Consider the following 58,513-nt stretch of genomic DNA (forward strand, 5'->3'; position numbering starts at 1 on the left):
CGAATAGTTCGAATAATTCGAATAGTTCGAATAATTCGAATAGTTCGAATAATTCGAATAGTTCGAATAATTCGAATAGTTCGAATAATTCGAATAGTTCGAATAATTCGAATAGTTCGAATAATTCGAATAGTTCGAATAATTCGAATAGTGCGATATAATTTTAATATTTGACTATTTGCATGATTTTTTATTAAGCGCCAGTAGTATTTGAATCTCGTTCATGCAACTGACGTACATCTGTCATTCTCGTTTCAGATATTCAAAATATTTAAGATTTTTGCATAAATGAGCATCCTCCCCCGGACATCCACACATACACCACACTATCACACCACATCAACTCAACTTCACAACACTGACACGCACCTTCACCAAACTCACTTCACCAATCATCAGAGCTTACAACCCACATTCCACACTACACACCAACCAACCACATCGCACCAGCTGATTCCACATACATAGGGAAAAAAGGAACCAAAAGGAGATCAGCTTGTCACTTCATTTCGATCGTTGCAGCGACCTGCACGCGAGTTGCGTCGTCAAACGACTCCACCACTGTCAAACTCGTCGACACACAAAAAAAAGACAAGTATTTTTTAAATATTTTTATTTCTCTGAAATGTAAGTTGAATCTTCAGATTCAACTACATACATATGTACATATATAAGATATGCCGGGTCGTTGATGCTGAGGAATTTCAAGTCAGCACAACGGCTTCAGGTAAATTTAGCAAGTAAGATTTTTATAAAGAATATGTGAAGTCAGCACAACGGCTTCAGGTAAATTTAGGAAATAAGATTTTTGTAAAGAATAAAATGATGATTAATAAACTGGACGGCAAGCCGCTCAGTACGGTAAACCGGAGTTTTATTATATCGTAATTGGCGCAGTCGAACGGAACGATTCCATATTCTCTCTCAGCTTCGCTCAGCTAGCAAAGAAAAGCTAAATAAAAGCTAAATAAATTATTATTAAACAAAAGTACTGTTATTAAAAGAAAAGTGGCAAAGATACAGCTAATTATATAAATCCCAAAGCAGAACAAAATAATACATTTGAGTTGGAAAATTATAGCAAAAGCAAAAACATAATTCAAAAAGTGAAAAAATTTGTGAAAAGTGCAAAACAAAAACTAAGATTCACTATTTTGAGAAAAAATAAAGAAAACTGTTGAAAACACTAAAACGGCAACAGCGGAGACAGCAGAAGCAGCTTTAACAAAAAAACAAAACAGCTATATAAACAGCAACAACAGCGGAGACAGCAGCAAGATCTTCAGCCAAAAAAAAAAAAAAAAAAAAACAGCAACAACATTAACAACAACAACGACGCCAGTAACAGTAAAAACAAAACAACAGCAACAGCAGCACCAACAGCAAGGTAAAATAATATTCAACTAATAATTTAGTAATTTAAGTAGTAGTTTTATTTGAAGCCATTACTTTCTTTGTAAAAAAAAAAAAAGTCAACGCAGAAATTATACTCACTAAATGTTTCAACCAATTCAAAAACAATACCATTAGAAAAAGAAACGAGCAAACGAGAAACGAAAAACAAAAAGCAGCAGTAGATACAGAAGTTAATTTGTTAAAATTCCTTTAAAATATAAAATTGCATACTTAGATTATGTGTGTAAAGTTATAGCACTATATATATGAAATAAATTATGGATTTTTTGTTTGCACCTCTACCTGAAACAAATTTTCAAATGAATACGGAAGAATTACTGCCCATGCATCCCGAAAAATGCACTGTTTGGTGTGGTTTGTACGCTGGTGGAATCATTGGACCGTATTTTTTCAAAGATGCTGTTGGACGCAACGTTACGGTGAATGGCGATCGCTATCGTTCGATGCTAACAAACTTTTTGTTGCCAAAAATGGAAGAACTGAACTTGGTTGACATGTGGTTTCAACAAGATGGCGCTACATGCCACACAGCTCGCGATTCTATGGCCATTTTGAGGAAAACTTCGGAGAACAATTCATCTCAAGAAATGGACCCGTAAGTTGGCCACCAAGATCATGCGATTTAACGCCTTTAGACTATTTTTGTGGGGCTACGTCAAGTCTAAAGTCTACAGAAATAAGCCAGCAACTATTCCAGCTTTGGAAGACAACATTTCGAAGAAATTCGGGCTATTCCGGCCGAAATGCTCGAAAAAGTTGCCCAAAATTGGACTTTCCGAATGGACCACCTAAGACGCAGCCGCGGTCAACATTTAAATGAAATTATCTTCAAAAAGTAAATGTCATGAACCAATCTAACGTTTCAAATAAAGAACCGATGAGATTTTGCAAATTTTATGCGTTTTTTTTTTTAAAAAGTTATCAAGCTCTTAAAAAATCACCCGATACGTTTATGGCAACGAAATGCCATATTCGAGTGTGAATGTGATAATTTCATTAATAGACGGATAGAAGCTGGTCGAACACACCTATTGCTTTTCAAACGAGAGGGTTAAAAAAAAAATTCCTTAGAATTGTATCTATGTAGCTCGAAATTTGTAGAACTTTACGGTAATTTTTAATAAACCATATGATTTGTTAATAGGAAATGATTCCTTTTTAAAAAAAAAACGTTAAAACCATTGATATCGAAAAAATGACAATAATTTTGAAAAATGGTGTGAATCTTCCATTCTATATGAAAACTATGCAAGAGCAAGTTTATTCATTAGATATAAGTAAAGTAAAGAAAATCAACCTTGATCATTTAAAATCAAATGAGAAAAAGGAAATCGAAAAAATTATTAAAACATTTCAATAAACTTATCTAAATATCGAAAAAATGACAATAATTTTGAAAAATGGTGTGAATCTTCCATTCTATATGAAAACTATGCATGAGCAAGTTTATTCATTAGATATAAGTGAAGTAAAGAACATCAACCTTGATCATTTAAAATCAAATGAGAAAAAGGAATTCGAAAAATTATTAAAGCATTTCAATAAACTTATCTAATTAGAAAAAGTCACAGTAGATATAGCTCACCTATTCTAACAAAACCGAAAAAGATAGATAATTCAGGAATACAAAAATTCAGGCTAGTGGTTGATTATAGGAGGTTAAACCAATTGACTGTAGACGATAAGTATCCTCTACCGAATATCGAAGGAATCTTAGATAAATTGGGCAAAGCACAGTACTTTAGCACCATAGATCTAGCAAAAGGTTACCATCAGATTTTAATGGCAGAAAGGGACATCCAGAAAACAGCTTTTGTCACTCCGGCAGGACTATATGAATACGTCCGAATGCCTTTCGGGTTGAAAAATGCCCCAGCTACTTTTCAGAGATTTATGAATAATAGAGCAGAACAATTAATAAAATATTTAAATGCCGAAAATGTAGAAGTCCATCATATAAAACCAAATAGCCATACAGGAAATGCAGACATTGAGAGACTGCACTCAACCTTGTTGGAAAAACTAACAGGAATTGAGGACTCTAGTCTTTCAACAGAAATGAGGATACAAATTGTTATATGCAACTATAACGATAGGTACCACTCAACTATCAAATGTTCTCCAAGGGACGCCAAAGAAAACATTTGTCCATCCATATTACAAGATAGAATAAATACAGTAAAACAGAAAACAATAGCCAAATTAAATCAAAACAGAGAAGAATATATAGAAAACAGACAAACAGGACCAATTAAAAACTACAAAAGAGTACGGCATAAGGATCAACCATATTTCAGAATATTTCCCTTACAAAACGTCCATCCGGCAAATATAAAAAGACCAATGAAATTAGCAAACATAGAAAATCCAAATGAGGATGATGACGATTCATTCAGTCTAAGGGCATTTAATGGAGATAATAACATTTAATTTTTTTTTCTACATATATATACATGATTTTTTTTACCCCAGTGGGTAAGGGGTCTTTCTAGAATATACCCATGGTAAGAGATGCCTGTCGTAAGAGGCGACTAAAATCCAATTTAAGTTTTTTTAAATCAAAACCTAAAACGGTTATACATTTTTACTTTTACAGATGACGATAGTAATTATTTTTTTAACAATAATCATATCATTGGTGACAGCACTTTTGCAAATTACACCAATAATAGAAGATGCGGGGTATACAATTATACAAACAGCGGACATAGAAATAGTTAACGAAATAAGTACAGTTATACATACTATAAATCCGAACAAGATAGCAGACATAGTTGATCAGGTTAAAGAAAATATTGAAAAACTAAATATTGAAAATAAAGAAATTTTGTTTGATGAAATAAAAAATATAAAAGCAAAAATCACATCAATAACACCGAATATCAAAAAGAGAAATAAAAGAGGCTTGATAAATATAGGAGGAATAGCATATAAATGGATGTTTGGAGTCATGGATGATGATGACAGACAAGACATTTTGAACCATTTAAAAATTATTGAAGAAAATGGCCATAATGCCATTGTAAATTTAAATAAACAAATAGTAATTAATGAACATTTAAATAGATCACTAAACTTATTAAAAGGAACTATAGAATCAGATAGGAAACAAATAATAGAAACTTTAAATATAATAAACAAAGAGGAAAATAGAATTGAAAGTAAAATTTTGTATAATGATGAAATGAATAAACTAAAATTCATAGAAAGTAAAGTTCAAGAAATACAAAATAATATAGCGGCGGCTAAATACAATATGGTACATCCAAGTATGTTAACTAGGGAAGAAATTGAAAAATACGAGATTGATTTTTACAAACTAAAATTATCAAAAGTAGGAGTAGTAGTATACAGAAACGATACAATAATATTTGCAATTCAGATACCAAGAACATTTTTTCAAACTAAGATTCAATTAATAACCCCAATGCCAAATAGAAATAAATTACAAATTATTGAAAAAGAAAAATTCGTTATAAAATTGGCGAAAACTATTTTGATTATGTGAGAAAATAAAGCATTTAAAAATCTAAAATTGAGTAAAGCTGCATATTTTCAAACACTTATGAATTTAAATATAAAACAAAACAAATACAAGCGATGATGACACAATATTAATAAGAAATGCAAAAAATGATGTAATAAAACAAAACTGCGATGACAGAAAAATTGTATTAAAAAATAACTATATAATCAAATTTGTAAATTGTAAAATGGAAATTTTAAAACAAGAATTTAAAAATAATAAAACAGAATATATTCATACAATTATATACCCTGCGGAAAAATTAAACCAAAGTTACACACCAAAATTAACATTCAATGATATTGCAATAAAAAATATAGAAAACATAAAAAAAATTGCAGAATTAAAATACCATAAAAATGTATCATATGGTATTAATATATCATTGATAATCATTGTAATGGTAGTAGTAGCAATCCTAGTAATAATATTAAAGAAAAAAACAACAAAAATAAAAATTGTAAATACAAGAACTCAGGAGAGTTCAAACAGTAACGCTGGGGGAGTTGCGTCGTCAAACGACTCCACCACTGTCAAACTCGTCGACACACAAAAAAAGACAAGTATTTTTTAAATATTTTTATTTCTCTGAAATGTAAGTTGAATCTTCAGATTCAACTACATACATATGTACATATATAAGATATGCCGGGTCGTTGATGCTGAGGAATGTCAAGTCAGCACAACGGCTTCAGGTAAATTTAGCAAGTAAGATTTTTATAAAGAATATGTGAAGTCAGCACAACGGCTTCAGGTAAATTTAGGAAATAAGATTTTTGTAAAGAATAAAATGATGATTAATAAACTGGACGGCAAGCCGCTCAGTACGGTAAACCGGAGTTTTATTATATCGTAATTCGCGTGTGCGAACATCTCGAACGAGCGTTTTTCCCTCCTCCAGTTTTCGGCAGTTCATAGTTTTTCGACAGTTCATAGTGTCGGAGTTATTAACGTTTTTTTTACCTATTACTTTTATAACGTTAACATTAAAATTGTACACAGATCCTGATAATACATACATATACATATACACGCGTATACCCATTTTAAAGCAATTCGTCAATTCGCCATTTTCATTTTTTACAAAACAAATTTTGTGGTGATCGTGAAGTGCACAGCAAAAACGGTGAGTTAGTGAAAACTACAATTTTACTTCTTCGAATATTTCGAATTGCTCGAATAGTTCGCATTATTCGAATAGTTCGAACTATTCGAAGTATTCGATATTTGACTCGAATATCGAATCGAATCTAATCAGAGCAATTAACTTGTTGGAGATTTGTAGGTAGACTAAGCAGAGCATTTCTGATGGAGCGACGATAAACTTTCCAATTCGTTTTATTGTAGTCAATTTCAAGATTTTCAAGCTGCGTGAAACCTAAATTAAGAACAAACTTAACAGGCAAATGATCTGAAAAGAATTCATTTAGCGCTGTTGGTTGTGTTAAATGGCTGGAAATGTTTGATAGTACCGCTATTGGAAAGAATGTTATGAATTCGTGTAGAATATTCCCCCATGGGTTTGCTCTCGAGCATCCCCAATCCCGGTGCTTGCTGTTAAAATCCCCACAATGGATGAAATATCCGTTGACTCCGAAGAGTTTTCTCAAATCTTTTTTATATTTATTTTTAAGTTCCTGAGTATTAGTACCCCCGAGAAAGTAAGAGCTGAGAGAAAGTTTAACTTTTTTGTTTTCTGATGAAATAATTTCAATTCCGATACTTTCCACTACTTCGGTATTTATATTAGGTACTACAGTAAAGATAAAAGATTTCTTAACTAATATGGCAACACCGCCACCTTCCCTCATTTCTCTGTCCTTACGTACACAAACATAACTAGGGTGATAAAATTTGTCTGAGTGCTTTAGCCACGTTTCAGAGAGCATACAAATTTCAATACCGTTTTTAACTAAATAATTAAATAGTTCCATAAATTTATTGCGGATGCTACGGCAGTTCCAAAATATTACTCTCAACTTAGATGTATTCATTACTTAGGAGTAGAATACAGAAACCTAATTACTAATTGCTCAATTTTATTAAATTGCTCGTATTTAGTTTTACATTCTCTTAATTTTAGTATAAGCTCAAAAGTTAGCTCAGTGATCTCTTTTTCTGTAAAGAGGCTATTGTTATTTATATTATCTGATGTTGCACTACAAGGTGAGCGATAATTCTGCGGTGTTGTTGTTGTTCCAGCAGCGATCATTGAACGCTCCCCAGAGAGAGGTGGAAATTGTGAAAGAGAAAAGTCTGGCTTTGCTTGAATTCGCGCTTTTTGTAAAGGCCGAGAATGAGGTGCTGGAGAATTCTCTTTGATGCGTAAATACATAGCCCGATTTGGACACGTAGCGTCATTTGATTTGTGATTGCTATTGCAGTTTGCGCATCGCACTCTTTCCGTAGAGGTGCAGTCCGAAGTTTTGTGTTTTCCAGCGCAGTTAGCGCAATTTGGTTTCACAAAGCATCCACGTTCGCCGTGCCCGTACATTTGGCAGTTGCGATACTGAATTATTTTGTTTTTTATCTTGCGTTGGTAGTCCCATCTTACAATAACGCGAAATAGTGATTTTACTTGAGTTTTCAAATCATGCAATTTTACCGAACTGCGCTCAAAATGTACTATATAAATAGTGTCTTATAGTGTTCAAATGATTTAGTAACCATTTTGACGTGCAAAGAGGTCATCCAATGGAGATTAGTTCGTTTTTCACTTCGCCTGACGTTTTATTTTCGAGGCCATGAAGAACAGCAGTAAATGACTTTTCATTTTTAAGGTCATGTGTAAAGAATTGACATGAGTTTTCTTTTAACACTTCTTTGATTTTGACGAATGATTCATTTGACTCACTAAGAATTTTTATGCCTATTGATATTTTCTTCAAGAAAAAATCTGATATGCCTTTGCTAATTAAAAGTTTTTTTATGTAGTCAATATCTTGCACTAACACCTTGATAGGCGGAAGAACAGCTTTTAGCGGTGTATTATTTTGGGCACTTTCACTATGCCATAGTATATCAATGTCTTCATCTTCAAGAGCTTGTAAAGGCGTCCAATAATTTCGCCTTTTCCCATGTTTCACACTTGGATTATCAGTGTCCGAAAGAAAGTTTTCTTAATTTAGATGAAGACATTTCGTCTTCTACTCGAGTAAACACTACTCGTTTCACTTTTTTTTTTTTTTTCATTTTGCTATGCGTGATCACAGAATAAATACACGTCTGTTCACTGCACATACACTAATGTTAAAACTTTAATATATTTTCAAAAGAAAATCGTTTTATTTTAATATGTATTCATAAATAAGACAACATTATGAACAAATACATGAGTAATTCAGTTTTTTATTCATGCCTCATTTTAACTACGGTAAGTTAATAAATGTTAATTTAATTATTTTATGTGACTGTGAATGGTCATTTTCAGTATTCACTTGTACCATGGCCAAAAACCACAAATAACATTATATTATGTTCGGACCGACCATGAAAATATGTTTTCGTTGGAAAAACTGGTTTTCGGTCTAAAACTTGTGTTTTCGTCCATGTTAAATCTGTCAAGCGATCCAGCTTACGCTGAAAACTACTTGAAAACTAACATTCCACTCATTATAATCGGTGCCTCCTCTAATTTAATCGATTTTATTGAACGACATATTTTGCCGGCCTTAAATTGTCATGGATAAAATTTAGAATAGCATCCCCGGATTGCAAGAGCACGAGAATCCCCCTATTGATAGTTGTCAGTGAAAACTCATCGAAAACACACATTGTCAGCAATGCTGCCAACTCAGTGGTTTTACCACTACAACTAGTGGTTTTACTTTTCCTCTAGTGGGCAAAAAACTTTTTTGTATTTACCGTCAGAGGGTATTTACCACTAAAAAAAAACCACCAGCCACTAAGGTGGTTAGTGGCTGGTGGTTTTTTTTTAGTGGTAAATACCCTCTGACGGTAAATACAAAAAATTAATAATATATATTATATATATTCTTCACAATTGCTTCCCCATAAGATATTTTAGTTCTATTTCAAGCATTTAAAGAGCTACGAATAAGACAAATAAAGATAGCCTGTTATATCTCAAGGGGGAAGCCTATTTAACAGCTACATTCCACTATACTCAATTTTTTGATATACTCATACGTTCTCTTTTATCTGGTTCGCTCTTTCTTTCTTCGTAACAGAATAAATCTTCATTTTTTAAATCTTTTAAAGTGAAAATTTACTTGTAATGTACTCCATCATTAATATACTCATATAACAATGTTTAGTAAACGACAGCGTTCTCAAAAATTTTGATATTTCTGGCTCAAAGACCCTATTTTAAAAGATTGGTTACAAGTTGTAGAAGATAATGACGGCCATAAAGTAGCTAAGTGTAGGTTAAGCGGTGTAAGGTTGCGGGATCACTATGCAGATTTAAAAAGTCATACAACGACCAAAAAACATCAAGAAAATGCTAAGGTAAATCAAAATACGATTATTTTTTATTATTCACTTTTTCTTTAAATTACAATTTTAATAAAGTTATAGTTTTAATTATTTACATACATAATACATTATATACACCATTTACAGATTATCACGGCTCATCCGAAACTTCCATTCAAACCAATGATACTAAAGTATCAAAAACAAAAGAGGGTCGGCTTTCATTGTTTACTGCCATGCACTCTTTTACCAATGAAGAGGATAAAATAAAGTTACATCGAACAAAGTGTTCAAATATCATCATGAATGTTTGGGCACTACATTTCTCTGATCTACTAAAAGACAATTTGAAAGGTCAACCATACAGTCTTCTAATTGATGAATCAATCGATATTGCTGTTATGAAAAACCTAGGAATTGTAATAATCTATTACAGTAATCGTTTCGAGAAGGTCGTATCTACATAACATAACGTTAAATGAATGTGATGCTAATAGTATTGTTTCTGCAATTAAAGACGTTCTTCAGCGGTTTGAATTACAATTAATAAATATGATGGGTATTGGAACCAAACAATGCATCAGTTATCACTGGTGTAAATGAGGCTGTTTACGCGAAATTAAAAAGAAATGTCCCTCATTTGATTTTAATCCGTTGTATATGTCATTCACTACAATTAGCCGTCTCTAGTGCTGCCAAACAGTTTTTACCACGAAATCTAGAGTATATAATTAGTGAAACTTACAATTGGTTCTCCCGATCTGCGTCAAGACAAGCTAATTATAAAGATTTGTATAAAGCAATAAATGATGGAAAAGATCCACTGAAGATCGTGCAGTCCTCTCAAACTAGGTGGTTATCAATTGAATCAGATGCCTCACGGATATATAATATAACCAGTGGCTGGAGCTAAAAACTCATTTTTCAATTGCTAAATTAGACGACTTGGCAACAGGTGTTACTTCGGACTGAGTAGGCAATTGAGAAGCAAAGTCCTCTCTCGACAAACAAAAACCAAACTCTATAAGTCACTCATAATTCCCGTCCTGCTATATGGTGCAGAGTCTTGGACGATGTCAACAACGGATGAGTCGACGTTACGAGTTTTCGAGAGAAAAGTTCTGCGAAAGATTTATGGTCCTTTGCGCGTTAGCCACGGCGAATACCGCATTCGATGGAACGATGAGCTGTACGAGATATACGACGACATCGACATAGTTCAGCGAATTAGAAGGCAGCGGCTACGCTGGCTAGGTCATGTTGTCCGGATGGACGAAAACACTCCAGCTCTGAAAGTATTCGACGCAGTATCCACCAGGGGAAGCAGAGGAAGAGGAAGACCTCCACTCCGTTGGAAGGACCAAGTGGAGAAGGACCTGGCTTCGCTTGGAATATCCAATTGGCGCCACGTAGCGAAAAGAAGAAACGACTGGCGCGCTGTTGTTAACTCGGCTATTATCGCGTAAGCGTTGTATACGCCAATTAAGAAGAAGAATTAGACGAAAGATGTTACACGGCAGAACTCTTGCTTGGGATGTATAACGACGACATTAACTTTGCATTTCTTGCTTTTCTTTATCCAATACTTGCTGAACTAAATAGGATTAATAAATTATTTGAGTCGAAGGATGCAGATCCAACAAAACTAAGTGACGAGTTGGTGAATTTAATTGAGTTACTTATTAATAAGATCAAACTGCCTACCCAAAGAATGAATATTTTTACTCAAAACATAAATGATTTCATTGATCCAACATGTAATTTAGGGTATAGATTTAATACTGCTATGACAAAATTAAAAGAACAGGGAGGGTATACAAGGAAGATGTATAACATTTATTGTGAATTTAATTAATGAAGTTAAAGTTCGATTACCTAATAGTGTCGGCATAATGATCACGATCAAAAGAATTAGTGTTGATAGTGCACTAAACCCTAACAAACCACCTATTACTGATCTAATCAAATATTTTAATCACAATAAGAGTGAAGACTTGATTGCACAAATAGACGACTAAAGGTATCAAATTCATACCTTAAAGTGGAATGAACCTAAAGATGCTAAAAAGTTTTGGTATGAAGTTTTGGCCTTTAAGGATGCTCAAGGACAAAGAAGACTAAAAAAATTGGCTTCTTTTTGCTATGTCAATTTTAATATTACCTCACTCTAATGCTGACGTCGAGAGACTTTTAGTAATATGAACATAATCAAAAGTAAAAAGAGTAATAAGATGGATCTACCAATGTTGAGATCACTGCTGATGGTGCGAGCTGGTTTATCTTTAGCTGGAAAATGCTGTCACCAGGAATAAAGGTTGTTAAACTTATTCCAGTGTGAGAGCGCCTCAAAATTAGCGTTTTTATAACATTTTCCATTATGGCCAGATTGAACAAAATTACAAGTTTTGGGCATTTAAATTCAAACACCCAACATTTAGTATGAATAAAAATTACTAAATAGTGGTTATTTATTATATGGAGAAACTATTTACATCTTTTTAAAGAATATTATAACAACTGACTTTTGCCCTTTCAATACCCAATAATAGGATTTAAGCTTGTTAGCTCTCAATCATTAAATGTTTTCAATCATTTTCCATTGAAAATATTCTATGATGCTTCAAATTACAAAACGTTTCATCAAATATCTTTAGATTTCACAAATTTATTTAATTTTCATTGTTTTACATTTTTTATAAGTGGTCTTGAACGATGCAACTAATCCCTCCGTTTACATATTTTTTTGGTAAGATTTCAATCTGGCCATCGCTCGTTTCCAATTGCTAAACGTCAAAACCTACTGAACTCGATTAGCTGTCAAAGTTCAGTAGGTTTTGACGTTTAGCAATTGCTCTCTCACTTCCAGTGAGAGAGGAGTTAAAAATCTCTTTATCTCTGGCTGTCACGATTATGAGATACAGATAAAGTCGTTCGGCAAATTGGAACTAAAGATCAGGAATAATGGGATGCCCAACTCTCCTGTCACTGGAAATGTGAGAGCCGCTCACCTACCGAACTTTGACAGTTGACTGGATTGGGTAGGTTTTGACGTTTTGCAAATGGAATGACTGGAACGGCCAGATTGAAATTATACCAGAAATATAAGTGAACGGAGGAATTTGTTGCCGCCGTTCAAGATCGCTACTAAAAATTTAAAACAATGAAAATCAAAGAAAATGCGAAATTTAAATATATTTCATGCAACATTTTGCAATTTAATGCATAGTAGAATCAATTTTAAATTACAAATGATTAAATACATTTTTTAATTGAGAGCAGGCATAATTCACTTTATTAAGTATTGAAAGATCAATAGTCAGTTGTTTTAATATACCATAAAATCATGAAAAAGGATTTAAGTAGTTTCGCCTAATATTAAAAGTCCAATATGTAATAATTTGCAATCGTAATAAACGTTGTGCGTTTTAATTTAAATGCCCAAAAATTCTTATTTTGTTCGATGTGGCCACAATGGAAAATGTTATAAAAAACGCTTATTTTGAGGCGCTCTCACACTGGAATAAGTTGGGCATCCCATTATTCCTGATTTAATGGCGCTCCTGGGCAGGGATAATGGGATGCCCAACTTATTCCAGTGTGAGAGCGCCTCAAAATAAGCGTTTTTTATAACATTTTCCATTATGGCCAGATCGAACAAAATAAGAATTTTTGGGCATTTTAAATTAAAACACTTAACATTTATTACGATTGCAAATTATTATATATTGGACTTTTAATATATGACGAAACTACTTAAATCCTTTTTTATGATTTTATGGTATATTAAAACAACTGACTTTTGATCTTTCAATACTTAATAAGGTGAATTAAGCCTGTTAGTTCTCAATTATCAAATGTTGTTAATCATTTGTAATTGAAAATTAATTCTATTATGCATCAAATTACAAAACGTTTCATGAAATATATTTAAATTTCGCATTTTCTTTGATTTTCATTGTTTTAAATTTTTATTAGCTATCTTAAATAGCGGCAACAAATTCCTCCGTTTACGTATTTTTTTGGTAAGATTTCAATCTGGCCGTCGCTCGTTTCCAATTGCTAAACGTCAAAACCTCCCCAATCCAGTCAACTGTCAAAGTTTAGGTGGTTTTTACGTTTAGCAATTGTTGTCTCACTTCCACTGAGAGAGGAGTTGGGCATCTCTTTATCTCTGCTTCCGGGTGTTACCATTTTACCTCTATTTTATGCCCCTATTGCGGTTTTCAACCCGACTTGGTCGAATTGAAGTTAAGGCAACTCAACTTCAGATCAACCAAACTCTTTTTCGGTATTGCGAACTTCAACTAAGTTCAGTCGAAGTATGATTGGCGTTGCCAACCTAAGAATGGGAAATTTGACAGATAGTGAAACAGCTAAAATTTTGTAAACGACATATTTAAACAATTGAATTCAGTTGTCGCTCGCGAAAAAGTGAATAAACATATATAATAAATAATAAATAAAAAATGGATATAAGTTTTGATTTATATTACAATGACGAAAATACTGGGGGCAAAATTGATGTGCTACGTATACGAAAAAGCCTTCGTGATCACTCAAATCCATTGGAGCTTCCAAATGCAAAGTAAGCCATAGTTTTTTCACAATTGAATTGCTTTTTAATAATGTTTGTTGCAGATTCATAAGTTATTTTCGATTAAATAAAGAAGCATTTTGTTTTTTACTGAGCATGAAGGAACATTTCCACAAACGTGTGCAAGGATCGGCCATACCTCCTATATTAAAATAATGCGCAACTCTGCGTTTCCTTGCTGACGGTGGTTATCAAAAATGCAGTGGAAATGATTTTAACATTGGGTTGGCGCAACCTACGATATCTTTAGTAATTAAAGAGGTTCTAAATATAATTGAACAACGTATTTGTGCCCAATGGATTAAAATTCAAATGACTGAGGAGAAGCAAAACGCTTCAAAAGTTTCATTTTATTCAAAAAGTGCTTTCCCGGGAGTAGTTGGTTGCATCGACGGGACTCATGTTCGCATAATTTCACCAAGAAAAGAAGTGCAACATCTTTATTATAACAGAAAGGGCTACTACAGTTTAAACGCGATGATTGTACATATGTATAAAATCTGAATTATATTAGAAACAAAATGGTATAATTTCTTAAAATTTTTAGCTTTGTGATTATAAAATGTCTATTCGATATGTGGATGCTAGGCATGCAGGCGCAAATCATGACTTTTGTTTTCAATGTTAGCGATTTGAAAGTGCATTTACAGAACAACATACAGAATAACACTTGGATCTTCGGTAAGACTTTATCGTATTTATTGCTAAATAATTGGAGTAATGTAATTTCTTAGGCGACGCTGGCTATCCTCTGCACAAATTTTTAATGACGCCTTATCGCTTGGCGGAAGCTTCTTCACCCCAAGCACGCTACAATGCAGTACACTCAAAGGCCCGGAATATTGTAGAGCGGACAATTGGTGTACTCAAGAGGTGATTTCGATGTCTTTGATCTGTACGAGGTTTACATTACACTCCCGAAAAGCTACGCAAATTGTGAATGCTTTGTGCGCATTACACAATATTTGCCAACACTTTCAAGTGGAATCTCCGGAAGAAATACCATCTACTTCAAATACTACAATGACCAATGGTATTTTGGACATAGAAAGGGAAGAAGAGGATACGGCTCGAATAATTCGCAATAATATTATTACTTCCCTATAAATAATTAAAATACTAAATTTCATTTATTATTTTTAATGTGCTATTTATTCAGGTATTAATTTAAATTTTATTTAAATAAATTCATTAAATAACAATATCACTTCATTTTTTAATGTAAACTTAAGCTATGGTACAAAAATATAAAATATCACTTCATTCCAGAATAATTAAAAATAAAATAAAAAATGTATTACTTTGTGTTTTAAATAAGAAAAAAAAATTAAAATCTTTGCGAAGATTTTAATTTAGCAATTTTGAGGCGCTGCACCTCAATTTGAATTTATTGTTTCCAAATTGTGGCTTTCCTCTTCCTACTTCTGGGAACTTCTCCATTAACTCCACCAATTTTTCGAATTGCATTTTTGTTGTAACTTTATTTTTTCTGAAAATTTATAAAAAATATTAATTAAAATTAATTCAACATTAATTAAAATAGTTATTTTAACCGATCTCCATTTTTCTTTAATATTTTTTTGTATTTCACTGCACGAATGGTGAACTTCAACTGCTTAATAGAAATAAATATTATTTACATATAAACTAGTCAATCCCACTTGTACATACAGACTTGAAAACCGCAATACCAAAAAAAGTTGAAGTTCGATCATACTTCAACCGCAATTTTTTTTTTGACGGATTGAGTTGAAATTGGCAATACTGAATTTTTAAACTTCGACTGAAATGCAGTTGGGTTGAAAACCGCAATAGGGGCATTAATGTAAATCTAAATAAAATTATTTTGTTATTAAAATTAATACAAAAAAAAAAAAAATATTTTATAAAAAAAAAAATTATATTTTTGAGTTTCGAACTTTAGGTTGAAGGAATGACAAGCGAGTGGTTTACCCACTAGGCTATTGTAGAATGCACCGTCACGTTTTCCTGAAAGCAGTTTTGTTGAATTATCCCAAATTTAATGAAAGTGTCAGAAAGAAGGATATAGTTTTATTATTATTAGTAGAAAATATGTGAGCGAGAAAGTGATACAAGATCACATGTATACAAAAGTTTTGGGTGCTTTTTTGATTCGCCCTTAAGAACGTGATAGGAAAAAGTGACAATTAAACCGGCACGCGTTACCGGCATGTCCCTAGGTAACATGACTGTCACTGTTCTAACTGCAATTCAAACATATACTCATACAATTATTATCCCCAAAAGCCCCTGGCGGAAATCAATGTGAGTGTATCGTTTCCGTTCAATATTTACTTTCTATATGCATATATGTATGTATGGTATAAAATCACAAAATTAAATTTGCAATTCTGACCAAAATCCCGATCAAAAAAGAAAAAATTCGGTTTATTTTCCGGTAAAAACCGATAAACCGCTAACAAAGCAGTTTGGTACTGTATAAGTTAATAGTAGAGAGCCCTCGACTTAATTGTTCACAAGTCAAATTTATTCTGCTGTTTCCTTCCAATCACACGATCAACCAACCAAGCATTTTGCGAATATACCGATTGACGCATTACGGGTTGAATTGGATTAGTGAGCGAGGCAACAATTATTTCCTTACTTCTTAAGCGCCGCATTGCGGTTAGAGCGCGATGTATTGATACTCCATCGGATCAAGGCATCGTTGTTGTTGTGAGATTCTGATCTTTCCTTCCAATCTCACAATCAACCAACCAAGCATTTTACAAATATACCGATTGACGCATTGCGGGTTAAATTGGATTAGTGAGCGAGGCAACAATTATTTCCTGTTGTTGTGAGAGCGCATGCGCTGTGTGGTGATAATTCTCATTATCCGGTGAAATATCGAGCCGCTCACTGTAGTCAAGGAAATTGCAGATGGGGCTACACTTGCTATCTTAACTACCCTCCTTGTCAAGTCCGAAACGTCCCTGTTGCGGTAATCCATCAAGCTTAGGCAGGGGTATTCAAATGGTGTCGTATGTTGCATGGCGCACTTCATAATGTTGTTAAAAAATTGTGATTGGTATTGTAAAGTATTGGTAGTTGGTAGTTGGTAGTTGGCTTGGTTGATCGCAATATAATATTTAAAATTACAGTGTTACAAATTCAATTACTTATTACTCTATGAATAGTTGGTAATATGGTTTAACATTTTACTTGATAATTTAGATAAATGTCACAACGTTTTCCTTAATTACAAACTCTTCTCGGAAATATTAATGTAAAAATTTGAAATTGATATGCGTTGATTATGATTTGGATTTATTTGTTAAGGTTTTTTTTTGTTTTTGTTTTTTGCGAACGTGTGCGTGAACGGAAAATATCATCTGAGATTACTTTTATGAATTTTTCCCGTCTGTCAGAACCGTGGTACCTAAATCTCTTTCCACTACTTTTTCTACATAGATTTTATCAAATTTATTCCCAAGCCGTTTGTTCCTTTTCAAAAACACCTCTCCCCTGATCCGTATGTTTTCATCGTTTTATTTTCGTTTCGTTTATTTAATGTTTTGTCTCTTGCATTTTAAGCAATTTTTCGCGTGCTACTTTCAGTTCTTCGTTTGAACAGTTTTGAAAAACATCAATTGGCTTGGCATTGGTTGTGGAGCAGTGGTCGGCATGAGAGGATCTGTCACTGTATTGGTGAGCACGAAAAAAAAGTAGCCCAGTGAAAAATTGGAACTAAAATTAAGCAAATTTTATAAATAATTAAGAGTATAATGAAAATTAACAAAATGTCTTTTAAGGAAATATTCCCTATTATCATTGAAAGACTTGGAACATAAGAGGCATTGCATGGCACCAAAGGCATTTAGAATCATAAAATATTTCTCGCAGGGCATATTTGGTTTTGCGCTATAGTCTTACGTGATGTTAATTCGTTGCTGGCTCGACAACGACTGAACGATGGAGCGTAAGCGTACGTGTGAAGTTAGTTTGCAAAATTTTGCTATGAAATGCCGACCACTGTTGTGGAGTGAATGCTGTTGTTGTACTTATGTGTTGCTAATAATATGAGGTCTATAGCAGCGGTCGGCATTTCTTAGCACAATTGTGCAAACTAACTTCACACGTACGCTTACGCTCTGTCGTTCAGTCGTTGTCGAGCCAGCAACGAATTAACATCACGCAAGACTATAGCGCAAAACCAAATATGCCCTGCGAGAAATATTTTATGATTCTAAATGCCTTTGGTGCCATGCAATGCCTTTTATGTTCCAAGTCTTTTAAAGATAATAGGGAATAATATCCTTAAAAGACATTTTGTTAATTTTCATTATACTAATAATTATTTATAAAATTTGCTTAAATTTAATTCCAATTTCTCACTGGGCTACTTGTTTTTCGTGTTCACCAACACAGTGACAGATCCTCTCATGCCGACCACTGGTCTATAGTCTCGCACAACTGCTGTTGCTGTTTGATGCAACGGGCTATTTCCATTAACGTTGAATGGAATCTTTCAACCTGCCCATTACTTTCACTGTGTAACGTCGGGATGAAAAATTGTTCGATTGAAAAACTATCTCTGAGGAAACTTTTTATTGTCATGGAATGAAAAGCTTTTTCGTTATATGAAATAATTGTTTTAGTGTTTTTAAATATCGGTAATATTTCGAGCAGTGCTTCTTTAATGTCTATCGTGGATCGTGAGGAGATAGGTTTAACAACCGCGTATTTGGAAAATTTGTCGATACATGTTAAGAAGTGCTGCTTATCAGTAAAAAAAATGTCGACGTGAAATCTCACCAGGCATGGAAGGGATAGGGGTTTTGCCGATTTCGAGGTTGGACGGTTTACGCTGAAATTTATTTTCTAAAAAAAATTTTGCAATTCGAAATTATGGATTTTAACAATTTTTTTTTTATTCGGGAAAAATAATCGCTTATTATTTGTTTGAAATTTTCTTGTAGGCAGCGATGTGCTCGGTTATGCTCTGTAATGAGCGTTTCAAGTTCATCGGTTTTGTTGATTAAGTCAAATACGAATATTTCGGTATGTCGAAATTTTATACCAGGAAAGGCAGAAACTAGACGGTTTTGTATTTCCCCTAGGATTGTCAGATCACAGTGAATTGCGTTGATGGTATTTCGATTTATTACACTTTTTAGACATTGTATTAGATTTTCGGGCTTATCATAACACATTTTATGACGAACGTATTTTTGGAATACAATTGTTGTACTTTTGTTTAACGACGGACCCTTTGTTAATATTAGTTGGTTCTTAAATTGGTTTACAGGATGCTTTATTGTTTCTATGAAGTTGGTGGAAGACTCTTCGCTATACGCTGTTTCTATTGATTCGCTAAAGTTATTAATAAACTGTCTGGACAGAGCATCAGCTACCTTATTCTCCTTCCCTGGCTTATAATGAAATGTAGGCGCGAATTCCTCGATGAATGCACTCCATCTCTTCATTTTTGAATTCGGATTTTTTTCTGAAATAGCGAATATAAGGGGCTGGTGATCTGTGAAAATGTGAATATTCTTATTCTCTGAAGTTCTCATAGATTCAGAAAGCAATATTTATAGCACATATATTAAAGATAATCTAAAAAGAAATCTTATAAAAATTAACGATGATTGTTTAAACAAAATACTAAACTTTGAAGAAGCTAATTGCAAAATGCAAACATTAAATACACAAGAGATAAGCGAAATAATTCCTGGAGTACTAATTCTTGAACATTTTAACAGCACAATATCCCATAACTGCAACAAAGCTAAATTAAACATTTCAGGAAATTACTTAATCAAATTCGATAATTGTGAAATAAACGCGTTTTTTTATATACCTCTTTAAGAATGCAAAAACATATATTCCAAATGTACAATTAAAAAATGAAACTACTATAAACGATCCGGCAAAGATAATATAATTTCGTCGGAGCCTCAAACTAACGGTGGGGGTGTTATAAAGAATATTATTTTCAAAGAATACGAATATTTATTAATTGAGTTTTCCAAAGAATTGTTTGTCCAAGTGCATTTTCGCTAACGAAAATGCAACAGTTAATGAAATGTACCACTAATTCCACTAACGAAAATGCAACAGTCAACAACTCCGAAGAATTTTAATAATTTGTATTTATTGTTCATTCAAGTGCATTTCCGCTAACGAAAATGCAACAGTTAACAAAATATATAATAACTTTATTAACTGTATTACTTTGCAAAATGCACAAGACACATTTCCTAAGAATTTTTACGCAAGCATTTATTTTTAAGTTATTGCAAGAAAGCAAAATATTGATTAGTATTTAAGAAAGCACAAAATAAAACGGAATGCTGATTATCGATTAAACCTTCAACTCAGTTGTTTAATTTGTCGTTGTTCCGTCACTTCGGTGAAAAAAGTTTTCATCATCATCAACACACCACACGCGTGATGAGCACCACACATAATTAACAAAAGGGACGGACGGTTGGCGCCAGGTCTCTTTTGTTCTTCATCCGCGCGCATACACGCATCCCATATTATAATCGGTATACGTTCGCTGCAATTTCGCAAGAAAGGTGAGTGTCGGTAATCTTGTATCTCTTAAGCGTATCGAATTTACTATGGTCCTTCAAAGCCGTACCGGACGGCACTAGTGATAACAAAAAAAAAAAAAATCTTTTTAAATTAATCACGGTAACGCGACGACGCGGTAAATATCAAAATATCATCAATTACAAAAAATTGTTGTGAAGTGAAATAATATACTTGTACATATACGGAAACAAGCAAATCATATGTACACACAGTATAATTTAACAAAGAAAAAAACAGGTTGAAAATTGTGAAAAGTGGGAAGAACCGTTGGTGACAAAACCGTAAGAACCAAAAAAAAAAAAAGTGAAATATTAATATTGTGGCAAAAATCTTGCTTAAGCGATGGTGAAAAGTAAGAAAAACAGTGGTAACAAATCTGAAGAAAAAATATATATATATATGTATATATGCATATATGTATATATGTATATACATATACGTATATATATGTACATAAAATTTTATATACATATGTAACATAACAAGTGAACGAAAAAAGTTACAAAAATAAAAGTGAGGTGAACGCAAGTGCAACAATAATTCTTATACGGTATACACATAAGTATGTATATGGATACAGTGCCAGTGGAGTGACCAAAACCAAAAAACAAGGTTTACATCAGAAGAGAGTGAAGTGACAAAATCGCGAGTTAAGGAATGTATTTCTTATAATAGTAACAAACATCAAATCAACCTTTTTTCAGTAAAAAGAATGCAGAAACAACCTTGAGTTGGAACAACTGAAATACACTATCACTACAACAAACAATTCTAAACAAACAAGTATCAAAACAACATTGAGTTTAATTCCACAACAACCTTATCTTAAAACAAAGCAAATATATCTAGGCAAACAATATATATAGTGTGTAAACAAACCTAAACAAATAATACAATCTGTATTTAGACAAACTATCAACTAGTAATAAGTAAACATACTAGTTAGTATAAATAGAAATAAGAAACATGTAATAAGTTAGTCTTAAGAGTATAAATAAAGAGTACACATTTCGGTACAGCTAAAATTAACTCGCGCAAATATAATAATTAGTGCTATGAAGTGTGGGGACATATAACCCACAGACAAAAGGAAAAAAACCAAATTGGAAAATAAAAGGAACGAGGAAAACGCAACAACACCGGCAGCAGAAGAACTGGGGGAAAGGAAAACAAGGAACAGGTACAGTCACAAGCGCAGGCGCAAGCACAAGCACTCCAGCAAAACTTGCGTGACAGAAACTCCAATACTTTTACACAATTTTTACTTGTCACTAACACTCCCTCACAAATCTTTGAAATGAGTAAGAAGTCAATCTTTTGTGTCTTCTGTTTGTTTTATATTATAAGCTCTTCACTCAACAGATGTTAAGCAAAAATAAAACAAAAGAAGACAAACAAATTTTTTAGCTGTCACCGCTTATTGAAAACGATGGATGTGAAAGTGTACAGCATGATACCGTGAATTTGACGTTTGCTTGTTCGTTGTGACAAATTGAATTCGAAGAAACCATAAATTCGGTTAAAAACGCGTTGATATTGAGAATTGTGCAGATTTGTGCTTGTGCATATTTATGCAAAATTATTTAAAATAAATATTTAAATCTATTCATATTGTGTTTCGTTAAATTTGTGAACTATTTGTGTCTATAATATTTGGAAAAAAAAGGTGAGTAGAGAAAATAATAATTCAATATGAAAAAAATACATTTAGTGCATATATGAGCCAGGAAAAAAAGGCTTTTAACCTAAGTGTATTTTTCACTGTAATTATTGCATTCTCCCGACGGTGTCCCGACTTTGTGTAACTGGGACGGTAGGGGAGGCATGCAACCGCTATCAAAGTTTCTGTTGTCCAACATATTATATGGTAAATTTTATACATACATATTTAACTAAAAATATGTATTTTAAATTTATTTTTCATTACATTTTTTGTAGATTCTTTGATCACTTGTGGACTTGCAAATTTCGAGCAACAAATGCGGAAGTCCATCGAAATGACCCACCATAGATTTAAGCAAAAAAAATATAGAAAGCGAAAAGCTGAAAAATGATAACATGGTAATATTTTTTTAGACATACATATGTACATATGAAAACACATTTGTATGTTGTGGAATCTAAGTCGTTCGGACCGACAATGTGTGTTTTCGATGAGTTTTCACTGACAACTATCAATAGCGGTATTCTCTTTCTCTTGCAAAATTGCACGATGACACAAAATGCAAAAATCCTATACCGATACCTATGCAAGGCCAAGAGCACCCATTGCAGAATCTAGTGATATATGACGGCACGAATATAAACGCGGGTTTTGGTCTGACATATTTATAGCCATTGCAAATAATTTTCTGCGTGTGTTTGTTATTGTGCCGTTGCACCAAAAGGAAAATTCTGTAATTTCTGCACCGTGAAAGGTTTTGCAAAAGCAAGAGAATGCCCCCAATATGAGAATATCAAGCGACAGCTGTTTTTGTATATGGAATGTAAACAAATATTAAGTGACAATTTAGGGCCGGCAAAATATGTCTTCCAAAAACATCGATTAAACTAGAGCAGGCACCGATTATGATGAGTGGAATGTAAGTTTTCAAGTAGTTTTCACCGAAAACTGTGTTTTCGTATGACAGATTTTACATGGACGAAAACACAAGTTTTCGTGCGAAAACCAGTTTTTCCCACGAAAACATGTTTTCGTTGTCGGTCCGAACATAGTATAAGAAAGGGAAATTTGACAGATAGTGAAACAGCTAAAATTTTTTAGACGACATATTTAAACAATTGAATTCAGTTGTCGCTCGCGAAATAGTGAATAAACATTAAAATAAATAAAAAATGGATATAAGTTTTGATTTATGTTACAATGACGAAAATATTGGGGGCAAAATTGATGAGCTACGTATACGAAAAAGCCTTCGTGATCACTCAAATCCATTGGAGCTTCCAAATGCAAAGTAAGCCATAGTTTTTTCACAACTGAGTGGCTTTTTAATAATATTTGTTGCAGATTCATAAGTTATTTTCGATTAAATAAAGAAGCATTTTGTTTTTTACTGAATGAGATGAAGGAACACTTCCACAAACGTGTGCGAGGAACGGCCATACCTCCTATATTAAAATTATGCGCAACTCTGCGTTTCCTTGCTGACTATGGGTATCAAAAATGCAATGGAAATGATTTTAACATTGGGTTGGCGCAATCTACGATATGTTTAGTAATTAAAGAGGTTCTAAATATAATTGAACAACGTATTTGTGCCCAATGGATTAAAATTCAAATGACTGAGGAGAAGCAAAACGCTTCAAAAGTTTCATTTTATTCAAAGAGTGCTTTCCCGGGAGTAGTTGGTTGCATCTACGGGACTCATGTTCGCATAATTTCAACAAGAAAAGAAGATCTTAACAGAAAGGGCTACTACGGTTTAAACGCGATGATTGTACATATGTATAAAATCTGAATTATATTAGAAACAAAATGGTATAATTTCTTAAAATTTTTAGCTTTGTGATTATAAGATGTCTATTCGGTATGTGGATGCTAGGCATGCAGGCGCAAATCATGACTCTTTTGTTTTCAATATTAGCGATTTGAAAGTGCATTTACAGAACAACATACAGAATAACACTTGGATCTTGGGTAAGACTTTATCGTATTTATTGCTAAATAATTAGAGTAATGTAATTTCTTAGGCGACGCTGGCTATCCTCTGCACAAATTTTTAATGACGCCTTATCGCTTGGCGGAAGCTTCTTCACCCCAAGCACGCTACAATACAGTACACTCAAAGGCCCGGAATATTGTAGAGCGGACAATTGGTGTACTCAAGAGGTGATTTCGATGTCTTTTATCTGTACGAGGTTTACATTACACTCCCGAAAAGCTACGCAAATTGTGAATGCTTTGTGCGCATTACACAATATTTGCCAACACTTTCAAGTGGAATCTCCAGAAGAAATACCATCTACTTCACATACTACAATGACCAATGATATTTTGGACATAGAAAGAGAAGAAGAGGATACGGCTCGAATAATTCGCAATAATATTATGACTTCCCTCTAAATAATTAAAATATTAAATTTCATTTATTATTTCTAATGTGCTATTTATTCAGGCATATATTTAAATTTTATTTAAATAAATTCATTAAATAACAATATCACTTCATTTTTTAATGTAAACTTAAACTATGGTACAAAAATATAAAATATCACTTCATTCCAGAATAATTAAAAATAAAATAAAAAATATATTACTTTGTGTCTTAAATAACAAAAAAAAATTAAAATCTTTGCGAAGATTTTAATTTAGCAATTTTGAGGCGTTGCATCTCAATTTGAATTTATTGTTTCCAAATTGTGGCTTTCCTCTTCCAACTTCTGGAAACTTCTCCATTAACTCCACAAATTTTTCGAATTGCATTTTTGTTGCAACTTTATTTTTTCTAAAAATTTATAAAAAATATTAATTAAAATTAATTCAACATTAATTAAAATAGCTATTTTACCCGTCCTCCATTTTTCTTTAATATTTTTTTGTATTTCACTGCACGAATGTTGAACTTCAACTGCTATTAAGCAGTTGAAGTTTATTTATATACTAGTCAACCCCACTTGTACAGAGTTGAAAACCGCAATACCAAAAAAAGTTGAAGTTCGATCATACTTCAACCGCAATTTTTTTTTACGGATTGAGTTGAAGTTGGCAATACCGAATTTTTAAACTTCGACTGAAATGCAGTTGGGTTGAAAACCGCAATAGGGGCATTAATTTAAAATTTCGATAACTTTTGCTTGTCGTTATGATATACAGCCCTATTCTGCATTTCTACTCGAATCGAAATTTTCTCCGATTGGCAACTTTGGTATTCTGCGTTTCGATTCAACTTCGAAAATTCCAATTCTATGTATTCTGCATTGCGATCGTAATTACGTTTTTGTACGTTGAAGTTTTGTCGGCGGAAAGCCGTTATATATTCATTTTCGTGCACTTGGATAAAATAATTTCCTCAAATATGTAAGTAAAACTTTATGATTATAGTTGTAAAAGACATAATGGTGGTGTCCTTGGTTGTTTGTGCTTAAATTATATTTTTGATATGTTTGCAGGTCAAAAGTAACAACGGCAGAGCAATACAAAAAATTGTGTGATATGATGGCCACGAAAAGAGATATTGCGCAGGGCTTCCAAAAGCGACCGAAGGATGAAGTACAGGAGTTTTGGGAGGAGGTTGCAAGGAATTTAAATGCACTTGGCCCACCAACAAAAGATTCCAATACATGGATGTAGGGTATTACCTACAATTAATTTTAAAAAATTAAGTTAAATCTAACGTTTTCGTGCAGGTCTGGATTGACTGAAAATGCTACATGAAGCGAAAATTATCGCATAACAAAAAAGAAAGGATGAGCACCGGTGGAGGTCCTTGTCGTTTACAACGCATAAGCCCACTTGATGAAAAGGTGATAGCTTTGACGGGTTTGGAAACGGATGATATCCCTTCAACCAGTAGAGCTAGCAGCCAAAATAGAGAGGCGAGAGCAGACAACAGATACAAATCAAAAGAATTTTATGCAGAGACGAAAAATTCAATGAAGCTGCCTTTGGTAAAATGGAAGAAGTTACTTCATATTTACGGCACATGAATCGTTCTCTAGAAACTTTGGCGGAGACTGCAGTGAAGCAACTTGAAGAACAGAAGCGACACAACAGAATTAAGGAAGAGCTGGTGAAGGAAAAAGTAGAAATAAAAATGCAAATGCTAAGATTAGATCCAAATTATAAGCCGGATTCAAAGTAGTCATTTTTTAATTGTTAGCCTTTTATTTATTTTACTATTATTCATTTATAAAACGAGCTGTGAAATGAAATAAAAGCATTTACTTTTTTAATATAGGAGCTGTAAAATGCACTGAATGCAATTGTTTTTATTTAATAGAATAATGTAGGGCATATTTTGAATAATGCATTGCTCTCCTCCTCAAGTAATATCGCTGCCGCTACTGATTCCATGTTAGTGTTTAAAAAAAAAAACGCAATATAATTTCTTTATTTTAATAAACCAACAATAATTTGTGTATTTTTGCTTTGTTATGTTTCATTTTCACACGTTTCAAGGCAAACAGCTGACTTCGAAGGAGCTACAGCTCTTCCTCTTCTTCTTTCAATCCAATCGTAACTCAGAATACCTATTTTCGATTCAGACGGAGCGTAGAGCGGGAACGTAATCGAAATGCAGAATAGGGCTGATAATAAGACCATGGGAATAGGGCCGAGTGTTATACCAGGAATAATGGGATGCCCAACTCCTCTCTCGCTGGAAGTGAGAGAACAATTGCTAAACGTCAAAACCACCTAAACTTTGACAGTTGACTGGATTGGGGAGGTTTTGACGTTTAGCAGTTGGAAACGAGCGATGGCCAGATTGAAATCTTACCAAAAAAATATATAAACGGAGGGATTTGTTGCATCGTTCAAGACCTCTTATCAAAAATGCAAAACAATGAAAATTAAATAAATTTGTGAAATTTAAAGGTATTTGATGAAATGTTTTGTAATTTGAAACATCATAGTATTATTTTCAATTGAAAATTATTAAAAACTTTTAATGATTGAGAGCTAAAAACCTTAAATCCTATTATTGGGTATTGAAAGGACAAAAGTCAGTTGTTATAATATTCTTTAAAAAGATTTAAATAGTTTCTCCATATAATAAATAACCACTGTTTAGTAATTTATATTCGTACTAAATGTTGGGTATTGGGTTAAATGCCCAAAAATTGTTATTTTGTTCGATCTGGCCATAATGGAAAATGTTATAAAAAAACGCTTATTTTGAGGCGCTCTGAAATGCCCAAAAATTGTTATTTTGTTCGATCTGGCCATAATGGAAAATGTTATAAAAAAAACGCTTATTTTGAGGCGCTCTCACACTGGAATAAGTTGGGCATCCCATTATTCCTGGTTATACTAAGTAGGTGGAGAAGTAAAACAAATTTCACCTTTCTCAGAGATTAAAATTAAGTTTATAATTCTTCATATTTTTAATGAAAACACCATACTAAGAAATTGTTCGTAGTGTATAGTTATAACTCCATCCATATCTGTATCATGTTGTCTAAACGCCGTTGTAAGGGTCTAGAAAGAAAACGTAATAATAAAGGTTCGCAAATTGATAAATGAATGACTCACATATAAAACTATACAACATTGTATGAAGTCATCGAAAAGTATTGTTCCTTTTCCGAACCGATCAAACTTCCGTATTAGAATATCAACAAGATTATCAGATAAGCGATAACCAAATGAAGACAATGCTGTTTTAAGTTCCTCTTTATCAATATTACCCGAATGGTCCCTGTCGAACGAGCGGAAACAATTCTGCCAATCTGTTACATATTTCCAGAGAGCACCAAAATCTTGAAAAGAAACTGTTCCTCTATTTTCACGATCAAACATTCCAATCATTAATCGAACAGTTTCTGGGTTGAATGGGCTCCATGTTCCATTTGAAAGTGCTATCTGCAATTCGTCGGCTGAAATGTGTCCGCTACGATCCTTGTCAACCCTGGAACATAAAGAAATTCAAAATCTTATACTTAGTGAATAATTGCATACCTTTGAAATACATCCCACAAGAATTGCTGATCTGGAACCGATGATTGAAAACTATGCGCCATAATTTACAATTAATGTCATAGTAAGTTCTACTAACATTTATATTAGGTATTCAAAAAATATATCGAACGCCATATAGAACACATCTCAATAAGTACCAGTTCACACACAAACTTTTTGTTGGCCAAAGCGATTTTTGTTTGCGAGAGGATGATGAGAAAAGATGAAGGGATCATGTCGCTCGGACTCAAGTGGTACGATTTGTATTCTTGTACGCGATAATTCGCTGCTAGCAGCGTTTGAAAGACTGCGGTACTCCCGTAGCATTTCATTTTGCTATTGCTACCGCTCTCACTTTGTCGGGAGCCATACAATTACAATGTAAAATTATGTGCTCTGCTCTGCTCGGAGTTTTATGTACAGCATCAGGTAAGTTGCTAATATTTTATTTAATTTGATTAGAACAAGAAAAATGCAGTTCATAACGTTATGAAAAATTTGTAGATCCTACGAATACCATGCAACAAATCGTCATATGCTGTTAGTTTGTTACACCGCGCTCTACCAAAAATGGATAATCAAGCATATTAGAGATTGCAGCTAGTAATCTCTATAAGAAAATGCGATTAGACTCCATAATTAGGTAGCAATAGCGTTAATCTAAGTCTGACTTATGCTATATTCGGACCGACATTGAAAACATCTTGAAAACACATTTGTGGGTTGTGGAATCTAAGTCGTTCGGACCGACAATGTGTGTTTTCGATGAGTTTTCGCTGACAACTCACAAATTTATTTGGTTGTTTACATTTTGAGCAACGACAATGGTAAGTTTTGGAAGCCTTAATATTGGCTCGCGAAAAGCACCAATTTTGTTTTGTCACAATTCAATGAGTAGGGCTTCTCCCCTATCACTCCACAAATTTCTTTTTTGTAATTTTGCTTTTCCATTTTTCAATATCAATAGGGGAATTCTCTTGCTCTTGCAAGATTGCACGATGACACAAAATTCAAAAATCGTATACCGAAATATGCAAGACCAAGAAATCACCCATTGCAGCATCTAGTGTTATATGACGGCACGAAAATAAACATCGGTTTTGGCCTGATATATTTTACAGCCATTGCAAATAATTTTCTTCGTGTGTTTATTGTTGTGCCGTTGCACCAAGAGGAAAATTCTGCATTTCGTGCACCGTGCAGCGGTTTTGCAAGAGCAAGAGAATACCCCTAATATAAAAATATCAACTGGCATATGGAATGTAAACAAATATCAAGTGACAATTTCCCTGCAAGACGGGTAGTTGTTAGCAAACGTGTAAACGAGTTGTTATTGTTCACTTTTGCATTCGTTAAAATATTTGTTACTTTTGTTCAGAGAGTGGGAAAAAAGTAACACATAGCTATTTAATGTTCAATGGTTATCTCGCTCTAACCAATGGCAAATATCGCATGCTGCCTTGTTCTAACAGAATACATCCATTTGTTAGCAAATCTCTTCACAGTATGTTACGGGTAACAAATTCTTTCGTTAGCGCAAAGCTTACCTATGTGTTATCGATAACAAAAAGTATTTGTTACCCGAATATCTGTTAGTGTTATTATTTTGGTTATCAGTTTGTTACCTTTAACATGTAATCATTTTAGCAGGAACAAGCATTTCTGTTACCCATTTGTTACTCCTAGCAAATTCAATTATTTTAAATAAAAGTCATTTTTTTAAATTATTTTGCTTTATTTAATAATAAAATCAAAATCAGATATTAATTAAATTAATAATATGCCTATTATTATTGCATTCGGCAGAAAAATTATATAGAAGTTATTTGAGTATAAAAATTATAATTGTAAAAATTCATATTTTTAAAAGTAAAATTAGACACTTCAACTTAGAACTAATATATACAACTTAAAACTAATATTTACAACTTAAAACTAATATGTACAACTTAAAACTAATATTTACAACTTAAAACTAATGTGTACAACTTAAAACTAATATTTACAATTTAAAACTAATATATATAAGTAATAATAATAAAACTTATATTAGTTTATCCCTTAGTTTATGTTTCTGGTGGCTTAAGGCCACAAATCTCCGGAGCTCCCCACATATACTGCTTTTATCCTTGTCAGGAAATATATCTAAAATTAAACGTTATAAGTTAAGGCATTCAAATATATACCAGTAAAAAAACTTACCAAAAACTAACCCTACGCACTTTAGTTTTAGTAGGGGTTTCTTCTCCTTGCGCCCCTCTAAATTGTAATGGTACATTACATCGTCTGAAAACAAACACACACACACTGCCTTTTGCGCCCTTTGATTTCAGTATTAGCCGCATCTGTAAAAAAAAATTACAGTAAATTATATTACAATCGCATAATATTTAAAAACGAAATATTTACCATAGCATCCGTGCTTTCCTTTTGGGAAAGTTTGTCTTCCACGAAGCGCACGTGCTCTTCCGACGACATGGGCAGTTTCGAAGCGAGCTCCACGTAATGCTCGTCCTCCAAATCACCGGTGATGCGGCTAATTGAATGGTGCGTCTTTGCCGCTATGACGCGGCATTCGCGCAATAATTTACTTTGCGCCTGCACCTCGGCCTTCTCTGGCATCTAGAAAATTAAAATATAAAAATTAGCTTCTGTTTTAATTTGGTACTGTAATACTGCGTTACTTACTTTGTCTGTTAGGGACTTCTCAATGGCAGTGAGACGGGTCTCAATAGCATTCAGCTTTTGGATTATATCTGAAAAACATAAATGTATTTTTATAAAACAAATACTAATATATTTATATATTAATACATTATACCTGCATGGCCGCCAGACGATGGTGACGGTACCACAATTTCTGATGGTTCTTCTGGAGGAGCGCAAAGAGGTTTGAAAAGGTTTTCTTATTCATTATTTAAAACTAAAACTTAACTGATTGATAGGATCCACGTCGAAAACTAAAAAAAAAATATTATATAATTATTATATAAAATTAAAAATATTAAGTGGTCGTTTAATTAAAAAATATAATATAGCAACAAATATTACTTTGATAAAGATTTTTGATTTGTAAATACTTACAAATAGTGTATTACAGGAGGAAAATATAGTTGAGAAGTGTCTTTTTAAAAGAGAATATCTATTTCTTAATTAATTTTTGTAAAATGAGAAATCATTATAAGGGAAATATTTACTGATTTACCGAAAAATAGTATTTCTGTTTAGGACACATAATTTAACCCTTTTTTACTTGCGACATATCTTTTTGAGATCAACATCCAAGTAAAGAAGTTGTGTATTTCAGCACTAAAGAAAAGACTATATAAATAGTTTAAAAAAAGTAAAATGTAAATATCCTTTTTTGAAAAGACACTCCTCATTTGCTTGAAGCTTGAAAAAGTTTAATTTTAATTTAATTTTTAAAATCCTGCTTAGGAGCAGAAATGCGTATATGTATGTTTATGATGAAACACTAATCTTGTTTTTATTTTAAACAATTTTAGATATTCTGCATGCGAACAGATATCTTGGACGAACAAATGAAAAGTTTTAATTATGGAGGAGGTTATCCAGTTCAAGAATTTAAATATTCGAGATATTTGCGTTTAAAGGTGGGTTTCCAGCTCTCAAAAAAAGCAAAAACTTCATATAAAAAAACGCTTATGAAATGATCAAGAAGTTTTCTGGAGAAATTTAATTTTACACTTACATATATTTCGCTTTTTATGTTCACTAGCACTTCACTAATTCTGAAAAACCTCCTCAATCCGACAATACCCATTTTATTCCCGAAATCCTGGGACGGTATTCTAAAGTCGGCACAATTATAATTGTAACCGCACAACTCGTTTCAATTTAGATTTTAAATTTTTTACATTTACACATGTATGTATGTATATACATACATATATGTATATGTAGATATAAAGTACAAATTACATATTTCACAAAAATGCATAATCTATAGCAACTATTTGAAATAAATATGCGCTATTTAGCTTTACTAATTTAAAACTTACTCTCTTATTTGTTTGTTGTACCCAATATACTTGAATCCTCCAAATGTTTTCTGTAATATTAAAATTTTTAATTATACACACAACATTCAATTCACAATGCTTACCTTTTTCTCCTAGTTAAGCCTTTAATGCCCGGTTTCACAGTCCATACTTAAGTTGTGCCTAAATAAAATCTTAGCTAAGTATTGTTGCAAACTGAGTGGTCGTTTGCGTTTCACAGTCAATGCACAATTTCTATAAAATTTTATTATGATATATGGCAACGTTATGGGCAACATATGTTTTACAAATGTCATTCATAAAAATATGTTTGAAATATTTAAATTATAACAGACAATACATAAATTTGCGAGGAAAATTATATCAAAAATTGATGAAAACAACAAAAGAACCCCAAATTTCATCACTAGCGAGTCAGAGCACCTATGGGAACTGAAGGAAAAGTATAAGCTGTTATTGAGTGCAAACGAACGGACACTTGCCCTACGCTACGAAAGATGTCGCTGAAAATTCAAAGCAAATTCAAAACAAAAATCAGCTGTTATTTAAGCACTGCTTAAGTCTCCCCTTTTCAGTACTTAAGCATTACATAAGTATGAACTGTAAAACAATATTTTCCTGTTTTATCTTAAGTACAACATAAGTATGGACTGTGAAACCGGGCCTTAGTTTCTCTATACAAAAGAAATTAATAATATTCATATGTATATATAAATAATAGAAATTAATTATAAAGTATCAAATTATCAAGTAACGAACTTACCTCTTTAAAATCCAAAATAAACTGCGCTTTTCGTTTTCTTCTTCTTGAAAAATTGGGCATTCGTCTCTCCTATTCTAGCAAGTTAATATTACAATATGTTTAGAATGTCGATAGTTTTTCTCTATCTTACTTAGGTATTCTCCCATTCAATTGAAAATTCCAGAAAATGTAACAGTGTTAGTGAACAGCTGAAAATGTTTCAATGTGTTTGTGCAATCTGTTATAGTGCCCATACACGAGCACACAAGTGCGTTCGATCGGTATGAATTCCTTTGCCCATACACGACAAACAAATCCATTTTGCGTTCGTTTTTCACAGAGTTAACATGTGCGACAGGCAAGCGGAACATTTCTTGGAATTTATTTCTAATGTAGCATTTTTATCTATTTCATGGTATTTCGTTAATAAGTTATTCCAACTTTTTTTTTTCTTACACTATGTACATATATGTATGAGCGCTTAGGCAAAAAGCGAAAACTTTGAAGAGTGATTTCTCGGTTTTTCATTTTTACGATTATTCTTAATTGGCGGGCAGGATAGAAAAAAAACTAAACGTCGTATGGAATTAGGGCAAAGTTTATTATCATTGACATAAAATTATCTTTTTTAAACAGCATAAAGTAAAATTCTTTCGATCAAAAGCCACTATTTATTAAATTTTTAATAAAATTTTAAATTTTACACTTTTTTTTGGAATTTTCTTAGTTTAACTAAAAGATAAATTAATAAAAAATATGAATCTCTTTGAAGTTTTTGTTTCCGATAGAAATTGCGACCTGCATCCTGCCCGCCGTCCGAAAAATGTACATGCGAGATGCATCGGGTAATTGCTTCCCAAAGGCAGAATATCAAAGATTTCGTATCCAAAAAATTTGTGAAAGATATTCAAATATATAACTACAAAGCCTAGAAATTTCGCTTGAATCAATTATTTCTTTCCCTCCCAAAAAAATCCTCAAAAAATTGATTTTTTGAAGCCTCGAAAGCAGGCTCTGCCCGTAACACTTGCCCTTGTCCGCGATCTTCACTGTTCGGCGACACGAGAGAAATGAGATTTTGTGCGCCGACAACGCCATACACGATAAACATGTTCGCGCACCAATCGTAAAAAATCAAACATTTTCGCGAACATGGATCGGTACGCGAACAAGCCCATACACGATAAACCGCAAGCGCACACATACCGATCGAACGCACTTGTGTGCTCGTGTATGGGCGCTTTTACCTCCGTCTTGCAGGGTTAGAGCCGGCAAGATGTGTCTTCCAATAAAATCGATTAAACTAGAGCAGGCACCGATTATAATGAGGGAATGTAAGTTTTCAAGTAGTTTTCAGCCAAAACTGTGTTTTCGTTTGACAGATTTTACATGAAAACACGTTTTCGTTGTCGGTCCGAACATAGTATAAGTTTTCAAGTAGTTTACAGAGAAATCTGGTTTTGAATGTGTTTTCGTTTGACAGATTTCACATGGACGAAAACACAAGTTTTAGGCCGAAAACCAGTTTTTCTCACGAGTAGAGTACATTGAGATTTAAGAAATGTTGTTGATGATTGGTAGGTTTTAAACAACATTTCAAAATGGAATATACTTCATAATAATGATTTCAACTAATTTAGGATGAATTTGACGATTACTTCGAATTTTCTTCAAGAAACAATTGTTGATTTGATGTTTCTTCGCAAAACAAGGTTTGCCATATTCACATTTTACTGAAAAAAAGTATCAAAAATTGGTACTAGATTTCTTGAGAGCTGCGTACTAGCACAAGTAAGTTTGTCGCAGGAAAGTATCTTGACCGTTTCTTAAGCGTTTTTTTATATGAAGTTTTTACGTTTCTTGAGAGCTGCGTACTAAGCTTAAATGAAAAATTCATTGCAGAGCAATTAAGTGTCACAGATGTGGATGTTAACCTAGTTGTTGAGTTCTTACCAAATTTACCAAAAGAAGCGCCAGATCATGTCATTATTGAATATGGCCCAATACAGGTAATGTTTACACGCAGTAGGTGGTGAAGATAGCAAAAATCCTTGGTGAACATTATGGACTATTATAAACATTTTATAAATATTTATTTATTTTTTTTATTATTCAGAATTGCAAAAGTGTAAACTCATTTTTTTATGTAATCCAACAACAATTTTTTTAAACAAGTGTAAAAATTTATAATTTTATGATTTTACGATGCTTTATGACGGGTTGTGAGTACCCTATTAGAGTAACTATTTTTGTAATATTTATTATTAAATTACTTGCCCTTGTCCTGTTTTATTCATCAACCAGTAGACGCAGATAAAACTCGAAAGGACGAGGCGACAAACCAATTACGTGAAAACAAGGAAAGAGTAAAAACTGAACAAGAACTGATAGAACATGTGAAAAATCGAATGGTTAGATTATATATAATATACTTGATTCATCAAGGATGAGGTTGATTGACTTCGCCGGAGCCAGAAATATGGTTATCTGTAGTACTAGATTCCAGCATAAGAAGATTCGTCAAGCTACCTGGCTGTCTCTGGATCGAAAAACTACCAACCAGATCGATCATGTTGTGATAGACGGAAGACACGTCTCCAGTGTTTTAGATGTGCGTGCGCTCCGTGGTCCTCACATCGACTCGGACCACTATCTTGTTGCAGCCAAGACTCGCACCCGCTTCTGTGCGGCACGCCAACAAACACAAGGAAGGTTCGACGTCGAGAAGCTGCAATCACAACAGACAGCCGAACGATTTTCTACTCGGCTTGCACTCCTGCTCTCTGAGAGCACTCGTCAACAACTCGATATAAGGGAACTGTGGGACGGCATTTCAAACTCCTTACGTACAGCTGCAACCGAAACCATTGGTTTTCGGAAAGTGCAAAAGAACAGCTGGTACGACGAGGAGTGCCGTGGCGCAGCGGAGAGAAAACAGGCTGCCTACCTCGCAACGTTACGATCGACCACTACACGTGCGGGATGGGATAGATACCGAGAGTTGAAGAGGGAAGCGAGACGCATTTGTAGACAGAAGAGAAAGAGGCTGAAATGCGTGAGTACGAAGAGCTTGATAAGCTGGCCGACAAGGGTAATGCTCGAAAATTCTACGAAAAAATGCGGCGGCTTACGGAAGGTTTCAAGACCGGAGCGTATTCCTGTAGAGCCCCCAAAGGTGATCTAGTCACTGATGCCCAGAGCATACTTAAATTATGGAGGGAACACTTCTCCAGCCTGCTGAATGGCCCATGAAGAAGTTCGAATAGCAATTGCCCGCCTGAAGAACAACAAAGCGGCAGGGGCCGACGGATTGCTGGCCGAGCTATTCAAACACGGCGGCGAAGAACTGATAAGGAGCATGCATCAGCTTCTTTGTAAAATATGGTCGGACGAAAGCATGCCCAACGATTGGAATTTAAGTGTGCTATGCCCAATCCATAAAAAAGGAGACCCCACAATCTGCGCCAACTACCGTGGGATTAGCCTCCTCAACATCGCATATAAGGTTCTATCGAGCGTATTGTGTGAAAGATTAAAGCCCACCGTAAACAAACTGATTGGACCTTATCAGTGCGGCTTCAGACCTGGCAAATCAACAGCCGACCAGATATTCACCATGCGCCAAATCTTGGAAAAGACCCGTGAAAAGAGAATCGACACACACCACCTCTTCGTCGATTTCAAAGCTGCTTTCGACGGCACGAAAAGGAGTTGCCTTTATGCCGCGATGTCTGAATTTGGTATCCCCGCAAAACTAATACGGCTGTGTAAACTGACGTTGAGTAACACCAAAAGCTCCGTCAGGATCGGGAAGACCTCTCCGAGCCGTTTGATACCTCACGAGGTTTCAGACAAGGCGACTCCCTATCGTGCGACTTCTTCAACCTGCTTCTGGAGAAAATAGTTCGAGCTGCAGGACTAAATAGAGAAGGTACCATCTTCTATAAGAGTGTACAGCAGTTGGCGTATGCCGATGATATTGATGTCATCGACCTCGACACCCACGCCGTTAGTTCTGCTTTCTCCAGGCTGGACAAGAAAGCACAGAAAATGGGTCTGGCAGTGAACGAGGGCAAGACGAAATATCTCCTGTCCTGACTGAGTAGGCAATTGAAAAGTAAATTCCTCTCTCGACGAACAAAAGCTAAACTCTATAAGTCGCTCATAAGAGGCTTGGGCGATGACAGCATCCGATGAGTCGACGTTACGAGTTTTCGTGAGAAAAATTCTGCGAAAGATTTATGGTCCTTTGCGCATTGGCCACGGCGAATATCGCATTCGATGGAACGATGAGCTGTATGAGATATACGACGACATTGACATAGTTCAGCGAATTAAAAGACAGCGGCTACGCTGGCTGGGTCATGTTGTCCGGATGGATGAAAACACTCCAGCTCTGAAAGTATTCGACGCAGTACCCGCCGGGGCAGGCAGAGGAAGAGGAAGGCCTCCAAGCCGTTGGAAGGACCAGGTGGAGAAGGACCTGGCTTCGCTTGGAATATCCAATTGGCGCCACGTAGCGAAAAGAAGAAACGACTGGCGCGCTGTTGTTAACTCGGCTATAATCGCGTAAGCGGTGTCTACGCCAATTAAAAAGAAGAAGAAGAAGATTCATCAAACAAAAAGGGGAATGACCCTGAATAAAAGTAAGTAATTTATATAAGTTCTCGATATTACTTTTATTTGTGACCACTGTATGAGACCTTTAGAAACAGTTGTAAAAAATGTGCGTTGCTTGGCGTGTAACAATACATTAGTAGCGCCAAAACACTATAGTTGCAACAATTTAGCCAATGTCTGAATTGTAAAATTCGATATTGTTCCGAAGATTGTCGTATGAACCCTGCAAGACGGGTATCTGTTAGCAAACGTGTAAGCGACTTGTTATTGATAACTTTTGCATACGTTAATTTGTTACTTTTCTTCAGAGAGTGGGAAAAAAGTATCACTTCGCCATTTGATGTTCAATGGTTTTCTCCTTTTCAATGGCTAATATCGCATGCTGCCCAGTTCTGAGATATGACATACATCTGATAACAAATCTCTTTACAGTTTGTTGTAACAAATACTTTTGTTAGCGCATAAACTACCTATGTGTTATGCATAATAAAAAGTATTTGTTTTTAAAATTTCTGTTAGTGTTATTATTTTGGTTAACAGTTTGTTGCCTTTAACATATAAACATGTTAGCAGTTACAAGGAGTAACTAGCATATCTGTTACTTCGATTTGTTGCTTCTAACAAATTCAATTCTTATGATGCGTTATTTAATTGTAAAATCATTTTACGTAAATTAAGTTTTTAAATTAATTAATGCCATACGTATGTATATATAGCGTGAGAGGAATCATCAATTTCATAAATACATTTTGTTAATATAGACTTTCAAAGTTGTTAATAGATAACTATCTTGTAATTTTTAACGTAAATGTACATATTATTGCAAGTTATATTAACAGAAAACAAAACGAAGTATAGATATAACTTTAAGGCAACAATTACATGAAGTTTCTTTCTATAACTTTTGGTGCTTGCTACTATTGTCAACTCTTTGTAAGTTTCTGTTTGTTTGATGTTAAACACTGACCCAGCGATGCCGTGTCCTTCAACGTTTATTAAATGCTGTTGGAATAGCGCCTCAAAACATTAACCACACAATCCTCAGATAACTGTAGTAAAGAACAAAATATTGTATTAGTAAAATTCGCTAATTGGAAGCTATTTGTGATAAGCTCAGTTGTTTCTAACGCTATTCACTGTTTCATCTGGATGTCATAAGAGATATAGCAAAGTTTCTCCCTCATAATTCACTTTTAAAGGCAGCGGTTTGATAACATGTATAACCACCAAGCAGTTTCAACTGTAGAAAAGTAATTTCATAATTTTATTTAACTTCTGTTGTCTAACTTTATTTTTATACTAAAGTATGTACTAAGTGTAACTAACCTTAAACAGATATCATGTCCAACAATGTCCAGTCGTTTTTGTAAACTTACTTCAATAGTTTTTTCTCGTATTTTTAATCTGCAAAAAAGAAAGTTTTAGTTAAAAACATTCGCCTTGATTTCTATATATAGGTTCATTTAAAATAATTATTCGTAGTTAAAATATTTATCAAATAAGAGCTTACTTCTTGAAATGCCAAAATTAACCAAACTATTGCGAATTTTTCAGCTTTAGTTATTAATAATTTTTCTTGAAAAATTGTGTATCACCTTTTCTCTTTAAACATATTAATATTTCGATAAGTTTGAAAGCGCTTTGTTCCATTCAATCGAAAATTGCACACAATGTAACAGTGTTGGTGAACAGCTGGAAATTTTTTAATGTGTTTGTGCAATCTGTTACCTCCGTCTTGTAGGGAAGGCTTTAAATAAACACGATCGAGGAAACAGCCAATAAATGCATGGAAGTAAGTGTAAATAAATAACTTGCACATTACATTTTTTAACATTTGCGATACTTTCAGAAAAATGCATTATAAGCCGGAAATTGTATCAGATTGTGCAAATTGTTCGTCCAATGGCCATGTATAGACAAAATAACAACAAAGAACAGTTTCTCCAGTCACTTCACTATGTGCAATCGCCAATAGTGAATACAGAAAAAAAGTATTGTGTGAACACTTTGAAATAACTTTTTGTAGCGTTTTGTCCAGCATTTGCGGACTGTAAACCTGTTACTGCTGTAAACGTAATGTTCCCGAAAACATTTATTATTATTATATTTAAATTTCTTAATACGAATAGTTCCATATTGAATAATTTAAAATATAATCAAACAAATAACTCCTAGCAAGAGGCGAGGTAGCCGATGCACCAGTTTTCTGTGGCTAATGAATGACAAAACAAATAACGTATAGAACAGTTTTCTGTAACCCATAAGTGAACCTAACAATAACAAAATAAACTATTTTCAGTAAAATTGCCCATACACGAGCACACAAGTGCGTTCGATCGGTATGAATTCGTTTGCCCATACACGACACACAAATCCATTTTGCGTTCGTTCTTCACAGAGTTAGCATGTGCGACATATAAGCGGAACATTTCTTCGAATTTATTTCTAATGTAGCACTTTTATCTATTTCTTTGTATTTCGTTAATAAGTTATTCCAACTTTTATTTTTCTCAATTTTTATATTTATCACTTTTCATTTGCCAAATTGTGAATTCATTTTTTATAAGATCAATAAATTCTGATACGAAATCTTTATTAAGGGAAGAGCCTGCTTTAGAAGCTTCAAACAATCGTTTTTTTCGTTTTGCTTAAATTTCCTTAAAAATTATCTAAGGATATGTCCCAAAGTTATAGATGGGAATTCGAAATATTATCGAAGCTAGAAGGGAAGTGACCGGGCGTCTAGCAGATATACATATGTACATATGTATGTATGAGCGCTTGGGCAAAAAGCGAAAACTTTGAAGCGTGATTTCTCGGTTTTTCATTTTTACGATTATTCTTAATTGGCGGGCATCATTGACATAAAAGTAACTTCTATTCAAACAAAAAAAAATTTAAGAAAAGTCAACTTTTAAACAGCATAAAGTAAAATTTTTTTGGTCAAAAGCCACTACATATTTATTCAATTTTTAAAAATTTTTTAAAATTTGACACTTTTTTTAGAATTTTCTCAGCTTAACTAGAAGATAAATTCATAAAAAATATGAATCTCTTTAAATTTCTTGTTTCCAATAGAAATTACTACCTGCATCCTGCCCGCCGTCCGAAAAATGCACATGCGAGATGCATCGGGCAATTGCTTCCCAAAGGCAGAATATCAAAGATTTCGTATCCAAAAAATTTGTGAAAGATGTTCATATTTGTATATAACTATAAAGCCTAGAAATTTTGCATGAATCAATTATTTCTTTCCCTCCTAAAAAAATCCTGAAAAAAGTTGATTTTTTGAAGCCTCTAAAGCAGGCCTTAACACTTGCCATTGTCCGCGATCTTCACTCTTCGGCGACACGAGAGAAATGAGATTTTGTGCGCCGACAACGCCATACACGATAAACATGTTCGCGCACCGATCGTAAAAAATCAAACATTTTCGCGAACATAGATCGGTTCGCGAACAAGCCCATACACGATAAACTGCAAGCGCACACATACCGATCGAACGCACTTGTGTGCTCGTGTATGGGCGCTTTAACAGATGGCTAACCGAACAAATGCGCATAATCAATGAGAGAGAGCGAGTAAGCTAATCGTACCGACATGTAGTGAAAGAGGAAAAATAGTTACTTATTTCCGAGGCTAGAACAAAAGTAACATATCGGATGATGAATAAATCGATTTCTGATAACTTATCGGTAACCAGTTACCTATCATACTTTTCCAGCTGTTGCTCATTACATTTAATGACATTTAAATCTTTTTCAATATGCTAATCCATCTATCAGTGAGAATTTACACAATTCAAACACTCTAAATTTTCATGGTAATTTATGTGTATTACCGTTAAAAGGAACAAACAAAATACTCGGGATATGGTAAAAAATAGTAATAAACTTCAAAGCTAATATAATCTTACGTTTTAAAAAAAACTTCATTAATCGCTGTGTCTTGATTTTAATGTAAAAAGTATTATATAATTAAAATAAAAAACAAAAAAGTAAAACTATGTGCTGTTTCACTTCTCTGGAAGTTCGTATGTCTGCTCGTGGCACCTCACCATCATGCCCAGGGAACACTCTGTCTACTTTCCCTCGTCACTATTCTCGCCGTGGCACGGTAGCATCTCTTATGAACACTAAATCCCCTTCTCTCAACGGCTTCTTTCGTTGGCACCATTTCACACGGCGAGTCAATTAAAGAAATTTTTAGGTAATTCACTTTTTCCAAAAATGGTCTCTTAATTGACAAGCGATTAGTTACTTCTTACGTAATACACAAGGTCTTTCCATGTCGGTATTTAATATTGGTGTGTTTGCTACATTTGCTGCCCCAGAATAAAATCATTGGGAGTTTCCTGCTCTGCGGAGATGAGAAAATGCGTCAGAGGCCGATAATTTCAGTATGAAAACTATTTAGGGTATGCTCCTTTGGTGAAGCTTCTTTCAAAGTGTTATAAAACTATCTTGGCTATATGAAGCTGAAACATCCAGTGGACGAAAGAAGCATTGCAAGAATGTGGTTTTGGTATTAAAACTGTTGTAAATCTATTTAATAGAAACAAAGTACCACAGCCAATATTTAAAATTTAATTGTTGCCGAATTCCAATCAACTTAAAAAAAACGAAACACATCCCATATATAATTTGAAATATTTGTTGCATCGTAGAGTAACTGGTGTCCTGTCCTGTATACTATAATGATTTGAAATCGAAGTTGCCATAGGGCTTTCAAGCACGTCGTAACCAGATGTTACAAACACCCCTTAATGAAATTATAGGAACCTCAGGCAAAAGTTCAAATCCTATTATTTTTAGGAATAATACTATGCACGGAAGCTACGCAAATGTAGTGAAAGGCAACTCTGTACAAATACAATTGCCGCAAAATCATCCAAATGGAGGTATTGAAACTACGATTTTAAATCTTAAATACACAGCGTATGACACAATTTATGTCTACCATGCAAAACATGATCCAAGATTTAATAAAATCACAAAATCAAATGCTGCAAAATTTACTAAGTAAGAAATGAGCGTACTAAGTATCTGTATATAGAACACTGACGGTGTTAACCAACATACATTAAGGATTATTAGGTGGAAAAAAACGGCGGAAAATAACACACAACCACATATACATAGTGAAGTGACCTAAACAACACGAAACAAGTATAAAGTGAGGTGAAATCGGGGTGCGCAAATTTATATAATAAAAAATATATACATACAGTGCGCGAATTTTGGTTAGCCGCACTCTTGAATTATAAAGAAAATAACTGTACAAGTGTAAGTAAGTGTAAGTGGAAAAAGCAATTAAAAAAACCACAACTTACGCATGTCCATAAAGTAGCCAGACTTAAATTTGCGAAGGAGCATATGAGTTGGACCGATTACTGGCACGATGTTATTTTTTCTGATGAAAAAAAGTTTAATTTAGACGGACCTGATGGGTTCAGTTATTACTGGCATGATCTGCGCGAAAATAATCCTCCCCGAATGAGCCGTAATGAGCCGGGGTGGATCTGTGATGGTATGGGGTGGGTTCTCCTACCATGGAAAGCTCAAACTATGTTTTATTACGACAAAAATGGATTCGGAAAAATATATTGAAATGTTGGATGATGTGCTCATTGAGTATTTGGAGGATAACGTCGAAGTTACGTTTACCTTTCAGCAGGACAATGCCAGCATCCACGTCTCCAAGAAGGCAAAAGAATTTTTTGCTTCGCGCTCTATACCGTTGCTAGAATGGCCAGCCCGAAGTCCGGATTTAAACCCCATTGAAAATGTTTGGGGCATAATTGCAAGGACTGTGTATGCGAATGGGCGTCAGTACTTAGCCGCGCAGGAGCTAAAAACAGCAATTTTGCAGGCGTGGCTGGATCTGGATGGAGGTACACTGCAAAAGTTAATTGACTCGATCCCAGCCAGAATTTTCCAAGTAATTAATAAGAATGGGGGTGCAACTTCGTACTAAGAGCGCAAAATTTGCTAAAATTTTGTGAAAACCTCTTAATTATCTAATTTTTTTGTAATGCGGCTAAGTAAAGTTCGCGTATAGTTACGTTGTATTTTCAATATTTAAACTTTTTTGTTTCTGTAATACATTTGAAATGTAAAAATATTTTTTCTTCTCTTTCCCAATAAAGAAATATTTTTGAAAAATTCTAAATTCAGTTACTTTTGACAATAACTCTTATGTTAAACCACCAAAAAGCATGTGCGGCTAACCAAAGTTCGCGCACTGTATACAAGGTCTGTCGCAAAAGAAAAAAAACTTTTTAAATATAACTGTTTCTGGTGGCGCCACCTATTGGTGGGTATATGAAATAAAAAGTTTGATCTCTTGTTGACATTTCGTAAAAATTTTAAGACAATTGGATAACTACAATCGATGTTATCGATCAAAAAGTGACAGCAGCTTTTGGTCATCGGTCGTAAAATGCATTTTGAACAAAGAGCAAATATTAATTTTTTTTTTAAACTTGGGAAAACATTTACTGAAACATTTCAAATGATGAAAAAAGTTTATGGTGATCACTGCCTATCCCGTTGTAATGTGCATGAGTGGTTTAAGCGATTCCAAGAAGGTCGTAAGAACCTCTGTAACGATCAGAAGTCGGTCGTCTTCAGAAGTCAAAAATAAAGACAATGCTGATTTGTTTTTATGATTCTGAGGGTATTGTACACCAAGAGTTCGTCCCACCTGGTCAAACGATTAATGCTGTGTTTTACCTTGGTGTTATGGAGCGTCTTTTGTCACGCATTCGAAGTGCTCGACCACAATACCGTGAGGCAGGGTTCTGGCGCCTGTTGCACGATAATGCGCCGTTTCATCGGTCGACGCTTGTCACTGATTTTTTGACAAAAAACTCCATATTAACCATTAATCACTCACCCTACTCACCTGATCTGGTACCCTGTGATTTTTACCTATTTGGAAAACTTCATTTGCCCATGAAAGGACACTGGTTTCAGGACATTTCAGCTATCCAGAAGGCGACGACCGATGTTCTCAAAAGCATTCCGAAAAAAGACCTTAAACACTCATTTGAGATGCTAATTGACCGGGCAAAACGCTGTATCGAAACACAACGAAACTACTTTGAATAAAAAAATATAACTTTTGAAAAATATTAATTTTTTGTTGTTTTTTTTAACAAACGGGCGCGTTAGAATAATTAAAACAAACAAATAAAGCGGTCGTGATAAACAAAATAAAAAAATGATAAAAAACAAGCGCGAAACTAAATCAATATAAAACATACAAACAACAAATACCAACGCGGGAGCAAAACTAACAACGCACCTGAACATCTGGACATCACAGAGACCTCAGAGACCTGCACACTACCAACAAAGGAGATGCGCACAGGAAAACAAAATAATAACAGGTGACCGCCATTAGGAGGGAAGGCCACGGACAACGGAAGGAAAAAACATAGCAAATACACTTTCACAAAACAAAAGCGAAAAATAATAACAAAAAAAAAAAGAAGAAAATTAATATAACGCAAACATACACATATATACATTAAATATATAACGCAATTTGCGTTTACATATACCTATTTGTAACAAATTGATACATATTTGAATATTTACATACACATTTACATAGACATATTTATAACAAATTGATACATATTTGAATATTTACATATACATTTACATACATATCTATATAAAAGCCGTAAGCATAAGTGCAGACGGCAAAAATACCTGCGCTTTCTTTGGTATATCTTCTCTCACGATGAAAATATTGCGGAAAACCAACAAAAATTACGCGGGTTAATATAAAATTCACCACACTATATAAATATCGCTTCAAAGTCCACTTTGGCATCCATCTCGCAATACCCCTTGTTCTTTGGCCGTCAAAAACAAGCAGGATTGTATATAAAATCATAATACATACATACCAGAGAACTGCAGCGAGTAATAAATTTTTGTTTATACTTAAGTACTGATCCGTTACTCTGTCTGATTCTGTCAGTTCAGTTCATTTACACGAAAGCGCACTGTTTGTCTTAAATCAGCGATAGAGAACAACTTTGAATCACTAGCGATCAGCTTATACCTGATTTGTTTATGGACATTCGTATCAGCAGAAAATACCCGAAGTGATGCAAACTCATGCTTCAATGATTGAAATAATCGACAGAGTTTGGTTTGTATATCATCCCCTAAACCTGATTTACTAGTGCACTTTTGTTCGATTTTAAATACATATGTTTGTATATAAATGTATTTATGTATATATGTACATATGTTATATGTATAATGGAAATTCCATCGAGTACATACATACATTCAACAAATGTATGTATATAAGTATGTACGTTCTCGATGGAATTTCCATTGTTTACGCTTCGAAAATTTATAACATGCGCACATTTTCAAAGCTGATACATTTTTTGCCACACATGATTCAAATCAGTCCAGCAGAAAACTGTTGTTGTTTGCTGTATTCATAGATTTACCCATAGATTTACTCGTAGAGTTACTTATAGTTTACCCAAAGTTTGACTTCAATTCAAACAATCGTCGCAACGCTATGAACTGACATGATACGATTGCAACCGAAGCCAGCCATACCGCTTACACGATCGTGATTGCCGAAGAACAGATTGTTCGTGTTGAATCAGGTCAGTTGACGCTGGAGGCTACTCGAATTGATTAACAATGTTGTCTACTATACTGAACTGACTTGATTTGATTGTATTTTTGGCACGACTGTTTGTTCTGATTTTATTATTTTCGTTGCAGCTCTCTGATGCATAATATATACATATATACATATAATGGGTTGTCAAAAAAGTCTTGCGGTATTTTTATTGATTTTTTTTTTTATTGAAATTGAAATGAATTTTTGATGACTCATGCCCAGCTCTTGACCGATGCTACGGCTGCTACTATGCCGGTCTCTTTCGTCCAATTCAGCGATTTTATCGCAATTTTAGACGACAGGCCTTCTGGAGCGTGGCGCATCTTCGACCACCTCTACACCAGAACGAAAACGTTGAAACCATCGTTGTGCGGTGGAAATAGAAACTGTATCGAGTCCATAAACTGCATAAATTTTATTGACGGCTTGAGATGCATTTTTGCTTTTATCGTAGTAGTACTGTAAAATATGCCGTATTTTCTCTTCATTTTGCTCCATGTTTGCGACGTTATAACTCACGAACGACTTAAAAGAAACGACAATCAATCAAACACGTGTTAGCGCGTGAAATGCGCTTTCCAAAAAGGTATAGCATGACCCGATGCGACGAACAAAGCTAGAACTACGCGCTTTCAGCGCCAACTAGCGAAAATACCGCAAGACTTTTTTAACAACCAATATATTAGATTCATATATGCGTATAGGAAAAAAAATTTTTCTGCGGTTATTACTAACTAATTAAAACCAAATTAAACCTAATTGAAGTAAATACTGAACACGCGTAATTTATGTATTTCGTTTGAAAAACTCTTATTAACCTACAAGAGTATTCGGTTTTCGGCTTCTCGTAAAATTATACACGGAAATTTAACGCTAATTGTTATATTACATTCGTTCAAAACTCTCATTTACGCAAAAGAGTTCGCGTCCAAACACATAAGTACATATACTATATATACGAAAATATTTTTGAAAGTTCGGTTATCAAAAAGCCATTAGTTTTATTGATTCTCTTTGAAACACTTGCATACAAAAAAGTTTTCTATTCTCTATATTATATACAAAACTTTTTCTGAACATCTACCATCTACCAGTCTAGTTTACACTTAGACATTTTAAGTTATTTCAATACATTTTCTAAATGAGCTCAGATTCAAAAGAATCTAAAGCAATACAATCACTAAAAGTTCCGAAAATGATTTAAGACGAAAAAAGTCCGTGTACACCTGCAGAAGCTATGCGCTCAAAGCAAGGTGCTACAAAACAAAAAAGGGTGAAAGATATTTCATACACCAAATTTATTTCTGAAAGTGACAGTCTAATTCGATACTGCACTCGATTCTCATCTTTACTGATTCAAGATAATTCTGAATCGGTGTTAGAAATTAAAAAAGAAAATCTTGACAACTTCTGGATACGTCTCCAAGCGGCACATGACGCAATCGTAGAATCTGACGACTCAGATCTACCAGAAAATTTTAAATCCTCGTCTTGCTCAAAATACGAAAATTGAATAGACCAATACGAAGAGACAAAAGCCATGATCTCTGATCAGCTACACCTAATCAAATCAACCTACCTACCTACTCCACAACCGAGAATAGAGCTGCCACAAAGACAAGCCCAAGAGGCAAGTTCACGAATTCACCTTAAAGTGCCAGTATGCGACACAGATAAATTTCATGGTGATTATGAACAGTGGCCGTTCTTCCGGGACATGTTTACAGCCGTGAACATAAACCATCCTAAGTTATCACAAGCGCAGAAATTTGATCACCTCAGATACAAAACCAAAGGTCAAGCAGGTGTAATAGTCAAACAGTTTGCTCTCAATGACGAAAATTTCAATTTTGCTTGGGAAGCTCTTAAAGCACGTTAGAAAACGAGAGAATATTGGTCGACAAACAAGTTACGATATTAATGAATTTACCAAAAAATCAGAAAGAAACAAGTGAAGAATTCATAAAGCTTCAATCCACTGTTTCAAATTATTTGTCGGTTTTATCTACACAGAATATTCCCACAGATAATTGGGACCCCATTCTGGTAAATATATGCACAGCTGCATTACCAGAAAAATCGTTACTTTTGTGGGAGCAATCGCTCTCATCGCGAAGAAAGTGCCCAACGTGGCAGCAAATGAAAGAACTTCTTACTACCCAATATGAAATTGCAGAAAGGGTAGATAAAAAACTATTAAGAACTAAAAACGTTCAAAACGGCCTCAATAGACCCCAAGCAAGTAGTCACAATAATTTAAATAGAAGCTTTTTTAAGAATCAATAGTTCACTTCCGAACAATATAAACAAACGTCATGCGAACCTTGTAGAGGAAGTCACAAGCTCAAATCGTGCGAAAAATTCAAAAAATGAATATTAGCGATCGAAACAATTTCGTAAGAACGAAAAAATTATGTACCAACTGCTTGTCACATGCGCATACGCTTAAAGATTGCGAAAGCATATTTAATTGCGTTTACTGCTATAAAAGACATCATTCCATGTTACATATGACAAATTATCCAAACAGCGCAAACGTAAAAAGAGCAACAGATTTAGTTGCAACAATAAATTCTGAAAACTGCCAAGAAGCACCATGCTGCTCAAAGGCGTTAAAAACCCAATCCCTACATAGCGAAAATCATAGTAGGGTACTATTACCCTCAGCAGTTGTCTCCATCGAACACCGACGAGAACTGTCTAAACTCAGAGCCTCAGAGCCAAGGATCACAACGATCATTTATAGCGTCTAGGGCACAAAATAGGCTGCAGGCGGAAGAGTTATTCAAAACTCAAATAAAATCTGCCTCATTACCCTCTTTTCCCCCAAAGCGGATAAGCGCATACAAGCAGAAGCTATTGTTTTACCGCAACTAACCAATATGTTACCCAGCTATCATATAAATAGGAAGCATTGGCAAAAGGTTTCACACCTAAAGCTAGCAGACCCAAACTGCAACACCCCCGCTCAAATAGATCTTCTATTAGGCCGCGATCTCATACTACAGATAATACTCGAAGGTTTTGAGAAAACCACAAATATCCTTCTGGCGCAAAATACCATTTTCGGATGGGTCCTAAGTGGACTAGTTGCGGAACCAGTCACAACAATGACAACTCAAGTTGAGGAAATCTCAAACTAGTACCTCAATTCACAATTGAAAAAATTTGGGAATTTGAGGAACTCCCCCTCATATCACTCACAACCTCTGAAGATCAGTATTGTGAAGACTTTTACTAAGCAACAACTACTTAAGCAACAATTTCCTAACACACTCGCCTTAGGTCACTCTCGCACCTCTGCAATACAGCAGTTTCTAAGTATGGAAAGAAACCTACATAAAAAAGGTGAACTCATATCAGAGTATGATGGTGTGTTAGAAGAATACCTCCATTCAGATCACATGGAGGAAGTAACCCCAGGGGAGAAAATCGTCAAATACTACTCCTTTTATCTGCCAGATCACGCAGTAGTGAAGCCAGACAAAAAAAACAACAAAAGTAAGAGTTGTTTTTAATGCCTCGAAAACCACTAGTTCAGGGAATTCCCTAAATGACATCCCACACTCCAACCAGATTTAATGCTTCTGATATTAAATTGGCGTATATTCAAATACGTATTCAATGGGGACGTTGAAAAAATGTATCGGCAAATAGTCGTACATAAAGACGACCAAGATTTTCAACGTTTTATGTTCCGAAGATCCCCCCCAGTCCTCTACGCGACTTCAAATTAAAAACAGTTACCTTTAGCGTTAACTGTGCACCATATCTAGCCATTCGAACCCTCCACGAATTGGCAGACAACACAAAGTCAGAGTTTCCTCTGGCAACAGAAGTGTTGAAAACTCAAACGTAGGCAGACGATATTCTGTCTGGAAGTCACGCTCTTCCACAAGCATACGAGGCCTTGTCACAGGTAATAAAAGCCCTCAAATCCGCAGGGTTTCTATTAAAAAAAATTACGGCAAATCACCCAAATTTACTCAAAAATATTACAAACGAAAATTTGTTGGACACTAATTTCCTTATATTCGAAAAGGAAAGTACAACAGAAACACTAGGCATCCAATGGAATGCGATACCGGACCAGTTATCATACACGACTGAATCCATATCCGCATTATCGGCCATAAAAAAAAGACAGATTTTATCCTCGGTGGCAAAACTTTTCGACCCCGCAGGATGGCTTTCGCCAATTATGATCCAAGCTAAAATCTTAATCCAAGAATTATGGCTAGATGGAACCGACTGGGACGAACAAGTGAAACCTCTTCGCTTAGAAAAATGGTCCCAGTTCGCAATGACATTTCTTAGATTCAAATTCCGAGATGGGTAAACTACTCCTTCTCGAATTACATGGCTTCTGTGACGCCTCTGAAAAGGCATACTGCGCTACTATCTATGAGCGCACGCAAAGTGACATCACGACCACAAGCCACTTATTAGTAGCAAAAGCAAAAGTGGTTCTTTTAAAGACTATAAGTCTCCCACGACTTGAGTTATGTGGCGCACTACTACTTTCCAAATTAGTAGCCATGGTGCAAATGCATTTAAACTTGACAAAATGCAAACTATATATGTGGTCCGATTCCGAAATTTTACTAGTCTGGTTGGAAAAACCACCACATGTATGGAAGACGTATATTTTTAACCGTGCGTCTTAAATACTTGACCTAGTGGGATCAGCCACTTGGCATAGCCAGTGCTGACAATCCTGCCGATCTAGGTACAAGAGGGTGCAAGCCACTGCACCTTGCCACTACCACCCTCTGGTGGAATGGCCCCCGATGGTTGATAGAATCTCCTGATTCTTGGCCACAATCCCCCATGCTCAACATTATCGCCGCAGAAGGTCGAAAAATCGTCACCTTTCACACATTATTGGATGATACCGACATCCTTGAAAGATTTTCATCGTTTCTAAGGGCTCTCAGAGCAGTTGCTTACATGTGCAAACGAACAACTCAAAAGCAAAGTCAAAGGTTCACATAATTTCCCATGCAACACAGTGACGTATCTAGAGTTACAAAAGGCAAAGGTCGCAGTAATCGCATATAGTCACATATTGGCATACACAAACCCAATAATAAATAAATAAACTTTATCCACTTCAAGAAAGATTTCGAAATCTGAACTCCCTTGAAGTTAGACTGTAAGTGGCAGAGATTGAAATAAAGATTGGTGGAGTCGAAGATTAGACCTAAGCGAAGAAGCTCAGTGTTTTCATTTTTAACTGTAGAGTTGACTTAAAGAGCCAAGAAGAAGTTGAGTTCTTTATGCCACCAAAACTGGCGACGAGGATAAACTAACAATTTTTGGGAAGCTAGTGAAAGCGACGGCATTAATAGTGCAAAGAAAAAAGTGTAAATATTAAAAGAATTGTGGAAAACAATAATATATTTATAGAAAAACATTAATAGAAGTATACAAAAACATTGCTAAAATACAACAAAAACATTTAAATTGTGTTAAATGCACAGCAAGAAAACCTTAAACAATATCAGCAAATAATGAGCTTTCAAAATATATAAACAAATAAAGCGTGGCTTTTACTGAAAAACATGCGTACAACGGTAGCGGTTATTTGAGTTTGGATGCAACCTATAAAGCAGCAGCAGCAGCAGTAACAGCAATTACAATAAAAGCAACAGCAGAACAAATAAGAGTAAGAAAAATACATATACATATATAAAAATATATTTAATTTTTTAAAGTAAGTAAGAAAATATAAAGCAATGTGTAAAAATTATCGCACAATAGTGTAAAATAGAAATTCAATCGCGCGTAAACAGAGTGTTGCAAAATCGAAGTCAAATAATAATGTTTCACTAAAACAGTGACTCCAAAAATGATAAAATTATTAATGTGTTTCGACTAGATTTCTTTGAACCTGTTAGATAGGCGTCTTCACTACAAGAGTAGACAGTAGCTCTCAAACTGTACAATAGCAATTAAAATACCCAGTAGGAACTTATTACATAAATCTAAGTTGAATCAAAATAAATACGAAAATTTTTTTTATATAATTTTCACTCGAAATAATTTTTTCTCAAAATGGAAGCATCCACCATACCATTTTTTCAACTCACTTTGAACTGTATTAATGGAACTGCAGAATTTGATGGACGAGATCCGAACCAATTAACAGACTTTATTAAGCAAATTGAAGACATATTACCCACAATACTAACTTTTGATGTAGGTAATCAAAAAATTTTATTCAATTTTCTGAAAGGAAGATGCGTAGGAAAAACTAGGGAAATAATTCACAGATATGGACAAGTTAGTGATTGGGAAACATTGAAACAAATACTTCTGAGCAATTTCGGGGAGAAGAGAAGTTCAGCGGAACTTATGGATGAGTTGAAAACCATCAGCCTCGACTCAACAATAGAAAATTACTATTTTAAAATAAATAAAATTAGGAATAAACTACATAATAGAATATTAGCGCATAATGATCTAAATTTCTTAACGAATAAAGTTAATAGTTTAGCACTGAAATCATTTAAGGAACATCTCCCAGAACCCACTAAAACTATGACTATAGCAAGAGACCCGGATAGTCTAGAAAAGGCATACAAAATAATATTAGAAGCTAGACATCAAGGCTTCACAGCGCTAGGGCAACAAAGGAAAGATCCTAACCCTAATAGCTATCGTAGGACTAATTTTAGCGATAACGTTAACAATAGAACATTTTCCAGACCCAACCAAAATATAAATAATATCACCACTTATAATAGTAGTTATAATAGACATAACAATTATATGCCACAAAACAGGTATAACGGTGGCTATGTCCCAAGAAACAAAAATAACAATAACAACAATTATAACGGTGGCTATATCCCAAGGAATGTAGGTAATAATTATAACAGTGGCAACGGATCAAACCAAACTAGAATGTCAAACCAGACAACAAACACAAATTATAACCAACAGGGAAATTTCAACCCACAAATAAACTTTAATCAACAAAGAGACGGGAATCAAACGCGGAATTACAACCAATCAGGAAATTATAATCGGTCCGCAATATCAAATCGCAATAAACCAGAGCCTATGGATATTGGCAATGCAAATACAAATTTTTAGTGGGATCCAAAAACAATTACCATATATAATAATAGATACACACATAAGAAAGTTATATTTCATCATTGACACTGGAGCAGAGTTTAGTTTGATCAACGAAAATGTTTGTAACCCGAAATGGAAGATGGAAGTAGATGTACAAGTCACAGCAATGGGAAGAAAAACGGAAGTTAAGAAACTTTGCAGATTCCCAATATTTAAAGAATTTAATGAAAAAGAAATTATATGTGAATTCATGGAATGTAATTTTAACAAGAACTTTGACGGACTCATTGGCAACAATATCTTAACGAAGATAAATGCGATAATAGACTACCCAAACAGAATTACAAAAACAAATAAAACAATACTGACTTTTTATCTAACAAAAGAAGAAGAAATATATAACGAAATGAGCTATAAAGACAATGAGGTGGAAATCTTCTGTAATGACATATAAGATAAATGTGTCACAGAATTCGTTGACGGTATAGACAAAAATAGACTTATAAATATACTAAAAAGATGTAAAAGCGTATTTTACAACGAAGATGATAATTTAACATTTACAAGTTCAACAAAACATAGAATAATAACCAAAAATGATATTCTGGTTAACTCTAAAATCTACCGATACCCAGAAATACACAAATCAGAAATAGATAAACAAATAGATCAAATGTTAACCCAAGGTATATTCAGAGCCTCTTCTAGACGTTGCAACAGCCCTATTTGGCTGGTACCGAAGAAACTGGACGCAACCAATGAACAAAGATGTCGTCTTGTGATCGACTACAGGAAGTTAAACAGCGTAACTACAGAAGACAGATTTTCAATTCCAAATATAGATGATATATTTGACAAATTGGGAAGATGCCAATATTTTTTCACTCGACTTAGCCAAAGGTTTTCATCAAATTGAAATGGACGAACGCGACATACACAAAACAGCTTTCTCCACTGCAAATGGACATTATGAATTTCTAAGAATGCCCTTCGGATTGCGAAATGCACCGGCAACGTTAAAGGTTAATGAACGATATATTAAAAGAATATTTCGCAAAATTTGCATTGTGTACATGGACGATATTCTAGTATTTTCTACAAGCGTAGAAAGAGCACCTAGAATCATTGAGCAAAATTTAATGAGAATAAAAGAAAAAAATCTAAAGATCCAATTAAATAAATGCGATTTCCTAAGACAAGAAACAAAATTCCTAGGTCACTTGATTACAAAAGATGGTATTAAACCAAACCCTCAAAAAGTGGAAGCAATAGAAAAGAAAAGTTAAGGAAATAAAAGCATTTTTAGGTATTACGGGATACTATAGGAGATTTATTAAAGATTACTCTAAAATAGCATACCATTTAATAAAATATTTAAAAAAAGGCTCAAAAATAAACATTAATGACCAAAATTACAAAGATTCTTTCTTTAAATTAAAAATGTTGATAAAAAATTACTCCATTTGAATCCACCCAGATTTCACAAAAATTTTTACTCTTGTGACAGATGCGAGTAATTTTGCTCTAAGGAGCCGCCCTTATGCAAAATAACAATAGCCATAGTGTGGGCCACCAAATATTTTCCATATATTTTTGGTCGCAGATTCACCATTAAAACAGATCATCGCCCACTGGTTTGGTTAAATAATATAAAGAAACCTAATTCAAAATTAGAAAGGTGGAAAATTAAACTTAATGAATTTGATTTCGACATTTTATACATTAAAAGTAAAGAAAATGTAAATTGCAGATGGTCTAAGCAAACTAAATTATGAAAATATTAATATGGTAGAATTAAATTTAAATGAAATAATCAATGATGACGACATAGATACTGTACATAGTGCAGAAACGGATAGTATATATCGGGTGATTTTTTAAGAGCTTGATAACTTTTTTTTAAAAAAAAACGCATAAAATTTGCAAAATCTCATCGGTTCTTTATTTGAAACGTTAGATTGGTTCATGACATTTACTTTTTGAAGATAATTTCATTTAAATGTTGACTGCGGCTGCGTCTTAGGTGGTCCATTCGGAAAGTCCAATTTTGGGCAACTTTTTCGAGCATTTCGGCCGGAATAGCCCGAATTTCTTCGGAAATGTTGTCTTCCAAAGCTGGAATAGTTGCTGGCTTATTTCTGTAGACTTTAGACTTGACGTAGCCCCACAAAAAATAGTCTAAAGGCGTTAAATCGCATGATCTTGGTGGCCAACTTACGGGTCCATTTCTTGAGATGAATTGTTCTCCGAAGTTTTCCCTCAAAATGGCCATAGAATCGCGAGCTGTGTGGCATGTAGCGCCATCTTGTTGAAACCACATGTCAACCAAGTTCAGTTCTTCCATTTTTGGCAACAAAAAGTTTGTTAGCATCGAACGATAGCGATCGCCATTCACCGTAACGTTGCGTCCAACAGCATCTTTGAAAAAATACGGTCCAATGATTCCACCAGCGTACAAACCACACCAAACAGTGCATTTTTCGGGATGCATGGGCAGTTGGCCACCAAGATCATGCGATTTAACGCCTTTAGACTATTTTTTGTGGGGCTACGTCAAGTCTAAAGTCTACAGAAATAAGCCAGCAACTATTCCAGCTTTGGAAGACAACATTTCCGAAGAAATTCGGGCTATTCCGGCCGAAATGCTCGAAAAAGTTGCCCAAAATTGGACTTTCCGAATGGACTACCTAAGACGCAGCCGCGGTCAACATTTAAATGAAATTATCTTCAAAAAGTAAATGTCATGAACCAATCTAACGTTTCAAATAAAGAACCGATGAGATTTTGCAAATTTTATGCGTTTTTTTTTAAAAAAAAGTTATCAAGCTCTTAAAAAATCACCCGATATATACTATCCGTTTCTGCACTATGTACAGTATCTATGTCGTCATCATTGATTATTTCATTTAAATTTAATTCTACCATATTAATATTTTCATAATTTAGTTTGCTTAGACCATCTGCAATTACATTTTCTTTACTTTTAATGTATAAAATGTCGAAATCAATTTTCCACCTTTCTAATTTTGAATTAGGTTTCTTTATATTATTTAACCAAACCAGTGGGCGATGATCTGTTTTAATGGTGAATCTGCGACCAAAAAAATATGGGCGAAAATATTTAGTGGCCCACACTATGGCTATTGTTATTTTGCATAAGGGCGGCTCCTAGAGCAAAATTACTCGCATCTGTCACAAGAGTAAAAATTTTTTGTGAAATCTGGGTGGATTCAAATGGAGTAATTTTTTATCAACATTTTTAATTTAAAGAAAGAATCTTTGTAATTTTGGTCATTATTGTTTATTTTTGAGCCTTTTTTTAAATATTTTATTAAATGGTATGCTATTTTAGAGTAATCTTTAATAAATCTCCTATAGTATCCCGTAATACCTAAAAATGCTTTTATTTCCTTAACTTTTCTTTTCTATTGCTTCCACTTTTTGAGGGTTTGGTTTAATACCATCTTTTGTAATCAAGTGACCTAGGAATTTTGTTTCTTGTCTTAGGAAATCGCATTTATTTAATTGGATCTTTAGATTTTTTTCTTTTATTCTCATTAAAATTTTGCTCAATGATTCTAGGTGCTCTTCTACGTTTGTAGAAAATACTAGAATATCGTCCATGTACACAATGCAAATTTTGCGAAATATTCTTTTAATATATCGTTCATTAACCTTTAACGTTGCCGGTGCATTTCGCAATCCGAAGGGCATTCTTAGAAATTCATAATGTCCATTTGCAGTGGAGAAAGCTGTTTTGTGTATGTCGCGTTCGTCCATTTCAATTTGATGAAAACCTTTGGCTAAGTCGAGAGTGAAAAAATATTGGCATCTTCCCAATTTGTCAAATATATCATCTATATTTGGAACTGAAAATCTGTCTTCTGTAGTTACGCTGTTTAACTTCCTGTAGTCGATCACAAGACGACATCTTTGTTCATTGGTTGCGTCCAGTTTCTTCGGTACCAGCCAAATAGGGCTGTTGCAACGTCTAGAAGAGGCTCTGAATATACCTTGGGTTAACATTTGATCTATTTGTTTATCTATTTCTGATTTGTGTATTTCTGGGTATCGGTAGATTTTAGAGTTAACCAGAATATCATTTTTGGTTATTATTCTATGTTTTGTTGAACTTGTAAATGTTAAATTATCATCTTCGTTGTAAAATACGCTTTTACATCTTTTTAGTATATTTATAAGTCTATTTTTGTCTATACCGTCAACGAATTCTGTGACACATTTATCTTATATGTCATTACAGAAGATTTCCACCTCATTGTCTTTATAGCTCATTTCGTTATATATTTCTTCTTCTTTTGTTAGATAAAAAGTCAGTATTGTTTTATTTGTTTTTGTAATTCTGTTTGGGTAGTCTATTATCGCATTTATCTTCGTTAAGATATTGTTGCCAATGAGTCCGTCAAAGTTCTTGTTAAAATTACATTCCATGAATTCACATATAATTTCTTTTTCATTAAATTCTTTAAATATTGGGAATCTGCAAAGTTTCTTAACTTCCGTTTTTCTTCCCATTGCTGTGACTTGTACATCTACTTCCATCTTCCATTTCGGGTTACAAACATTTTCGTTGATCAAACTAAACTCTGCTCCAGTGTCAATGATGAAATATAACTTTCTTATGTGTGTATCTATTATTATATATGGTAATTGTTTTTGGATCCCACTAAAAATTTGTATTTGCATTGCCAATATCCATAGGCTCTGGTTTATTGCGATTTGATATTGCGGACCGATTATAATTTCCTGATTGGTTGTAATTCCGCGTTTGATTCCCGTCTCTTTGTTGATTAAAGTTTATTTGTGGGTTGAAATTTCCCTGTTGGTTATAATTTGTGTTTGTTGTCTGGTTTGACATTCTAGTTTGGTTTGATCCGTTGCCACTGTTATAATTATTACCTACATTCCTTGGGATATAGCCACCGTTATAATTGTTGTTATTGTTATTTTTGTTTCTTGGGACATAGCCACCGTTATACCTGTTTTGTGGCATATAATTGTTATGTCTATTATAACTACTATTATAAGTGGTGATATTATTTATATTTTGGTTGGGTCTGGAAAATGTTCTATTGTTAACGTTATCGCTAAAATTAGTCCTACGATAGCTATTAGGGTTAGGATCTTTCCTTTGTTGCCCTAGCGCTGTGAAGCCTTGATGTCTAGCTTCTAATATTATTTTGTATGCCTTTTCTAGACT

The 58,513-nt window shown here is 34.1% G+C and overlaps 1 protein-coding gene, 2 long non-coding RNA genes and 1 pseudogene across 3 annotated transcripts; 1 reads left to right on the forward strand and 3 right to left on the reverse strand.

Annotated features, from left to right (window-relative positions):
* Positions 1 to 23,839: 23,839 nt before the first annotated feature.
* On the forward strand, positions 23,840 to 24,651 carry LOC120780581. The gene is made up of 3 exons (XR_005705914.1): positions 23,840 to 23,985; positions 24,042 to 24,177; positions 24,231 to 24,651. It is a non-coding gene; the product is annotated as an uncharacterized LOC120780581 (long non-coding RNA).
* Positions 24,652 to 27,543: 2,892 nt separating this feature from the next.
* Positions 27,544 to 28,279, reverse strand: LOC120780455 (programmed cell death protein 6). Its single transcript, XM_040112730.1, has 3 exons — positions 28,159 to 28,279; positions 27,733 to 28,108; positions 27,544 to 27,678 (listed from the first exon to the last, which is right to left on the reverse strand). Exons 1-3 carry the CDS (start codon positions 28,218 to 28,220, stop codon positions 27,577 to 27,579), a joined length of 540 nt encoding a protein of 179 aa, XP_039968664.1. The 5' UTR covers positions 28,221 to 28,279; the 3' UTR covers positions 27,544 to 27,576.
* Positions 28,280 to 30,184: 1,905 nt separating this feature from the next.
* LOC120780868 lies at positions 30,185 to 34,470 on the reverse strand (annotated as a pseudogene).
* Positions 34,471 to 38,278: 3,808 nt separating this feature from the next.
* On the reverse strand, positions 38,279 to 39,375 carry LOC120780578. Its single transcript, XR_005705913.1, has 3 exons — positions 39,053 to 39,375; positions 38,869 to 38,946; positions 38,279 to 38,782 (listed from the first exon to the last, which is right to left on the reverse strand). It is a non-coding gene; the product is annotated as an uncharacterized LOC120780578 (long non-coding RNA).
* Positions 39,376 to 58,513: the final 19,138 nt, after the last annotated feature.

The sequence above is a fragment of the Bactrocera tryoni genome, unplaced genomic scaffold (assembly GCF_016617805.1).
Source record: "Bactrocera tryoni isolate S06 unplaced genomic scaffold, CSIRO_BtryS06_freeze2 scaffold_25, whole genome shotgun sequence".
Classification (NCBI taxonomy): domain Eukaryota; kingdom Metazoa; phylum Arthropoda; class Insecta; order Diptera; family Tephritidae; genus Bactrocera; species Bactrocera tryoni.

What these genes read in the sequence shown, in the direction of transcription:
- LOC120780455 (XM_040112730.1), bottom strand. Translation starts at nt 28,220, where the DNA reads ATGGCGCATAGTTTTCAATCATCGGTTCCAGATCAGCAATTCTTGTGG. An exon ending in TTGTGGGATGTATTTCAAAG is followed by an intron (nt 28,109 to 28,158) that starts GTATGCAATTAT and finishes TTTATGTTCCAG; the next exon opens with GGTTGACAAGGATCGTAGCG. An exon ending in AATGTTGTATAGTTTTATAT is followed by an intron (nt 27,679 to 27,732) that starts GTGAGTCATTCA and finishes TTTTCTTTCTAG; the next exon opens with ACCCTTACAACGGCGTTTAG.